At 37.8% G+C, this 72,089-nt stretch overlaps 4 protein-coding genes and 2 long non-coding RNA genes across 6 annotated transcripts; 1 reads left to right on the top strand and 5 right to left on the bottom strand.

The window, feature by feature from the left end:
* Positions 1-5,799: 5,799 nt before the first annotated feature.
* Positions 5,800-6,405, bottom strand: LOC125478675. Its single transcript, XR_007259449.1, has 2 exons — positions 6,233-6,405; positions 5,800-6,090 (listed from the first exon to the last, which is right to left on the bottom strand). It is a non-coding gene; the product is annotated as an uncharacterized LOC125478675 (long non-coding RNA).
* Positions 6,406-11,320: 4,915 nt separating this feature from the next.
* On the top strand, positions 11,321-18,198 carry LOC103961576 (protein ROOT HAIR DEFECTIVE 3). Its single transcript, XM_048587195.1, is given in 21 exon segments — positions 11,321-11,334; positions 11,781-11,847; positions 11,959-12,060; positions 12,913-12,983; positions 13,076-13,139; positions 13,229-13,294; positions 13,428-13,475; positions 13,561-13,623; positions 13,729-13,785; positions 14,120-14,275; positions 14,353-14,421; positions 14,507-14,598; positions 14,808-14,886; positions 15,215-15,380; positions 15,549-15,681; positions 15,976-16,239; positions 16,381-16,477; positions 16,571-16,738; positions 17,037-17,141; positions 17,392-17,477; positions 17,899-18,198. Coding segments are annotated over 21 exon segments (1,971 nt in total). The 3' UTR covers positions 17,903-18,198.
* A 2,381-nt stretch (positions 18,199-20,579) lies between these two features.
* On the bottom strand, positions 20,580-23,069 carry LOC103932784. Its single transcript, XR_007259472.1, has 2 exons — positions 22,017-23,069; positions 20,580-21,908 (listed from the first exon to the last, which is right to left on the bottom strand). It is a non-coding gene; the product is annotated as an uncharacterized LOC103932784 (long non-coding RNA).
* A 2,585-nt stretch (positions 23,070-25,654) lies between these two features.
* On the bottom strand, positions 25,655-28,670 carry LOC103961553. The gene is made up of 2 exons (XM_018650969.2): positions 27,175-28,670; positions 25,655-26,005 (listed from the first exon to the last, which is right to left on the bottom strand). Exon 1 carries the CDS (start codon positions 28,445-28,447, stop codon positions 27,221-27,223), a length of 1,227 nt encoding a protein of 408 aa, XP_018506485.2. The 5' UTR covers positions 28,448-28,670; the 3' UTR covers positions 25,655-26,005; positions 27,175-27,220.
* Positions 28,671-30,382: 1,712 nt separating this feature from the next.
* LOC103932758 (casein kinase 1-like protein 2) lies at positions 30,383-35,338 on the bottom strand. The gene is made up of 14 exons (XM_009342402.2): positions 35,178-35,338; positions 35,044-35,084; positions 34,079-34,148; positions 33,835-33,983; positions 33,654-33,749; positions 33,456-33,526; positions 32,575-32,636; positions 32,430-32,493; positions 32,255-32,339; positions 32,002-32,128; positions 31,829-31,911; positions 31,691-31,754; positions 31,303-31,445; positions 30,383-31,127 (listed from the first exon to the last, which is right to left on the bottom strand). The coding sequence occupies exons 1-14, from the start codon at positions 35,257-35,259 to the stop codon at positions 30,831-30,833; spliced, it is 1,434 nt and encodes a 477-aa protein (XP_009340677.1). The 5' UTR covers positions 35,260-35,338; the 3' UTR covers positions 30,383-30,830.
* A 25,903-nt stretch (positions 35,339-61,241) lies between these two features.
* On the bottom strand, positions 61,242-67,562 carry LOC103932757 (probable phospholipid-transporting ATPase 4). Its single transcript, XM_018643861.2, has 11 exons — positions 67,334-67,562; positions 64,776-66,714; positions 64,580-64,690; positions 63,969-64,245; positions 63,791-63,879; positions 63,562-63,649; positions 63,260-63,469; positions 62,989-63,114; positions 62,528-62,626; positions 62,237-62,428; positions 61,242-62,148 (listed from the first exon to the last, which is right to left on the bottom strand). Exons 2-11 carry the CDS (start codon positions 66,590-66,592, stop codon positions 61,279-61,281), a joined length of 3,879 nt encoding a protein of 1,292 aa, XP_018499377.2. The 5' UTR covers positions 66,593-66,714; positions 67,334-67,562; the 3' UTR covers positions 61,242-61,278.
* Positions 67,563-72,089: the final 4,527 nt, after the last annotated feature.

Genomic DNA, 72,089 nt, shown 5'->3' with positions numbered 1-72,089 from the left:
CTGCATACATTATATCAGGCCTAGTTGCAGTTAAATATAGCAAACTGCCAACTATTTTCCTGAACAAATCTTCATCAGTTAACTCACTTCCATCAACCTTCTTCAGTTTCTCACCTGTGGGTAGAGGAATTGTCACTGACTTACAATCCTCTAGGCCAAACTTTACAAGCAAAGACTTTGCATACTTGCTTTGATGGATGAACACCCCTTTTTCAGTTTGTAGAACTCCCATTCCCAAGAAATGATGTAAGAGTCCTAAATCTGTCATCTCATACCTCTGCATCATGTCTCTCTTAAACTCCCTGAGCAATGTATTGCTACCTCCAGTGTATACAATATCATCAACATATATAGAGACTATGATCATATTTCCTTCATCATCAGTTCTAGTATATAAGGTAGCCTCACTAATGCTTCTTTTGAAATTGCAGCTTGTGAGATAAGTGTCAATCTCACTGTACCAGGCTCTAGGGGCCTGCTTCAAACCATAGAGAGCCTTCTTTAACTTATAAACCTTGTGACTAGCATTTTTGACTTCAAAACCCTCGGGTTGTTCAGTGTAAACCTCCTCTTCAAGTACTCCATTCAAGAAAGCTGACTTAACATCCAATTGGAACAGCTTCCAACCCTTCTGAGCTGCAAGTGCAATTAAAGTTCGAATTGTATCTAATCTTGCCACTGGAGCAAAGGTTTCATTGTAGTCAATACCAGGTTTTTGAGCATACCCTTTTGCCACAAGCCTAGCCTTGTGTTTTTGAACTGATCCATCTAGATTCAGTTTGGTTTTGTACACCCATTTTACTCCTATGACAGGCTTGTCTGCAGGTCTTTCAACTAGCTCCCAAGTTCCATTTTTCTCAATAGTTTCAATCTCTGCATTCATGGCTTCCTTCCATGCATTGTCTTCAATAGCTTCATGATAGGTTTCAGGCTCAATAATGGTCATATGACATCTTGCATAAATGTCCTCCAAGCTTCTCAGCTTTACTGGTGTATTGCTTGGTGTTGAGCCTTGACTTGTACTGGCAATGTTGCTTCCAGGGACATGTTCATCATCTGAGATTAATTGAGTAGGATTTGGAGAGTCAATGCTGTGAGTTTCATGAGAAGGTTCTTCTGTTTCTGTTATCTCAGTGTCTTCTTTTCCAATGGTGAGAGGCATGTAAACTGTTTCATCCTGCTTGCTTTCCCAATTCCAGGATTTGTTCTCATCAAATACAACACTTCTTGAAAGTATAATCTTCTCAGTTTGAAGATTATAGATCCTGTAGCCTTTCTCACAACTGCCATAACCCATAAAGACTCCTTTGCTAGCCTTATCATCAAATTTCTGTCTAAGATTTGATGGAATGTGACTGTAACAAATGCTTCCAAACACTCTCAGATGTTTTACACCTGGTTTTCTTCCTGTGTAAGCTTCAAATGGTGTTTTGTCTGTGACTGTAGTGGTATAACACCTATTTTGCAAATACACAGCAGTGCCAACTGCTTCAGCCCAGAACTTAACAGGAATTTTCTTCTCAGACATCATTGATCTTGCCATTTCTCCAATGGTTCTATTCCTTCTCTCAGCAACCCCATTTTGCTGAGGTGAGTAGGGTGTAGTCAATTGTCTCTCCATGCCATGATCACTGCAGTAGTCAAGAAATTCATGTGAGGTGTATTCACCACCTCTGTCACTTCTTAGTTTCTTCAATTTGAAACCACTTTGAAGTTCAACAAAAACTTTGAATTTTTTGAACACATTTATCACATCTGACTTGTTTCTGAGGAAATATACCCAACACATTCTTGAATGGTCATCAATGAATGTGATGAAATATTTGTTCCCTCCAATAGACTCATTTTGCATTGGACCACATACATCCGTATGTACCAACTCAAGTGGATAGTTTGCCCTCCAAGATTTCTCATTTTCAAATGGTTCTCTGTGACTTTTGCCATACACACAGCTTTCACACACTCCTTCATTCTCTGAGAAATCAGGCAAGCCTAACACAATTTGTTTTTGTTGCATTTTCTTTAGGCTGGCAAAGTTCAAATGCCCCAATCTTCTATGCCAAACCCATGAATCTTCTTGTACTGCAGCTCTTCTTGCTACTGTGTTGACAGATTCCAAAGACAATGGAAAACATCTATTTCCAGTCATTACAACTTTAGCAACAACATTATCAAGCTTGCTATCATCAAAGATCACTGCCATATTGCCTCCAAACAGGACATAATAGCCATGCTCCATCATCTGGCCTACGCTCAGTAAGTTTTCATCCAAGCCTGGAACCAACAACACTTCATTTATATATCTTTTCCCATTTTGAGTTTCAACAACTATAGTGCCTTTCGCAGTAGCTTGTACAAGGTCACCTGTGCCCATTTTCACTTTGCATGTTACAGATCTGTCTATGTTTATTAAAACAGACTCTTGAGAGGTCATATGGTTGCTGCAAGCACTGTCAACAAACCACACAGACTTGCTTGCTGCAATTGAGCTTGCATGACATGCATAGAACATTGTTCCTGTGACTGCATCTTCTTCCTTTGCACAGTTTGCAACTTGTTTACCACTGTCACAATCTTTAGTTAAGTGCCCAAATCGATTGCACCTTCCACACTTGGCTTTTCCTTTGTATCTGCACACACCAAAATGGTATTTCTCACAGACTTGACACTGAGGTTTCACACCACTTTGACTATTACTCCCTTGCCTGTTCTGTGGATTGAACTTATTGTTCCAAGTTCCTCCAGAGTTGTTGTTCCAGTTCGAACCATTTGTATTGTTCCAGTTCCCATTCTGAGACCAGTTCTTCCCCTTTTTATATTGACTCCATTTTGAATTTGCCTTATACTGAGACCCTTTGAAATTTCCAGTGCTACTTCCATTTCCTCCAACTTTGAGACTACTGAAGGCCCTCTCAGTACCAGTGTATTTATCTCTTTCATCGTGCAAGTCTTCTCTTTTATCATAGACTTTCACTGAAGCTAAAACTTCTTCCACTCTAATAATGTCTAGATCTCTGGTTTCTTCAATAATTGACACTATGGACTTGTATCTCCTATTTAGACTCATCAACAGCTTTTGAACAATCCTTTTTTCTGTTACATCTTCTCCTAGAGATTTCAAGTTGTTTACTATCTCAAAAAACCGAGCCAAATAGTCATCCAGAGATTCAACATCATTCATCCTTAAATATTCAAAATCAGCTCTAATGGCTTGTAATTTCACAGCTCTTACCTTTTTATCTCCTCTGAACTCTCTTCTTAGGATTTCCCAGGCACCCTTTGCAGTTTTCTCATTTCGGATTCTGGGAAAAAGTTCATCAGTGATTGCTCCTTGAATAAGGCTTAGAGCCTTGGCATTCTTGATCTTTTCCTCCTTTGAAACAACTGGTCTTTCAACTGGAATATGCTCTGACTCGCTTTCTTCTTCTTCCTCAGAGGTTTCCTCTCTGGTTGTTTGTTGTCCAGCAAGACCAACTTCAACCACATCCCATAGATCGTATGCTATGAGAATGGTTTCCATTTTTACGGACCAAAAATCGTAGTTTGATCCATTAAATTGTGGTGTTCGTAAATCACCACCAGAGGAGCTTGATCCGGCCATCTTCTCAGGTAGCACTGCACAAATGGTTATAAAGGTACCACCTTTAACCCTTTCTGGATTTGTATCTTCACAGAATCACGTCCCTTCTTCGAAATCAGACCAAGAGCTCTGATACCATGTTTGAAATGGTACCAGGCATGTTGCTATTTAGTTGATAAAGATTCAAACTTTGAATAAATCGTTTGAAGGAAATTTTTTATGTTTGTTTTGCTAGAGAGAAAACTTGAAGAGCCAAAAGTCTTTCTGTATATTTTCTTAATCTCAAAAGACCAATTACAAAGACTATATCATTGTCCTCAGCCGGTCTAAAACCAGATCCTACTTCTAGGGACCTAGTACTTCTCTCCGACCATAAATGGTTCTGGAAGGATATCATCCATCCACTTGGAAGGAAATGAGAAAACTCAGTACAATTAAAACAAAAACAACCAGCTGTAAGCTTTCTAAAACTAGAAAAACAAACTAGCCGTTGAATTCAAAAAGCTCCTTCCAATTTTAGTAAGGTCTTCATTTCTTCACACCTTTCGGCTTCCTTTTTACTTCATCTGCAGGATTACCTTCTGCAGGATTACTCAGAAGCTAGAAGACAGCTTAAATCTCAACATCTTGGTCAAAGCACGCTGTAAATCGCCGCCATGGAAGCCGCTAGTACTCCGCCGGAAAGTGTGAAGTTTCATGAACCTGCCGATGCCGATGAAAACATTGGGGATGGTAAGTCTTAACTTGATTCCACGCTATATATGTAGATTAGTAGAAGTTATGAGTTACCATCGTACACCATGCATTGGCCGTTCACTTATTTCTTTGTAAGAAATTAGTTTTCTCTCATATATCATGTGCATGGGCATTGCGTTGCTGGGCGAGTTGGGTGGCGAGTTCGGCGATCCAGCGATCTTGGCAATGGGACGTCAGCGACCGGGGAGAACTAGGCGATGGGGAGTTCGACGACGAACTTGGCGATGGAATCTCGTCCAAAACGGGGCCGGTTATTTGTGGGACGACAAACTTGGCAACGGAATCTCGTCCATAACGGGGCCGGTTATATCTGGGACGACAAACTTGGCGATGAAAGCTCGCGGGAAAAGGGCCGGTGAACTCTAAGACGGCGAGCTTGACAACGAACTTAGCGATGGTTGAACTCGGCGATGGCGAGTTCGACAAGCATGGGGATGGGTTGTCGTGAACTCCGCCACGCACGGCGAGTTTGGTGATGGGAAGTCGAAGGGTGAACTCAGTGACGGTGAGCTTCTCAAATTTGGCGAGTTTTTTTGGACCATTGCGTTGAAAAAAAGACATCTGCGATCGAATTGAAAGGACTTGCCGGCCAATAGGAAACCAGTGCGTTTAAAGATGATCGTAGGTCACTGGTGATGCCATTTTCGTATTATTAATAATTATTATATTTTTTACCAAAAAAATAATTATTTTTATTTATTTATATATTTTTGATTGCCACGGTGCGGTGACGGAGTTTGAGAAATTCTTGGGCACGGTGGACTACCACGTAGCTGACCCGTGCAGGACAGCCCTGTATTCGGGTATAGGATCCGAATGCAGAAAAGTCTTCCGTGTCTGTTGCGTATCATATTTGGAAATTATCTATTCAAGAATGGGACGAATAAACCTAAGCCACAATTTGATCAAGAAAAAAAAAAAAAAAAATATATATATATATATATATATAATAACGATTATTTAAAATTAGTTCTGGTTTGGTGTCTCACTACTACAATATAGGCTATCACCGGCGGACCAAAAACCGACAAGAAACCCGATTTCTGTCGGAAATTTGGCAAAAATCCGACATAAAACACTGCAATGTCGGATTGGAATAGCGACGCCATTGCTACCGTCACTAAAGGGCTTCAGCGTCGCTTTGTTCGCTTAATCCGCCACTACGCAGCGTCGGTTTAAAGCGACGCTGATGTTAACGTCGGTTTAAAGCGACGCTAGTCAACAATTAACTAAATAAAATATGCAAACTAGTGACGGTTTAAAGCGACGTTAGAGAACAATTAAATAAATAAAATATGCAAACTAGTGACGATTTAAAGCGACACCACATTTGATAATAATAATTAAAAAAAAAGTCGAAATCTGTTTCTGGATTCGTTCTCAAATAATTATAACTCAAAAAAATTATATAATCGAAATAATAAATTTCAATTTTAGGCCAAAACAAACAATAATAAAAATAATTCAAAAGAAAAATAGTGCCATAATATACAAATGTTTTACATCTAACATTCCATATAATTTACAAAAATTCATCCTCCATGCTTTCCTGTGCTTGCCTTTGTCGAAGACCACATATTTTGTAGCTCCATAGTGCCATATATAATACTAGCAACTCCATGCTGCCATGCTTGCCATCAGATCAGTGCTCCAATACTTTACTACTTCAACATTAAGGCTCTAATCTCTATAGATTAAACTCAGGTTTTATACCTTTAAAAAATTATGGATCTGCGATTTCCAGTGTCCTTGCTCTTCAGATCCAACATGCATAAATACAAAAAAAACAATTAAAAACCAAGAAACAAAAATAAATTTTCAATTTAAGCATAAAACTATTTAGAATACAAAATAGAAACTAAAATTAATAATCATAATAATTTAAAAATGAACCACCTTCAAGCTCTTCCTCCTCGAATTGGAGTTCTTCAGAATGTTGATCTTCAAACTGGTGATCCAAAGCAAACGGGGAAGGAGTTGAGGAAAAAATGAAAAGGAGGAAGAAGGGGACGCACAGATGAAATGGGGAAGGAGAAGAAGAAAGTCTGAAATTGGGGGAGAAATGAAAGCACGGTTGAAATGGGAAAAAGAGGGGTTTAAATATGGGTACTTAGTTTGCGTCTGTTAAAACCGACGCAAACGTTTGACACTTTTTTTGAAATTCACATAGCGTCGCTTTAATGAAACTCGCGTCGCTTTAATGAAACTAGTGTCGCTTTAAACCGACACAAACTTCTGACACTTTTTGAAATTCACATAGCGTCGCTTTAATGAAACTAGCGTCGCTTTAATGAAACTAGCGTCGCTTTTAACCAACGCTAACTTCTGACACACTTTTTGAAATTCACATAGCGTCGCTTTAATGACACTAGCGTCGGTTAAAACCGACACTAAGTCTCTCCATCCATTCAAACAAGCGGGAAATTTCCCGCCTAATATTTCAAATACTATAATTTTATATATATTAATTTTATAACCCTAAAAAATACTATAATAATTATATATATTAATGTAACAATTTTATACCCCTAAAAACTATAATAATTATATATATATATATATATTAAATTAAATTTTAAAAATTGGTGACCGTTGGATCAGTTTCAATATACATACCATTCAATTTCTTTAAGTGTTATACATACAAAATAAATAAATTTAAATCTACTTAATAAATATATATATATATATACACACACCATTGAACTTGATGGGATACAAATTCTATGGAACTTTTCGATGGTTATAAAACGAAAAACTAATTTAAATCAATATGTCGCTTAAAAGCGACACTGGGTTTCAAAATATTTAAAAAAACTAATTTAAATTGAAGATCGAATTCATTCATTCTATTCATATAGGGTCAAGGAATGTAGCTGTAAAAAATCATCAAAATCGGAGTTAAAATAACCTTTAAATCGTGATTTTTCGTTTATAACCGTCGAAAAGCTTTGTCCCGTTACTTGATCTCTGAATGTTTGTTTTTTGTGATTTTTTGCTGATGTGATCTTGAAGCATATGCAAACAAGTTTGACGGTTGGGATCGTTGAAATTAGTTTCGGAGAATTCGTATCCCATCAAAACAATAGATTGACTAATACTTAGAGTTTATTTATACTTTCATTAAGTATAACATAAGATTTTGTGGTATCTACTTGTGTAAATATTTTAATTTGAAGATCGAATTCATTCATTGTATTCATATAGGGTCAAGGAGTGTAGCTGTAAAAAATCATCAAAATCGGAGTTAAAATAACCGTTAAATCGTGATTTTTCGTTTATAACTGTCGAAAAGCTTTGTCCCGTTACTTGATCTCTGAATGTTTGTTTTTTGTGATTTTTTGCTGACGTGATCTCGAAGCATATGCAAACAAGTTTGACGGTTGGGATCGTTGAAATTAGTTTCGGAGAATTCGTATCCCATCAAAACAATAGATTGACTAACACTTAGAGTTTATTTATACTTTCATTAAGTATAACATAAGATTTTGTGGTATCCACTTGTGTAAATATTTTAAATTGAAGATCGAATTCATTCATTCTATTCATATAGGGTCAAGGAATGTAGCTGTAAAAAATCATCAAAATCCGAGTTAAAATAACCGTTAAATCGTGATTTTTCGTTATAACCGTCGAAAAGCTTTGTCCCGTTACTTGATCTCTGAATGTTTGTTTTTTGTGATTTTTTGCTGATGTGATCTTGAAGCATATGCAAACAAGTTTGACGGTTGGGATCGTTGAAATTAGTTTCGGAGAATTCGTATCCCATCAAAACAATAGATTGACTAATACTTAGAGTTTATTTATACTTTCATTAAGTATAACATAAGATTTTGTGGTATCTACTTGTGTAAATATTTTAATTTGAATATCGAATTCATTCATTGTATTCATATAGGGTCAAGGAGTTTAGCTGTAAAAAATCATCAAAATCGGAGTTAAAATAACCGTTAAATCGTGATTTTTCGTTTATAACCGTCGAAAAGCTTTGTCTCGTTACTTGATCTCTGAATGTTTGTTTTTTGTGATTTTTTGCTGACGTGATCTCGAAGCATATGCAAACAAGTTTGACGGTTGGGATCGTTGAAATTAGTTTCGGAGAATTCGTATCCCATCAAAACAATAGATTGACTAACACTTAGAGTTTATTTATACTTTCATTAAGTATAACATAAGATTTTGTGGTATCCACTTGTGTAAATATTTTAAATTGAAGATCGAATTCATTCATTCTATTCATATAGGGTCAAGGAATGTAGCTGTAAAAAATCATCAAAATCCGAGTTAAAATAACCGTTAAATCGTGATTTTTTGTTTATAACCGTCGAAAACCTTTGTCCCGTTACTTGATCTCTGAATGTTTGTTTTTTGTGATTTTTTGCTGATGTGATCTCAAAGCATATGCAAACAAGTTTGACGGTTGGGATCGTTGAAATTAGTTTCCGAGAATTTGTATCCCATCAAAACAATAGATTGACTAACACTTAGAGTTTATTTATACTTTCATTAAGTATAACATAAGATTTTGTGGTATCCACTTGTGTAAATATTTTAATTTGAAGATCGAATTCATTCATTGTATTCATATAGGGTCAGGAGTGTAGCTGTAAAAAATCATCAAAATCGGAGTTAAAATAATCGTTAAATCGTGATTTTTCGTTTATAACTGTCGAAATTAGTTTCATAGAATTCGTATCCAATCAAGTTCAATGGTGTGTGTGTGTGTATATATATATTAAGTAGATTTAAATTTATTTATTTTGTATGTATAACACTTAAGAAATTGAATCGTATGTATATTTAAGCCAATCCAATGATCACCAATTTTTTAAAATTTAATTTAATATATATATATATATATATATATAATTATTATAGTTTTTAGGGATATAAAATTTAATTTAATATATATATAATTTAATATATATATATATATATATATATATATACACACTTTATGTCGCTTAAAAGCGACACTAGTATTTAAAAATTATTAAAATAATGTTTACGTCGGTTTAAAAGCGACACTAGTATTTAAAAATTATTAAAATATATGTTTACGTCGGTTTAAAAGCGACATAAACATTTAATAACGCTTATAAGCGACAGTAAATCCGACGTCATGTTCAGTTAGTGTCGCAACTGCCTAATCCGCTACTATATTAGATTAAAGCGACACCACCCTCCGACACTATAGCCCCTTTTGTAGTAGTGTCTGATCAGACGTTGACCTCACTGTTTGTGTTGAGGGATAGATTGGAATCCATGGCTTATGTTGTTTCTTTCTGATCCTAATGCTCCTCACATGTCTTGGCTAACGCATTTCAGTAGTATGTTATCATGCGCCGAGGTCGACCGCGAGCGGTGGTGCGCTTGGTGGTGGCTGCTGCTGCTCTACACAGATTGTTGATGGTGACGGAAGTTTCAATGAAGCTGGAGTTGCAAGTTTTGTCAAGTCAAGTAATTTTGCCCAGCAAGGAACTTCTTATACTGCTGTCGCCATTATCGGTCCTCAAATTAGTGGTATGGATTCTGTATTTGTCTTCTTAGATTATCAAATTGTAATTACACTCCAGGTGAATGTTTTTGAATTATCTGCTACACGTTTTGAAGCTTAATTAGATGGCATGGTTTTGGAATCAGGTGAATGTTTTTGAATTATCTGCTACACTCAAAAGGGTTTACAAATTACTACGGCCTGTCTATAGAATTGTTTTGGAATGGAATGAATGACTTTTTAATTTGAGGGGATTGGATATATATCAAGGAAAAAGTTATCCCTTCTATCCTCCCATCTTGAGGGTTTGGAATGGATGAATTTCCATTTAATAACTATTTTGTTGTTTATTTTTTTATTTTTGTTTTCAATTTTTCTGAAAACTAAAAACAAAAATTTGTTTTCTATTTCCAGTTTTCAAGAAGATGAAGACCGAAGTGAAAGCTACTCTTTTGAAGTTTTCAAAATTGTTTTTCGGTTTTCATTTTTTATTTTTTTAAATTGAGAATTAAAAGTATTAGCCAAACAAAAATGTTCGTTTGTTTGCTTTTTAGAAGAAGAAGAAGAAAAAAAAAAAAAAAAAAAACTAAATCTGAAACTACTTAGTTACAAAACAAGTTTTTTGTTTATAAAAAAATTAAACCTAAAAACTGAAACAGCAAATTAGATTCAAACGCTTAAATTATACATTTTATTGATTTAGATATTATATTAACTACGATGGGATTCGAACATATGCCGTCATACAAAAACTTAACTTATTTTCACCACGTACTGTGGTAAATAACCACTTACTAATGTGCTTTCACCTTTATCCATGTCATTTTTTTATTGTCCAAACTCAACGTTTTATATAAGATTCTAAAGAAAAATATAAATGCTCTCTATTATTATTATAAAAACTGGGACATAGAGTCCCTAATTCAATTGCAATTTGCATATTAACGTACCGCAATTAGTATTTTATAATGTACCAAATACTAATACGTCGCCAAATTAGAATACATAACGTCCCAATAATGTACCAAATTATTGGTACATTATATATATATATATATATGCATGCATATACATATCTAATAATTATATGTTAGTAGTATGTTTGCTGTCTTTTAGAATTTTAAATGAATTTTATTTGAGAAATAAAAAGCTTCTTTTGAAAAATTGAAATGAATTATTATAAGATAAGACATATCTACTAGATTTTAAGAGTTTTGTAATATTAGTTTGTGATTAATTGGTAAACTAAAATAAAAAATTGTAATTTTTTATTAAAATTAGTAGAAGAATGATTCATAAAAAATCTAAAAACTATAAATGTTTAATTTAAAAAATTCATAAGTGAGACACCTATGTCAAAACGCTTGAAAACTAAAATGGTTATTAAACACGTCCTTAATTAGGGGTGCATTTTTGCTCATCACCCTCAAGTAGCTCAAGTAGTGGTAATGCTCACCACCCTATTTATTATCATTTTATGGGATTAAATGCTCATCCAACGGTGATCAATAGAGTTGTGAGTATTACCATTGAGGGTGGTGAGAAAAAATGTTCCCCGTCAATTAGTAATTCTACCTGAATTGGTCACAATTTTTTCATTCTTTTCTTCAACATAACTCGCATATAGTGAGTTCTTCCTTAGTTCATAAGAGGTCATAGGTATAGAAAGGCATGGATATAAATATCAGATAAATTCCTATGGAATATTTTTTCTTTTGTCATCTGCTATTGATATATAATTCAGCTCTCTACTTTACCATTGTAAGGATTTCATGCTTGTATTTTCCTCGTCCTGCAAAGTTTGATTTTATTTTTTTCCAACAGAGAGATTTTGCATCTGTAAACTTTTCCCTCCCTTGTTACAATAGTGAGATGGCATATGATATCTGAATGTTTACATCTCTGATTATGTTTGTTCGTTTTCTTTTAATATTATGATCTGGCCAGGAAAGAGCACACTGCTAAACCATTTATTCGACACCAATTTCAAAGAGATGGACCATCGTATAGGAAGGCGAGTTTCAGTACAAGAAAACTTTGACAATGATCACTAACATTAATTAGTTGTACATATCGTGAGGTGGTAAAGTTATTTATTTTTATTTTTATTTTTTTTTCTTACCAGGTTTCAAACAACAAAGGTATTTGGATTGCAAAATGTCTCAGCAATGGGCGTTTCACTCTTGTAATCGACATAGAGGGTACAGATGGGAGAGAACGGGGAGAGGTAACTTCGAGACCCTGTTTAAGGGTGTTTGGGTGAGGGATTTTATTTCCAAGGCATTTAGGCAAAGATCACAAAAAGTTGAATAAGAGGAATAAGAAAATGCGCAATATGAGCATTGCAAATTTATGTATGAGAAATTTGTAAATGACTCCTTCTAAGTAGTCATTTGCAAATCCTTTTCACATATCTTTTGTAATGCTTATATGGTGCATTTTCTTATGACTTTTGTGATCTATTTATTCATCGTTAATCACTATACCTAAATCCTAAATCCCTTGGAGTTTGCATACCCTTGGTTTTCATCCAACTTCGATTTTATGATCATGCTTGAATTTATTGTCATGATTTCATTGCTGTAAATTTCTAAATATATATCGAGAGGTCTGTTTGATTATCATTTCAGTTTTCAGTTCGCCAAAAATTGAAAATGTCAAATAAGTAGCTTTTAGTGTTTGCTTTTTAGTTTTCAAAAAGTGAAAACGAAATGGTGATCACATGACGCCAAAAATAATGAAATCCTAGGTGTTTTTATATCCCCTTTGCTGTTATTATCCAAATTTTATGATACTATACTTTAATTGTATAGCTTATCATGCAAATTTTCCCGTTCCCAAGTTTTTTATTTATTTATTTATTTTTATTTTTTTAAAGCGCTTAATTGAACTATATATGTGCTTGGCATTAAGTTATTTAGTTTAGGACTACTTTACATGGCTGCCATTTGCTCAATTGGCATTTTGTTATTCAGTTTAGGCTACAGAATTGTGAAACCTGTTCTCAGTGTTAAGCAGGCGTGGAGAATGAAGTAGTATGTAATTGCTTGCCGTTTATTATTTGGTCTTGTATTTACAGGATGATACAGCATTCGAGAGGCAGAGTGCCCTTTTCGCTCTTGTTGTTTCAGATGTAGTGCTCATAAACATGTGAGATTCCCCCCTCCTCCTCTTTACCAACTCTTTGGAATTTGCTTTTCTTCAGTCCTTGTGATCAATCTTCTCAAGCAATTTTCGTTTAGGTGGTACCATGATATTGGCCGTGAGAAAGCTGCAAATAAGCCTCTCATAAGAACCGTGTTTGAGGTATTTTCTACCTAGTAATTACCTACTGCAATTGATCAACACTATGAGTTTCAGCACCTAACTTTGTGCTTCAATTTGCTAATATATAGGTGATGATGCGATTGTTTAGTCCACGCAAGACAACTCTGATGTTTGTCATTCGTGACAAGACAAAGGTAATTGGTTCTACTCTTTTGGTATTTGTTACTCATTTTTTGAGAGTCTGTCACATCGTTCCCTTTCTTGGTATAAGGCCATTCCACTCTAGGTTGAGCTTTTGATAGTATAGTTACCCTTCTTTGTTTGTAGACACCAGTGGATTATTTAGAACGTGTTCTTAAAGACGACATTCAGAAGGTAAGTGATTAATTTGTGTGTGCTTTATTTGACATTGCCTTAGTTTAATTATTGGTATTTTCAGCCCCTCTCTCCTTTAATGCAGATGTGGGACTCTCTTCCTGAGCCTAAAGCCCACAAGATGACTCCACTAAGTGAATGTTTTAATGTAAGATCTCATGCTTATATATTTACAGATAAGAGTTTAATGGTGCTTTTGTTGTCAAAACTATCAATCAATTGCAATGAAAATGTGTCATGTGTGATTGAATAGGTTGAGGTTGTTGCGCTTCCAAGTTATGAAGAAAAAGAAGTCGAATTTAAAAAGGAGGTACGCGCATGTGGTTTTTGTGCATTTATGAACACCATGTAAAAGAACATGCATATAGGGTTAGCACAATCTCTGGGAAGGACTATAAGAGGATCTTCCGTAGAAGGAAAAGAGAAAATAACCATGCAAGAGTGTCAGGGTTTCTCTCAATTGTTTGCATATGTATTTTCAAACACAGTTTGGGGAGTACCTTACAAATTATTTTCTCATATTGTTCATGCCCATCTCCTCTTTGTTCTTCTTTTCCATTCCAGTTTTTTTTCCTGCCTAAAGAAATCGATTGTCCCATTTTGGTTTTTATTTCTAAATTTCCTGTATATGTTTGTCAATTAAGGTTGCTTGCTTGAGGCAGAGATTCTCTCCTAATGAACTTGGGGGACTAGTTGGAGATCAACCGGCAGTTGTTCCTGCTTCTGGATTTTCTCTCAGTTCACAGAAGATATGGGAAAAGATCAAACAAAACAAAGATCTTGATCTTCCTGCCCACAAGGTAGAACTGTGAATATGATGCATGAATGTAATTTAAAAATAAGCCAGCTAGCAACATCCATAACTCTTCCTTTGCAGGTCATGGTGGCAGCTGTACGTTGTGGAGAGATTGCCGATGAGAATTATGTTGCTTTTGCACAAAATAAGGTACCTGCTTTTCATATATTTTCCACATTCTCCATGTTTTTCAAATGTAGTGGGATGGCCTTGAATTGCTTTAGCATTATCACAGGAGTGGAGTAAGTTGAAAGAGGCTGTTCAATCTGCTCCTTATCGTGGCTTTGGGGATGTGCTCAGTTCACTCCTTGATACCTACATCTCAAAGTATGCACCTTTCATTTAGGTTATCTGGTTTTAGGCTGCAGGATATAATTTTGACTTCTTACCTTTCATAATATTTCCACCATATTCAGTACCGCCAAAACTAATGATTATCAAACGGCCTCTTAAGATATTTGCTGTCTCTCCAAGTTTTATTTTGTTTTGCTGGATGCCTGTCTATATTTATTTTTATTTTTATTTTATAATTCTAGGTATGATGGAGAGACTACATATTATGATGAAGGTGTCAGATCTGGGAAGCGCAAGCTGCTTGAAGAAAAATTGCTGCATGTAATTAATCTCGATACCATTCTTGTGCGAACTGTGTGTTCCCCCTTCCCCTCTTCCTTGTGATATACATGGCTATTATATAACAATGCAGCCAAAATGTGTTTGTTACTCCTCTGATTGTGGTTGATAAAATTTCTGTTATTACTCATCCCTGAATCTTCCATGCATGTCAGTTGATCGGGCATTCCCAGTGCATCAAAGTAGCTGAACTGTTTTTACTTAAAATTATCGATCTTTTTTTCTCTGGAAAGAAAGAGTTTCCAGTTCTAATCATCCATTCAATCAGACATTTTTCTTCTCATGTTGATTGTTTTCACTGTTCTGTTAGCTTGTTCAACCTGCATTCCATAATTTGGTGGAGAATATAAGCTCTTCTACACTGGATAAATTCAAGGAAGCATTTAATACGGCCTTGGACCGGCAGGAGGGATTTTCTGTTGCTGTTTGTAGGTGTACCGAGTCTTTTATGGCTCAATTTCAAGAAGACTGCGCAGGTATGTTTTGAGAGTACCATTCCTTCTGCAGTCGGACACATCTTAAGCACAGCTGCTGATCAGTCAATTATAGGCGAAGACATAATTAATAGACCTTTTCAACTGGTTTGATTTGTGTATAACTTGTTTTCTAAAGGACTCTGAGAATTTGACACATTATTTATGCAGATGCTGCTATCAAACAAGCAAATTGGGACACCTCTACAGTTACGGATGAACTTGAACGTGCCATGAAAGCCCATGTTGCTTCAGTTTATGCTCTCAAGATATCCGAACTTGCTGCACATTGTAAGGTATAATAGTATTTTTTTTTTTTTTTTTCTTTCTTTTGGCTCTTCTGAAATAGTTGGAGTGACTGGTATTCGTAAACCTCCAAACCAGAAGTCGGCTCCAAGAAGAAAGTAAAAGGGGTAGGATGAAGAAAAAATCGAGCCACTGTCACAAGTTAATTTCTTTAAGCAGTCTGATTGATTATATTGTGACACATTCCAAGTAGTTTGTGGATCTTTTCTAAAATGGTAGTCAATCTCTACATGTTTATCCATGGTGACTAAATTGTCCCGGGAACCTGGTTGATGATGTAACAAAAATGCAGGGGAAGTTGGAGCAGTCAGTTGTCAGGACCGGTGAAAGCCCTTCTAGAAAAACCTAACAATGAGACATGGCCCACGTTAAGAAAAATTGTCTCACAAGAAATTGAATCAGTTCTTTCTGGGAGCTGTACTGCATTTCCTGGTTTTGATATGGATGATCAAACCAAAGGCGAAATACATGCAAGTCTAGAGGAACATGCAAGACGTGTGGTTGAAGCTAAAGCAAGAGAAGAGGCTGGAAGGGTTCTGATCCATATGATGGACAGGTAAGAAATTCTTACACTTGTTTGATCATGCTATAAAATTGCTTCAGATTTTACCGTATGCGATTGAGATTTAAATTGCCTAAAGATTTGCAGCTTATTTAACGGTGACTCTGAATCTCTGATGATTTAAATTGCCTCCAGTTTTTCAAGACATTTTAGCCACGATTCTGATTCCATTCTACGTGTTTGGAACGGTGGGGAAGATGTCAGAGCAATCACCAAAACTTCTCGTTCTGCAGTACGGCACGATTTATATTATAACATCTATTGAAACTTGAGTTTGAATTTGACTTGAAGCTTTGTTAACCTTGTATGCTGCTAATTTTTTCAGGCCTTAGAAGTGCTTTCTGTTTTGGCTGTGAGCCGTCTGGATGGTGACGATGATGGTAAAAATGTTCTGAATACTTTATCCAGTGCCTTGCTTGGTTCCACAAATGTTCCTGCCAGAGATGGGAATTTCAGAACATTCGACCCATTGGCCTCAAATACTTGGGAAGAGGTGAACTTTCTTTTGTGCCCGTTGTTGCTCATGAATTTTTAAAACCCGTCACTTTCGGGTTCTCTAGTCAGAAATTAGGCTATGCATTTTAGTTTCTTCCGAAACTTGGATGATAGTCGGATGTTTTCATTCTTGTGGGAGATGTGGGCTGCAAAGTGCCTCCCTCTCTCCCTCCACCCATCGCTTCCCCTAATTTTCTCTGCCTCTCTCTCTGATCAGGTGCCCATGTTGTGGTTGTCTCTTATTTTCATGTAAGCACCATGTACCTTTTTTGTGACTTTTCACCCTCTCTATGCAGGTTGAATCATCAAAAACATTGCTCATGCCTTTCAAATGTAAAGAATTGTGGGGGGAATTCTTGGCAGAGTCCGAGATCATTGTTTCTAAGGCATTTGCTGAACAGGTAAGATATTTCACCTGTTAATGGTCACAGATTTTGATTTTCTCTTCTTCTCTGTATACCATGATTTCAAAAAGAAGAAAAAAAAACAAATAGTATATTTAAACTGACATGAAATAGTTTTGTGTAGGATTGGGTGGTACTAATATGCATAATATGCTGATCTGATGCATTGCCAGTCCTGTACATATTTTGTTTAATTTGAATTACACGGGTCAATTTTTCCATTAATCAAACATGTTTTACGTTTCAGCAGGCCAACAAGCGTTTAAGATTATATCCTTGGTTGATTGCTGGTGGAATTTTCCTGGGATTCAGTGCCATTAAGAAATTTTTAAGGTACATAATATACTTCCCTTATACAGTAGAGGATAAATGATATGTTGTTAGTGTTCTACCATGTTAAACTCACTCCGTCATGGATGCAGCAATCCCTTGTGTCTTGGTGTCATCTTGTTCCTATATTCCTCCTTATTAGATGATATGTTGTTAGTTTTCCATATTACTGTCACCGAGGTGACAAGACGAAAATGTTTTCGCTTCGAATCAAAATGTTATAAGTTTCCATTCCTGCTACCAAGGTGGCTAGATGAATGGCGGATTGATATTAGGCACAAAAGTTCGTTCTCAGATTCCGCAAGGCGCAATAGACCTATTTTGTTCTCCTTTTAAAACACAAGTATTTTGTTGCAATTCTAAAGCAGGTCTAGTTACATGCTGAGTTCATACTCATTTTGTAGTAGTTTTGCTATGATTCCAGGTGAGGGTAGAGTGCGCCAACATAGACCAGCGCTGTCGGAGAAATAGTGTGGAGCCACCAACTTTCAGTAAATTTTGGCCTCAATGGAAGAGCAGCTTGTATGAATCGGGTTTACTTACACGGCACAGTTCAATTGACAATTTCAACCATAGCGATAATAATGGGGGTTTAGTCAATTTGAGTTTCAAAAGATTTTAATAATTTTTCTTTTAAGTGACAGATTTTAATAAACTTACAATTTTATATGGATTTTAACATATTTATATGGATTTTTATTATAAATTTCTATGGATTGGCACATTTGTATGGATTTTATTTGTAGATTTTGATGGATTTGCATAGGCTTTTATTTTCATTTATCTAGATAGTTTTTACTAGCAAAAACGCCCTGCGCTCCGCTGCGAGAAACACCACAAGTATAATCTTATACGATCTAATTGTTTTTGTCATGTATGAGCCAAATTGCTGAGAGCCATGTCATAGTTGAATAAGTTTCCCTTTAGAAGAGTTGACAATGGGAAGTCTAAGCCTAAATCTAAGTATCAAGGATGGATTCTGGTACATGGATGTGGGGGATCAGAAGGTTTAGGCAAAGCTGCCTGGGTGTTGTGACTAGCTTCCCACAGAACCCTACATTCGTTCAAATGATTTCGGTGACGTTGTACGAAGACTTCTCCTTCTTCTTTACCACTAACCCTAACCATTGGAGGGTCATATTGAGAGTTGTAATCAGCGGTTGTGGCTGAAAGAATGCTTGAAGAAGCAGACATAATTTCTGAATATTGAATAATTGAAGAAAGAAAGGATTGAAAGGATAAGGAATTTCAGACGAGAAATGGAAGAGAAGTTTTGAACAATTTCTTAAGCAAAAGACTTTGGAAATTTTTGAAGAAGTAAAGAAGACGAAGAAGAAGATCTGAAGAAATTCTGGAATCATCCGATATTGAATCAAGATCGTCTCAACAAGAGATCAACAAATCCGACGACTGGAATTTATTGGGAAAAAACGAACAGTCCCTCATTCTCCGTGAATACGTAACTAAGACATCATCATCATTGAGATATTGATGACACATTTATTGAGGTTGCACACATTTATTGAGGTTGATGCCACAGAAAATTTGAAATAGTACGTATTTTGATTTACTCCGAAAGACATGATCTTTAGATAACTATTCATACTTAAAGGGACACAAGTTCTTTTAGATACATAATTAGGAGCAATTGTTAGATCATAATTTTTTAGGACTAGAATAAGGCTAATCGGAATACAAATACTTCAGAAGCATGATCATGGACTCAATAGCTTTCACAACAGACTTGCACAAATGGAGTAGCAATGCCACCATCATACTATTTTGGAGCAATAGGCAAAGTCTGACGACTTAACTAAGATTGATCATGCTTATTCCGCAAAACACGAGAACCTAATCCAATAAGGAATCAACAAATTTCCTATGTTCTTAAAATTAAAATTCATTAAGTTTGGTATTTAATTGGAAAAATTTTGAAACATTGATCCTTCAAAATAAACTCCACGAGCTATGTTGTGCATGTGGACTCCACAAATTGGTTGATCAGGGCGCCACATGGCTTAGAAAATAAAAAAAAAATTCCAATTACAAAAAAAAAAAAAAAAATGACAAACAAACTTCTTTCCAACCTCTCTAATTTCCTCCGATCTGTGGGAACAAAATGTTAATTCGTTATTTATTGAAGAAAAGTAAATCTTCTTTATAAACTTCGGTAACTGGAGGTCATTTTCTCTGAACTCTTCTATTCCTCCGAATACCGACACGTGTAGTAATGGAGGAATGTGTTTGATGCAGACTTGGGGTGTATCTAAGTTAATTAAACAATCATCTCTTTCGAGAAGGGCTGATGTTTAAACTATGACTTTTTAGAGTAATGTTATTCATACCATGTTTTTGTACTATATTTTCATATCATCTTAAATAATATTTGATGTGGACAACCACATCATTTGAATTAATCAGATTTTTAAATTTAGTTCATTATTTAATAAAATAATAATTAAGAAAAGCTAGTTAATTAAATAATGATTGTGGTATACAAGAAGTATTTTTCCTTCGTTTCCTTGGATTTTGCACATTTTTCAAATGATATGGTTGTCCACATTAGATGTCACCTAAGGTGGTATGAAAATGTGGTATAAAAACATGGTACAAATAGTATTACTCGACTTTCTAATCTTTTCACGGTTGCATGATAAAAGGAAACAATAGTGTTGGAATATTGTTGAAGAAAATTGATGTTCCACCATAAAATTGCATGGTTTAGTCCCCAACCGATGTAGGATCTTGTTCTCACATTCTCACACACCACACGTGTAGCAAATTTTCAAATCCAACACGTGAACATTACAAACAAGATGAAGTGAAGCACGTGTCGCCATTGAGCTTGCACAAGTGGGCAAAGTTCACATTTTCAGCCAGGTTAAGACATCCAAAATTTGACTTTAAGGTAAGTCATCCATTTGGATAGCAGGATAGAGAACAGAACACCAGGGATGATGATTCTTTTGCAAATCATAACATAGAACTTCGAAAATAGAGTTGATGAGGATGATAGCAAAATACAAGTTCATGCAAGACCAAAACCAGGAAGCTTTGAAAGGCGATACCATACAGAGAATCAACAACTGAAAGAAGCAACAAACATAAATAACAGGTACTCGGTAAGAGTTTTGTCATTATTCTGAGTAAGTAGTTCTTCTGATCCCCTTAGTCATCAAATTGAGAAGAAAATTAACAAGCTTCATCTTAAAATTTGTTCACTACTCTACACTGCCTTCCTCAAACCCAAAAACCAGTTGCACTTGGAATTCTGGCAACGTCTACGCGACGACGCCAGTTCTTCATACATCCATAGAAAATACAAAACCCAATTCCACCAGAAAATAAAATTTAAGTTGATCATGGCAGGAACAAAAATTAAAAATGTGTCCCAGCGATTCTAAAACAAAACTAGCACAAAGGAGTGCCAATTTTGCCTAATATGCCACCCGAAAAGTACATTTTTCTTTACCAGATAGAAAGAAGAAGTAACTGAAATGCCTATTGTAATGTTCAAAGTAGGGCAAGATTTGACAATTTGTGGCAGCAGGACTTACACTCTTACAATCATGAAATGAAGCGGGTCTCCCTACAACTGTTTCACCCCGACCTCTTTTTGCTCAAATCCTAAACCCAGTTCCGAAAGTCCCATTTGCACTTTAAAGATGCTAGGCAATTCAGGTACTTGCTCTTGATATTTGACTACAAACCTGTCCAAGAAGTAGTCCTTTCCGGTACCCAGCAAGGTAGCCATAGAAAATTCCCCCTTCACTATCAAACCTTTCGACATGAGAATTCTGATAACTGAACACCTAGGTATAATGCAGTTCCTCAAACTAAAAACTAGAACAATTGGACTTCCAGCCACATCTGCAGGCTGCCACCTCACTTTGTTCACAAGGAAATCCATTTTACTTGAAAAATTCTTCTCTGCTAATTCCATAATCTGAGGATTCTTTCTAAATACCAACAAGAAATCATCTTCAGTCCAGCCCCACTTCCTATAAAGTTCCATCTTTTGTACCCTTTCTGATTCATTCACCCGAGCAAACATATACAACGCTCTCATAAATGTGGCAGAGGAAGGGGGGACACCCATACTTGTGACCTTCTTGACATTTTCCTTAAACTTGTCAGATTCAAGGGATACTAGAAAAGGACGATGTGACACCCAATACGAGATTGAGGTCTCTGGCACTTCAAGTGTCTTAGGTGAAGAGCATCAGCCAAAGCTTTCAAAACCAAGTTGAGTATGTCAATATGAGAAAGATAAAGGCTTAGAAAGATAGAGGTGGTCAAAAGTGTTTCCAACAAAGAAATTTGGGAAATACATTCAGTTATCCTTTGAATAGTTTTCTTACCTTCGTTTACTAAATAATGTCTGGCTGCAACCCCAATAGCTCCAGCATTCCGTCAACATATACAACTCACAATCTGATATATATACACACCAGAAGACAAAAACATGGAGAAGACCATACGTTTCAAAACAACAAAAGGAAAAAGAAATTTTTTTAGGGCAAATCTCTAATTCAAACTTACTAGGGCAACAGCTACATCTTCAACTGTATTTTTAACTGCCCTCAGACCATCACGAACAGCATTGCCACTTGACTAAGGCTGTATTCAAGTGTGGCAGAATGTATCTTAACACCGGGTAGGGCGGTTCTTTCTGATGTGTCTATGGCAGCATATTTCTATCTCATGAGCGACTCATGCATATACTTCTATGCATATGGAATTAACACAATCAAATCTGTGTGTGTAGCCGTTTAAAATCACATTTTACAGTAGAGCTTTCAATGGATAAGTAGTTCTTATGATCCTTTTAGTCATCAAATTAAGAAAAAGACTAACAGAGTTTCGTCTTCCAAATTGTTCACTACAATACACCTCATTCCTCGAATGCAAAGACCAGTTGCACTAGGAAGTCTGGCCACGTCTACATCACGCCAACCCACTGGCTTCCGGAAACTAAATTTTAAGTTGATCATAGCAGAAACAAAATTAAATAAAGTGTTATTATACATAAACTAATAATAGTGTCAGACTGGATACAGACCCATCAATTGTAAGAAGAATGTCTCTCAGAGAACAAGAACACTTCAATACATGATATTTGGTGAAGTCATCCATATGGATATGAAAAATATTTCTTCATATAGCCATTGATATAAAGAAATGCCTATTGTAATGTCAATGTAGAGAATGATTTCACATTTTGTGGCAGCAGGACTTACAGTTAGTCTTCAATCATCAAAGAAGAAACAACATCGCAGCTTCTTCCTACAATTGTTTCACACCATCCTCTTTTTGCTCAAATCCTAAGCCCAGTTCCGCAAGTCTCAATTTCCATTCAAAGATGATAAGTAATTCAGGTACTTGCTCTTGATATTTAATTACAAGCCTATCCAAGAAGTACTGCTTTGGTTTCCTGACAAGGGTGCCGAAAGAAAATTCTCCCCTTGATACCAAGCCTTTCGACAGGAGAGCTCTAATAACCAAGCACCTTGGTATGATATACTTTTCCAAACTATAATTTAGAGCAACTGAACTTCCAGCCACATCTGCAGGATGCCAACCCATTTTGTTCACATTGAAAAATTCTTCTCTGCTAATGCCATAATCTGAGGATTCTTTCTAAATGCCAACAAGAAATCATCTTCAGTCCAACCCCACTCCCTATAAAGTTCCATCTTTTGCACCCATACTGATTCATTCACCCAAGCGAACATATACAACGCTCTCATAAATGTGGCAGAGGAAGGGGGGACACCCATACTTGTGACCTTCTTGACATTTTCCTTAAACTTGTCAGGTTCAAGGGATACTAGAAAAGGACAAAGTGACACCCAATACGAGATTGAGGTCTCTGGCACTTCAAGCGCTCTCAGAACTGAAATGTTGGGAGCAATGTTGCTTCTCACTTTGGACAGCACTACCCACTGAAGCGTCCTGAAGAAGCGGACAAGGTTGTTGTCATTGAGGAGATGTAAACCTTTTATGATATCATAAAAGGGTATGGTACTTTTCTCTAAGCTTAATCTCAGCAATTCTGGGTTGCAAAAGAGGACCGGACCAAGGCCCTTTCCAGAAAGGCAAACAGAGGCTAAAAACTCAAGTTTGGGCAAAAGGTTCTTCTCAGCATCGTATAATAGCAGTCTTGGGCGTTTTTTGACTAGTCTGGAAATGTCGGCTTCGTTTAATCCATGGGCTTTGAGAAGGTTCAGAACTGAGTCGGGTCCTTCCGGGGAATCAAAATGTACCTTCTTAGACGCAGAGAGAGCAATTTCTGGAGACAACCCACATGAATTTATGAGGTATGATACTGCAAAGGAGCGACCTTTTTCTTGGAGTTTAACTTTTTCAGCAACTAATGATGACTTGGATGAATATGATCTGAGAAAAATAGCTTCGTTTTGGAAAAATTGCTAAAGGGTCACCGAATCACCGAAAATTCTACAGCTTGGAAGCGCTAATTGCAATCTCTTACAGCAAGAACTAAGCATAATTAACTATTGGTTAAGAAGGAACTCACCAAATGCACCCCGACAGAAATGCAGTTCTTGTTCCTGTAGTTAAAGAGAAGAAGGGACTCGCCAAATACCAGCGATGTTTTCTCTGCTCAGATTGGACAAGCCAGAGATCAAGTGTTGATGAATTGGCTTTCGTACCTCCACCAACTTGGGATTTAGGGTTTTGCTGCTCCGCTCACAATACAACTGACCGAAGGTATACATTTTAATTTGGCCGAAAAGTTTTTTTTAGCTTTTTGAGAAAACAAAGGAATTAATTTTAAGGAAACTAATAAAAAAAATATTTTAAAATTTTGAATTTTAACGATAAGGATAAAATAAAGGATAAAATGAATAGTACCATAATTGAATTTTTAGTGTAAAAATGTGATTTTTCGTTAAAATGAATAGTACCGGGAACTTTTCGTTACAACACTAAGTCAACTTTATATAAGTTGAATTTTATAACATAATATATAAGAATTCAATATTGTTTCTTCTGCTCGCGATCCGTATCTCAATTTTTTCTACCTCTATTATAGGTTAATTGTGCGAACTAATCTATGTTGTATACTATATATATAATATAATAGATAGTAGTATGTAACCATTTGAACTCAAAATAATATTGTTTATCGAAACTGAAGATACTTCTTGTCTGATTGGTTCACCGGTTTCAAGGTGTTGTTAATCGAAACTAAAGATGTGTTGACAGAGGGATAGATAATTAGTATTTTCTCACAGTATGAGAAGGGTGCGTGTAGACCTCATCCATGGAATAATTCAAATCTTATCAAAACCTAAGTCGATCTTTGGCAATTTCAATTCAATCAAGACTCAACCGAGCCACGCCTAGACCTGATCCTTTAAGAGCCCTACTTTAGCTAGGACTCGATCGAATTACACCCTCCTAGGCTAAGCTATCTAGCCTAAGCAATTGTCATTGGGTCGAGAATCACAGTCTTTCAACCCAAGTTATCTCTCTGTGGCACAAACATAGTATTTTAGGCCCAAACAATTTGTCTATAAGAGAAAGAGCGCCACTCCAGTTTGGTTTACAGAGGCGGCATGGTAATATGCAAGGTTTGCGTTTTCTAATTAACAACTTAGTACTACGGTTTAGTGGTATTCCTTTTCACTCATAAATAAGATGTCTTAGGTTTGATTCTCGCCAAAAACAAATTTGAACCACATTATTGCTAGCTCATTGTGAGGCTTAGTCTACGTTCTCACCCCCTTAATGTAGATAATACCGTTTCTTCCTCAAAAAATAAAAAATAAAAAATAAAAAGAAGCTAAGTAGAGGTTTATTTAAGCCAATTATGTCTCTGCCCGAGTAAATGTGGGACCAGTTGAAAGCACAAGAGTTTAATCAGCGTTTTGGACCTACCGCAAGGTTGTGCATTTTTTATGAGCGAATGTGGTGCAGCCACTTTGGTCTGCAGCCGACAGGGGACAAGTGAAATACAAGGCATTGCGACTTGCGAGTAGCTACTGGCGTTGGCGTTTTCATTTCCTTGTAAATGGGGCCTGGTATTTACCCTTGATTCTTCAGTTAATTCATAAATAAAGCTCCCTCGTACTGTCGAGGTTCACTAAAAAAAACTATTCCAAGCCTCAAGGATCGAGTAATTTGCAAGTTTGGTATCAAATTCGAAACATGAGTTAGCTAGCAATTCCAGTTCCATACCAAAATTGTAAGGAGAAACAAACACAAAGGAGTGAATGACTCATGGGTGAAAAATGAGAATCTCGAAACGTTTTGGCCACAAATTCCTCTTTCATAAGAAAAACATCCGGAGCGGATGAAAATTATGATTCCCTCTAACAATCCTCAACAACACAACTCACCTCGGTCAGTTACATTAAGGTAGTTTCACCCAATTCGCACTCAAGACACCAAAAGCAGCACTTCAGACGGCCAAAAACATCTGCTGACACTAAGTTGGCTTCTGCGTGTTATGCCCAGCACGGATTACTTCATCAACCAACAACAACTGAGATGAAATTACCGGCCTGCATAAAATAACGAACATCAATGAGTTATATAAACTGAAACATTCAGGAACTTTCAAACAAGTATACTGAAAGAGCAATTATCAATTTCACATCTTGCTCGTATCAAGGCCAGAATTCTCAGCAAGTGTCTTAGGAGAAGAGCGTCAGCAAAAGCTTTCAAAACCAAGTTGAGTATGTCAATATGAGAAAGATAAGTCTTAGAAAGAGGCGGTCAAAAGTGTTTCCAACAAAGAAATTTGGGAAATACATTCAGTTACCCCTTGAATAGTTTAACTTCGTTTACTAAATAATGTCTGGCTGCAACCCCAATAGCTCCAGCACTCCATCAACATATACAACTCACAATCTGATATATACACACACCAGAAGCCAAAAACTTATGCCATATACAACATGGAGAAGACCGCACATTTCAAAACAACAAAAGGAAGAATAAATTTTTTTAGGGTAAATCTCTAATTCAAACTTACTAAGGCAACATCTACATCTTCAACTGTATTTTTAACTGCCCTCAGACCATCACGAACAGCATTGGCACTTGAATGAGGCTGTATTCAAGTGTAGCAGAATGTATCTTAACACCAGGTAGGATGGTTTTTTCTGATGTGTCTATAACAGCATATTTCTATCTCATGAGCGACTCATGCATATACTTCTGTGCATATGGAATTAACACAATCAAATCTGTGTATAGCCATTTAAAATCACATTTTACAGTAGAGCTTTCAGTGGATAAGTAGTTCTAATGATCCTTTTAGTCATCAAATTAAGAAAAAGACTAACAGAGTTTCGTCTTCCAATTTGTTCACTACAATACACCTCATTCCTCGAATGCAAAGACCAGTTGCACTAGGAAGTCTGGCCACGTCTACATCACGCCAGCCCACTGGCTTCCGGAAACTAAATTTTAAGTTGATCATAGCAGAAACAAAATTAAAAAATTTGTTATTATACATAAACTAATAATAGTGTCAGAATGGATACAGACCCATCAATTGTATGAAGAATGTCCCTCAGAGAACAAGAACACTTCAATACATGATATTTGGTGAAGTCATCCATATGGACATGAAACATATTTCTTCATATAGCCATTGATATAAAGAAATGCCTATTGTAATGTCAAAGTAGAGAATGATTTCACATTTTGTGGCAGCAGGACTTACAGTTAGTCTTCAATCATCAAAGAAGAAACCACATCGCAGCGTCTTCCTACAATTGTTTCACACCGTCCCCTTTTTGCTCAAATCCTAAGCCCTGTTCCGCAAGTCTCAATTTCCCTTCAACGATGCTACGTAATTCAGGTACTTGCTCTTGATATTTGATTACAAGCCTATCCAAGAAGTACTGCTTTGGTTTCCTGACAAGGGTGCCTAAAGAAAATTCTCCCTTCGATATCAAGCCTTTCAACAGGAGAACTCTAATAACTAAGCACCTTGGTATGATATACTTTTCCAAACTATAATTTAGAGCAAGTGAACTTCCAGCCACATCTGCAGGATGCCAACCCATTTTGTTCACAAGAAAATCCATTTTACTCGAAAAATTCTTCACTGTTAATTCCATAAACTGAGGATTCTTTCTAAATGCCAACAAGAAATCATCTTCAGTCCAACCCCAATTCTTATAAAGCTCCATCTTTTGAGCCCATTCTGGTTCATGCACTCGAATAATCACATACAGCACTTTCATAAATGAGGCATACGAAGGGGGGACACCCATACTCGTGGCCTTCTTGACATTTTCCTTAAACTTGTCAGATTCAAGGGATAATAGAAAAGGACGATGCGACATCCAATGAGAGATTGAGGCTTCTGGCACTCCAAGTGCTCTCAGAACTGAAATGTTGGGAGCAATGTTTCTCATTTTGGCCAGCCGTACCCACTGAATGTTTGCAAACATACGAGAAAGCTTGTTGTCATCGAGAACAAGTAAACTTTTTATGATATGATAACAAGGCATGAGACTTCCCTCTATGCTTCGTTCTAAAACAACCGGGCTCATACAAACCATGTGAGCAAGGCCGGTACCTGAAATGCCAATAGAAGCGAAAAACTCAAGCTTTGGGACAAGGTTCTTCTCAGCATTGGCTAAGAGCAACTTTGGACGTTTCTTAACAAGTTCTGAGATGTGGGTTTTACTGAATCCATGGCGTTTGAGAAGATTAAGAACCGAATCTGGTCTTTCTCGGGTATCAAATTGTACCTTCTTGGACACAGAAACAGCGAGTTTTTGGGACAACCCACATGAGTTCATAAGGTAAGACTCTGTAAAAGAGCCACGTTTTTCTCCTAGTATATCTTTTTCAGAAACTAATGATGATTTCGATGAATATGACCTGAGAAAAATAGCTTCTTTTGGGAAAACTTTCAAATGGGTCGCTGAATCACCAACAATTCCGAGCATTAATTGCAATCTTTTACAACAAGAATTGAGCATAATTGGATGAATGCAATACAATCAGGCACAAATGCACTACTTGTAGTGAACGAGCAGGAACTCACCAAATAGACATTGGTTTCTCTTCTTGGTTTCGAGCCGCCAGCAATTTCATTAACTGCTTTACTTCCTACGCCAATTCCGGATTTAGGTTTTTGCTCCGCCGCTCCTCAAAGCCAGAACTGGCTGAAGGAAACATGTGCTCTCATTTTCAATTTTATTTTGTTTTGGACGCTATTATGAAACCGACAACTATTTATAGGGTAATGCTTTTTTTTAATGAAGGGAAACAAAAGTTGAATTTATTTGACGAAAATCGATCTTAAAACTCTCACATATAAATGAAAGACAAATATAACTAGACTGTAATATTAAATGATTAATATCTATACATTAAAATTTAAAAATTTACGTGTAAATTAAGTGTAACTTTCTATTTTTAATTTGTTATTATTAACAGAAGGAGATGATTCAAAATTATTAAACTAAGTTAGGAAATAAAAGAGTTTTGAATCTGAGATGTATGAGTAGAAACTCAGCATTCTATTATTAAGGTTCGAACACATGCATAAAGTTGATATTTGAGTATACAACAGGTAATGATATGTTTGAGTTCTCTTATGACCTAAAAAGAGTTTGAGGTTTTTTTTTTTTTCACTCCTATGACTTGCTCGATTTAGTTTTTAGTACAAACCTTACATTAGAGAAATGAAACAAATTTATTAATCTGAGAGGCTATTCCAAATTTGGATTAGCAAACTTAGTTTGAATATCTAAAAATTATTAATTTGAGAGGCTATTCCAAAATGCCCTAATGAATTTGTAATTGGATCTCTTTTAATTGATTCTTTTATCCCATTGTAATATTTTAGATCGTTGAATGGACTCATTTGAAAACATTTGTCTGATGACAAAATTATCAAAGATTGGGATTCTTTACTTCTATTCAACAACTTACGAAAAGTTCCTTGATTTTGTTATGGCTAAATGGTTGTTGAAACCTTGCCAGCCGATTGGAGAAGGAAATACATGATATCTCATATATTTTTGCGAGAGATGCCCTAGGAATGACACGATCATTGCGTCTCTAACCAAGTTTTTCTGCAACCTTCACTTCACTGGGGAATGAAGAGGGAAACCATGGTATGTTACATTGTTGAATCAAGGTATGGAACCATACCGCGTGAGGGACGCCTCACAAACTGAGACTTGAGGGATGAAGTAGAAGAAATTCTGGAACCATTGCATTCAGACTTCAATTAAAAGAAATGTGATAAAAACCAAGTTGCTCTTGGAATTCCAGCCACGTCTACCGGACGCCAGCCCATCGTCGTTCGCCGGAAAACACAATTCAAGTTTGGTAGAAACAAACTAATCAGTGTCAGTTAGGATATAGACCCAGCAATTATAACTTATAAGAAGAAACTAGCATAAGGAGTGCCAATTGTGCAGTGCGGATATAGAACCAACGTCGGAACAAGTAAAATAAATGCCTACTGCCTATTGGAAGAAACTAGCATAAGGATTTCCATTCTATTCATCACTGTTTGTTTTGTTATTGTGTAATTGGGTTACTCTTAATCTAGACGACAAATTTGGTTTTGCAATGATCTGTGGATTCTTGGCATTTTTTTTTATATTGATTCAATCATGCTTGTTAGTACACATGCAAAATTTCGATTTGGTTTCTTTGGTTTTTGGTACGGCATCCCGAACTGAACCAGCCTAGTCAAAACTATTTCATAAAAATTTACCAAACACCACTTTTTTTTGCTGTAAAGCATTTTTACAACTATAGTTTACCAAGCACTTCTTTATTTTCACACAACATAAGCAGTTTCTTTTCAAAGCACGTCAATACCAAACTAAACCCTAAATATTGACCCACATAGCTCCGAAAAAAGTATGTAACAAGAACGAATCAACCTCAACTCATAGGTCTCAACACTCGGTTCTTTTAAATATTTATAACCCGAACAAGGAGGATTACAATATCATAATAGGCATCAACAAATCAAAACATTGGTGTACTTACAGTTTTACAGTGTCTATCTGCATTGAGTCGCATTGTAATGTTCGATGAAAAGCACAAACATGCATGATAACATCAAATTAACAAAGGTATCTAGAAGGTGAAACCAGGGCGACCCAACTCGAACTGTATTGACAAAAGGGCTTTTTACCTGGGTAGGGTTTCCGGGGCATCCAACTTCCACTTCTGTATCGCGTCTTTATTGCAAACTGCTTTAGAGAGACAGCCCCCAAACTGTTGCAGCTTTCCTCAAACATAATACACTTTTAAAACAAATTCCACCCCAAGCGCATGACAAATGTATACGGTTTTTCAAATTTACAGTGGACCAGAAATTGAGAGAGGCTGCTGCTAATACTGTACTCTCTCATCATTATTAAAATGCAGGCTCTCAATACCCTTGAGAGTGGATTCTAAGTTCTTTGCGTTTGAAATGTTTCTTCCTGAAGATGTACGGTTGTTCTCTGAAGGCACAATCGGTGAACTTCTTTGGCCACTAGAAATTTTACCTAGTGTTCCGGGGCTTAATTCTGTGGTTTGAGGGCGAGAGGGATCAGCTTCACTGCCAACAAGCACAGCATCCCGACTGCTAGACACTGCAGCCCTCCTCGACGATCCACTTGACCGCATGAAATTAGAACTTGATAACTGCATGACCCAAGTAAAATGAAGGGAATAAATTAATCCAACAATGTACAAACCCAAATAACAATGAATAAAACGATATCTGTAGAACTGAGAGAATCTTGTCAAACTAGATAATCGAAATTAACCAAACGGGATGAAAGTTTAATGAATCAAGATTTAAACAGAAACGCATTACCATTGCATCTTTAGAAAGAGATCGATCATTTGCAGCAGGACTTTTTTGTCTAGAGATGTTTCCAGAATTTAGAATCGGTCCAGAGTTTCTCCTACGAGAAGGATCTAACAATGACCAACCGGTTGGTCTACCTTCCTCACCACCTGCAAAAAGTTAAGAACAAAAGGTGAACAAACAAATACTAGAATAAAATATAACAAGAAACACTTCAAGGAGATCGGGAGAACACTTATAACAGCCATATAACATAACCCAAATGATGCAGCAAAACAAGTATGTCACTGCACTTTCAAGGTACTAAACTAGGTAAACAGGGAGACATGAAACAGAGTTTTGGCATCCAGATGAATTGCTGCTATGCAGAAAATGAAACGAATGGCATAATTACCAGATTGTCTTTCGGCATTTGCCACAGTCGGAGGCAAGCCAGAGCTCTGACCAGCATTAGGACCCTATTCAATATAAAGTAATGTCAGATAAATGCATGCACTAAAATGCACTGAAAATGTACCGTTACAGCACTTACATGAGACTGAGTAGGAGGTGTGGCAATCTGTGACTGCTGATATTTCAAGATAGTCCAATCAAAGACGTAATCAAACTGAAAACCTGAAGAAAGAAGACAACCATGTCAGTAGGCATGGTTAACAACCTAACATCAATAGAGTTGCTGCAACCTATCAAATAACAATTTCAAACCTTCTCGAATAAAAAGATCACGAAAGAGTCTCTTCAGATAAGCATAATCTGGTTTATCATCAAACCTCAGAGACCTACAGTAATGGAAGTATGACGCAAACTCTGTGGGATACCCACGGCATAATGCCTACGAAAGAATTAAGAGCAAAACCAGTGAATATTCCCTAATGAATAAAATTCTATACCATCTTATGTCTTTATAAAAAAAAAAAATATACTAACAAAGAATTGTAATCATTATATTTCAGCTTACCTCGATAGAAGTTGACACTTTTTTTTCACTGATCTTCTCATACTTTTGCTTTTTCGTTCCTGCTTTCAGTCCCTGCCAAGGAAGACTTAAGAAGGAGAACAAATGGTCATAAAACAATAGAACATGCAAATACACACACACACACACATATGACAATGGCAGGCACAATAATTACCTTCCTCGTAGAAAGTACATGAGCACATATCCAAGTGATTCTAAATCATCCCTGCGGCTTTGTTCTATGCAGCATAAAATTAACATGATCAGACTAACATAGCAGAAGAAGGGAAAAAGTTACGGGAGAGAGAGAGAGAGCTTACCAATGCCAAGGTGGGTATTCATGCTTGCATATCTTGCAGTACCAGTCAAATTCTTATTTTCTCTGTAGTTAAACAATTACCAAATCAATTTTAGTTTACCACTTCATATATGTTATCTATTACAAGCATACTTTATTTTTCACAGAAACACCTAACATAAAAAGGCTAAGAAAGATATGAATTGTCATAACAGTATTGAACTGGGGCAGTTCTCAAAATGAAAAGACGAATTGATCACAATATACAGAATAAATTGCATGCAAGCAATATCCTGTGATTTTCTTCCCAAATCATTTATTTGTGGTCTAGATACTGACCAACTCCATCCCTCCTTCCCTTTGGATTGTTAAAACAGACACCAGAAACCAAAAGAAAGTAATATTATAAGTCCCCTAAAATATAATTAGTCAAAGACTACCATTATTTAAAATGCTTAACTAAACTTCGGTACTCTAGACCAGAGTAACTAGACGAAATTAAATGACATTTAAACAGAGTCCCTACACCTAGTTTATTCTATCTAATGGTGCTATCCATACATCCCTTATCAGTATATGGACAGCTATCTCTCGAAGCACAAGTTTAGGTTCGGCCTCAATGGGAAAATAAAACGGAGCACCTAACAATGTATCTTCAGACCAAGAACTCTTCAAAATGATAATCCACTGATGTTACAGCGGACATCTATTGCAACAAGAGTTAAAAACAGACACAACAAAGAGCAACCACTTAGAGAATAGGGTAGAAATCTTGATACACATTTTACTTTTAAAAATAGGAACAAGAAGAACAGAACTAACAGCATTTCATATTTGAGGTCAGCTATGTAACTAAGTAATATAAACAAAGAATCAATTATTAAATAATCCAAACAAACCAACCTATAAGGAATATGCTGATGAGTCGAAGTGTCTCTATACTTCTTAGCGAGACCAAAGTCAATGACGTAAATCTACATGAAAGAAGAGATTTTTAATGCATTTATATATATAAAAAAAAACACATAATCAAAACCAAAGTTTCAGAGTGAGTCACAGAATAAGGAAAAAAAACAAATTTAAACAGAAAGTTCCAAAAACCTGATTTGCTCGTCGACCCAAGCCCATTAGGAAATTGTCTGGTTTGATATCACGATGTAGAAATGACTTGGAATGAACAAACTCCACTCGATTGATCTGACACAGGTTCCAAGACTCAGATGAACAAACTGCAAGGAAGATTAGACTCTAGAAGAAAATGAATCTGTGAAAAGAATCCTACCATTTGATCTGCAAGCATGAGAACAGTCTTAAGAGACAATTTCCTACTGCAAAAGTTGAACAAATCTTCAAGACTAGGTCCCAGTAAATCCATCACAAGAACATTGTAGTCTCCTTCAGTGCCAAACCATCTCACATTTGGAACTCCAGCTGCGAAAATTGTATATAGTAGCCAGTTCAGAAAGATACATGCCAGACCTTGCAAAATATTGAAAAGCAACACTAATAGTGGTAAAGGCCATTACTTCCTCCCTGTAGTATTTTATACAGCTTTGATTCATACAACAATTGCGGATGCTTTGTTTTGACATTTTCCTGAGAAAAAGAAGTACAATGAAATTTAAGCAAATTAAACGTATAAATTGGCAAATTCATCCAAATATGCACACACACACACAAAACGATGATCATAACCAGATTTCTAACAGGTATCCTCACAACACAGTTCAAGGAATCAAACGGCAGCAGTCTAAGCATCAATGAGAAACACCACATTCACAAAGACTTGCTAAAGAAAAGAAATAAATTCAAACATAACTATTGTCATGCATAGAAGACACTGAAAGCATTCGAAAGTCAGGTTCACTAGGGCCACATCACTGTAGACTAGCAACGACCCAGAATTGTCAATGGTTACAGTGTAGACACTCCAAGATCTACCAAGCGAACAGGAATTGACGCCAAAGTATCAAACAAACTACTCCACTTGCGTCACCCAACACAGTGAACCAACATGCCCAAACAACACTCAACCATATAAATCACATTCTGCTTTTTCAAATTTTCATTTTCCAGTATCACCCAATTTCAACCACCCACAACATGGGAGATGGATTACTTCAAATGCAAAGAACATAAAGGATACTAGGTTCAGTGTCAACCTCGAACGTCATGACTCATGCCTCAATTGAAATCCCCTCCTCACATTTACTAAAGCGATACACAGTTGAAGAGCCCCCAAAGTCTCAATTACGCATTACAACCGACCCAAATTTCCATTTCTACAGCACTCATCCTAACATAGCCTATTTCTACACGGCATGATCATCAGCTAGCAATAATATAAATGCATAATTGATCATAGTTTGGAGGTCAATTCGGCAAAAAGATTATTAATACAGCATAAATATCCAAGAAGAACTAATAATTTCTTAATGCTGCATGAAAACACTTAATTCCAAGAAAATGTGTGAATTAAAACCGAACTTACGAGCTTAATCGCAACCTCCTCATTTGTCTGAATATTAGTACCTGAAAATAAAAACCCAAACAAAAAATATTAATAAATAAATAAAATTGAAAGAATTAAAAATCAGAAAAGACCAAGAAGGTGAAGAAAATAACCTAGGTAGATCTCTCCGAACGATCCGCTACCGATCTTCCGGCCAAGTCGAAACCTTCCGCCGACCCGCGGCTCCATTGCCATCCCCAAAACGCAAAACGATCACAGAGAAACCCTAGCCCTAAATCAAAACCCTAAAAAATCCCTAAAAAGAAAGGAGGATTTGGGGGTCGGACGAGGCCTTGACCAAGCCTTAGTCCTTGGAGAGGAGTTAGATAGATAAAAACAGCTGCTTGAAGGAAAGTTAAGAAGTGGGTGGGGGCAGGGATGCGTAGGGGTACAAGTGGAAAATCGGATGACTTTATCTCTCTACAAAGAAGACGACCATGAGAGAATACGTTATAACATTTTAAACTCTTCCATCCAACCGAAAAATATTTGGCTGTTCAAAAAATGAATAGAACTTCCTACACAGAATTGTTTGTTGCTAATTTATAAGATTTTATAGTTATTTTTAAAATCGTTTATATTATAAATCACTTTACAAAGATTTAATCTGTAGAAAATCAATTAAAATCAAGATCGTTCAACCATCAAATTGTATAAAAACAAACTAATAGAATTGGTAAAAGTATTACGAACCGTCTATGTAATTGCTATAATAAATTAACTAAATGGCCTTAGTTTTAATTCACTTTTTGCAAAGATTATATTTACATAGTGGTTCATAATATGAACTGTTATGATCATAAACGCAAAACTTTGTGATCCGAATACGAAGAGTTTTGAGTAGGAATTCCTACTCATCATTGAGTAACCAAGCATTGTTTCATCCAATCAAAGCGGTATTTTTTTCCTACAGCCTTGATATGACGTGCTTCCCTTCTTTTCTTTTTCAGGCAATTAACTACTAGACAATGTCGTCTCTGTTGCTTTGAGAAACTAATAGCCACTTTGCATGAAGGAATATACACTTAGAATAGGCATAGGTTTGACAATTTCTTAAACGAGATGTTAATTCGACACGAAATGAGACAAAATATAACATATTTTTCGTTAACATGTTAACAAGTTGGGTCATTATTAGGTCACCCATTAAAAACTAACTAACGGATATGGTCACTTCCGTAAAGATAACACCCAAAGGATCAAAGTGAAGGAAGATGCCAGTCATTGAATGTCCGCACTGATGGGTCTAAGTCTCCAAAGAACACCACAATGTCCCTGAATCGCATTGATAACAAGTTTGAATCACCCTCTATATAAATCTGAAGGAGGCCCCTTTGTTTTGCACAATTGAAGAGCTTCTCTCAAAGCCATAGCTTCCGTCACATGGATAGTAACTTCACCAAGGTTCAAAGCATCAACAATGATAGGCTGGCCCGTATAGTCTCTTATCACAAAACATGATGCCACATTATTCTGAACCACGGATTCATCAAAGTAATCTTCACAAAAGGGCTCGGGTGGTACCATTATATCACCTCATTAGGTTTGACTGTCTTCTTTCTTGACATCCTTAGCATTAATGATACGCAGAAGAAATCCACACCTACAGTAGCAGATAGCCAAAGAACGAGCAGGGCTAGGCTTCACAATTCAGAGAATTAACCAGTTTCGGTCATTCCAAATTTACCAACAGATTAAAAAAGCTTTGATAAAAGGAGAGAGTTCAGTAGCTTCAGAGTTTGGCAGTGATTCTCAGTGGCGGAGCTAAGACTTTTCAGTGAAGAGGGTGCAACCTAAAATAATCTTAAAAATTTTAGAGGCGACACGTGGACTTTTGCCCAAGAAAGATAAGATTGCCCTCAATAAATGGGTAGGTTCCTCAAATACTCCCATGCACAACTCACACCCCTGAAGGTCCCAGGAGTTGATTAACATCTTAGAAGATTTCATAAAGCACTTATCACTCAATCTCATACAGGCCCAACCCAAGGAGCCAGCGCCTACCTAGCGCGCAGCGCAGACCCAAGGCCAACTGCCACACGCGTGAGCCCAATGTGTCCACACGCACGGCCTATCCATCTAGCCGGTTTCGCCCATCTCGTGACCCGCTAATGAGGCGATATTATACCATATATTTTACCTTGTTCTTAGTTATAATTTATTGGTTATTTTGGTAGAATTTGATACTTTATTTTATATTTTCAATATGGGACATTCGACTTCCTCTAGAGCAAAAAGTAGCCAAATGGATGAATTTTGGAGTGATTCTAATTGGAGGATGTTCGTGAGTCTTTCAAGATGATTGTATCAAAGTGTCAATTTTTTTTACCAAGCCGTTTAACCGTGACGATGAAATTAAGGCCCAGCGCGCAGCTTTCCAAAATTGAAGTTTTTAGACGTTTTGGGTATTTTGGAGGTCGAGATGGCATATTTTGAGGAAGATTCCTTCTAAAGATTTGTAGGGGACGTCTCAAGTTTTAAAAAGAGACCTTTTGGGATCAATCGGAGTTGATTTGGTTAGTCAAAAGTCTAATGTTATAAGAACTCCAAATTTTAGTTCAAATAAGAAACCTTTTATTTTCTGTTTTATGATTTTATTATGTTTCCTAGTCTTATTCTAAGACCTTTTACGGTTTTATTTTGTAGTAGTATAAATAAGGCTTTTTAGCCATTAGGTAGAAGGAGGAGGGGAGAGAACGCACGCACCACTTGGAGAGCTTTTGGAAGATTCAAGTTTATTTTCAATGTGTTTTCTATCCATGTTTTTAATAAAATTTAGTTTTATGATTCTTCGTAACTAGTTTCGTTTGCTCATCTTAAGGGGTATATAGTTTTTCAAAAGATTTCACAAAACTTAATGAGTCTTGCATGTTCACATTCGATCTGGACGCCACGGACGGGTTGCATGTTAAATATACGTTATATGTTGGAGGTTCCAAGTAGGGCATACTTTAGGAAAACCTAACCTTCAAAATATACATGTGTAATTCATAAGTAATTGGAAAAATTACGTATGATTGTTAAGGTGACGGCGGAACCCTAGTGCTTAAATAGATTTTCAAAACTATTTTCTTTTATTTTCTTTACTTTCCCAATTTATTTAATAGTTTTTAATTAAATTTGTTTTTAATATTTTAGGTTATAAAATCACCTTTTTCTAAACTTTGTTTTCAAATAATTAATTAAAATTTGGTATTTACATAAATCATTCATTCAATCCCTGTAGAGAACGACTTTGCTTGAGCTGTTATACTACGACAACCTTGTACTCTTGCAAGTATTTTGTGTGATTTTAACCTCTTTGCGTAGGTACCTAAAAATCCTATCACCCTCTCTGGTGATCCGACCCAAGGCTACCTCCGGCAATCCAGATTCTGACCATCGGTCCCGCGATTGATCAGGTTATTTTCACTCCACTTTTCTACTAGGATGCTTGCTTTGGGCTTAAGCTTTGTACCTGTAGGGGGCGTTTGTTGCGCCGGACTATCTCGGACTGGATTAGCTTCAAGGACTAAGCTGGACTGGCTTAGACTAGACTAAACTGGACTAACTTAGTGAAGCGTTTGGTGCAGTATTGGACTAAGAAGCTGGATAATAACAAATTCTAATATTATTTTATTTAATATATAAATTATTAATATTTTATTATGATCTTATCTTTTTCTCCATCTTTTCCTACCATTTCCGTCCCACTCTTTTCCTCTTCTCTCATCGTCCCACCCTCTCCCTCTTTTTTTCCTCTCAGACCTCTCAATTCATGTCTCTTTCTCATTCCTGGTCAAACTCCTTATTGATTCCAGTCTCTATTTCTCTGTCCTCCCTCCCTCTCTAGCTATGCGTTGTTCGAACGGAACCTCATGGCTCCAATTTTCCCGACGAGTTGCAGGTTTCCCGATGTGTTTTTTGGCCAACCCTTGTTAAATTGGATGAAGTTAGCACCGCCAAAAAATTTTTCACCATCCCTGGACCGAGATCTTAGCTTTGCATGCTCGAATCTGTCATGGATTTGAAGAAGCCCAAATAGGCCGAGACTTCCAGGCCATTTTCCGGCCACATTCGACCACATTTTGGCCTCGATTTAAGTAAAATCGTAATCTTGTCACTCCCAGCTTCAATTTGGTATATTTTATATGAAAGTTGGTTGTGAAATGGATCTGAAAGAGAGTCGGAAAGTTAATGATTGATCTAGGTGACCGGAGATGACGAGGAGTCTGTCGGGAGTGATTGATAGGATTTTTACCACATGCAAATAGGGTTAAAATCATTGAAAATACTTGCAAGAATACAAAGTAATTATAGTATAATTGCTCATGCAAGGTCATTGTCCACAAAGATTGTTTGAATAATTCATAATTAAATCAACTCTTAATTAACTATTGAAACAGATTCTCATCAAAGATTTGATATTTTTTGAGTTTGAAAATGTTGAATTAACAATTAAAGAACCTAGAAGTTAGAAAATAAAGGCAGCAATAGAAAAATGTTTTTTAATTAAAACAATTTAGGGAAAGACTAGGGTTAAGCCGTCACCGTTACAATCCTATGCAATTCTATCAATTACTTATAAATTTCCACATCCATGCTTTGAAGGTTAGATTTTCTTAACGCATATTTTCCTTGTGATGTTCAAGCGAAAACGTATATCTAAACATGCAATCCGTCTGTGATGTTCAGATTAAATATAAACATGCAAGACTCATTAAACTTCGTGAAAACCCTTTGAAAAACCATGCAACCCTTAAGAGCGTGATGTTCGCCTTAAGTGAACTTACAATTACTAATCACAAGAAGCCCTCCTCAATTTCAGGGTGATGTTCCAACAAAAATTGCATCAAATAACTTGTCTAAATACCCTAATGGTGATCAATCATTAAAATATATAGATAGATTTAATCGCAGTGATTAATAATTCAAAGCAAACATGCATCCATTCATAAGCAAATTAATAAAATTACATATTCATGCTACGGTTCATGGCCTAACCCTAGCAAAAGAATTAGTTACGCATACTCATAATAAAAATCAAAGGAAATATCATTCAAATGAGTCAAAGGAATGAAATCACCTTAAAGTAGAAAATATCCACGAACCCTAGCAATCACTCTTTGTCTCTCCAAAATCATCCAAAAATTACCCCGCTATTTAAGAACGGCCAAGCAATATAATTGCTGAGCCCCCCTACAAACCCTAAAACATAAGTCTCTTATTCCAACTAGGGAAGTAAATAATAAAATAAAATACTTAGAAAACAAAGTCCTAATTAAACTAGGAAAAACTGCAAGGGAACTGTCCAGCCACGTTTTAGCCTCAGAAATCCTCCAAATCCGGCCCATAATGGCTTGTTTTAAAGATCGGGACGTTCTGAACACATCTTCAGAAGGCCATGAACCCATCCGAGGTCATCTTGGACTTCAAAAATGCAATTCAAGCCCAAAACGTCACTATTCCAGCACTGCGCACTGCTCATTTATTTTATCGCCAGAAAATAACCGCTTGGTAGAAAATTCTGATATTTTGATACGATCAAGCCAAGTGACTCACGAACATCCTCCAACTAGAATTACTCCAAAATTCGTCCATTTAATTATGTTTTTCTCCAGAAGAAGTCGAAAGTCCTAAATTAGAAAAACAATTCAAAGTATCAAAATTCTTTCAAAATATTAACCAAAATATACCAAGAATAGGGTTAAATATATACTATAAAATCCGCTCATCAGTGATCGTTGAGCATGACAAGGACGAGAAATAGAGGATAGTCTTAGCTAGTCCCATGGTTATTGGGGGTCTCACTAAGACCTCTTAGTGAAGGGTTTTGTCCATGCTAGTCCCCTTTAGTCTCATTAATGTTAGTCCCAACATGGAACAAACACAGTATTGGACTAATAACTAGTCCAGTCCAGTCCAGTCCGACTTAGTGAGGGCAAACAAACGCCCCCGTAGTCCACTACACTTCCCCCACACATGAAGATGCCTATTATCCGGACTCTTCTAATCCAAATGGCGAGCACCACATACCTCAGCAGGTCACCAATTTAACGAGCACCCTCGCGCAACAGACCACCTTGGTGTACCAGTTCCTTGAGCATATCGAGACGCAGTGCGCCCCCGATGAAGTGTCTCAAAGCAAGACGAGGGCAGAAGAACGTGACTCATTCCAATGACGTTCCAGCAGAGAGCCGATTAGCCTACCACAAACCGTGCGTTTGGGTAGTGTGCACTCTTGTTTGGGCCCTTAGAAAAACGTCTTTTCCCGCATAGATGCGTAGAGAAACGTTCATTCCCGACTTAGCTCACGAGTCAATGTGTATTCGAGGTTAGGTCCACACTCTAACGAGCATTCAGGACATTCCAAGTAAAGTGTCCACATGAGGCTAGGCCTACAAGGAGATCCTCTTACAAGGACAGCACAAGAGTAGTCTAGCTCAAGTTCCACTGGCAGCCTCCACCAAATGCGATGGCGAGCAGCACAGAATAAACCACGTGCACCGCGACCACAACACAAACGAGCAGGGCATGCTGAAGAGCAACATGGACCAACAAGTTAACACTGAAGGCTTCGCTACCCCCACCAGTGCAATCCAGAGAGTAAAAGGCTGTAGCAAAACAGTACGTGGATCAATGCTTATCTACGACGATGCCCTTATAAGATTGGCCAACATGAGCAGGTCACGTTAAATAGATTGAGCATATGGAGCCACCGCGGATCGGCATTCACTTGTTCAAAAGAGATGAAGATCCGGACAGGCACTTGCTGCACTACCAAAATGTCATGACCTCTAGCATCAATGACCTCTCATATGCAAATCTTACCAGACCTCAGGTGAGGCCAGATGGTTCCACAGCCTGCCCACATTCAAAGGATTCAACGACTTCCTTGGTCTTCACTAAGGAATATTCGTCCTACTGCTCGATCAAGAAGAAGTCTGACCACCTCTTCAACATGAAGAATGACCCAAAGGAGTCACTCCGCACATACATCAAGAGGTTCAAGGCGGAGAAGACAAAGATCATCGGATGCGATGACAACATTGGATGCTTAGCTTTCCGAAAAGGACTCCTAGCAGATCACCCACTTTTTGGTGAACTGATCATGGGACAAAACTTAACCCTGGCAGATTCTTATGTTTTGGCAGAAAAGCATTCCCTCTGCCTATGAGATAAGGCCAAGCGTTCCCAGAAACCACTTGAGCAGCCACAACCCAAGACATACACCAAGTTCTCAGTACCAATCAACGAGATCCTTTGCAACCTTAGGGACAAGCCGTGGTTCAAGATGCCACAACTTATGAAGGGAAACACCTTTAAGATGGACCAAACGAAGTACTACACATTCCACAAAGGTCTGGGGCACGCAACAAATGATTACACCACATGGATGAAGTACCTTGAGAAGCTCGAGAAGAAAGGCAAGTACGACCATTATGTAGACAGGCCAACCCAAGGCGAGAAGCAGACGCCGAAGCCGAACCTTGAGCCAAGACGATCAAAATCGACAAAATCTTTACCGAATCTGAGCATTTAGGAGCCACCAATAATTCCAAGAGGAGGAAGATCTAGTAGGCGAGATCAGTCTTTCAGGTTCAAGTTGCAGATGATATACCTGGACCAATCGTCAGCTTTATCGAGCAGGACGCTGAGGGAGTAGATTTTCCCCACGACGACACCTTGGTGATTTCTACTTAACTGGCCCACGCCATCGTTGATAGAATTATGGTAAACAACAACAGCTCAGTCAATATCCTACAACTGTCAATCATCCAGAAAATGGGTCTGGAAAGCAGGATCAAACGTAAGGCAGAGGTCTTGACCGAATTCAATGGACTTACCTCAAATGTCATTCGAACAATCACTCTCAACATAACTAGCCCTCCAATTGTCTCATCGTAGACCTTCATGATTGTCAGCGCCTCATCTTCCCATAATGAGATATTGGGCCGACCTTGGCTAGTGAAAATTGGAATTGTAACATCGATTGAGTATTAGAAAATCCGATTTCGCATCCCAGGAAGAATAGTCGGAGAGATCAAAGGTGACCAGGCCATGTCTTGGCGATGCACTCTATAAGTATTCAAGGAGTTGAAGAAGAAGTTTTTCACCCTAGCAGTAGCAACTGAAGTGTAGAAAGACGATTCTACCTTCGCCAAATAACAATTGCAGCATGCAGGTCAAGAATATGGCGTCAAGGTCAACAATGCCCTGGCAGATGAATCAGGATGGAAACCCGAAAAGAATGTTGAGCACATCATTCTTGACCTCTACCAGCCGGAGAAGACGACTAGGATTGGCTCACGTCTGAGCCCAAAAAAGAAGGGGGAACTCAAAACCATGAGGTTTTCACATGGTTACCCTTTGACATGCCCGATATTGATCCAACGATAGCTTGTTAAAAGCTGCACGTCAACCCCGCTGCCAAACCTGTGATCCAGAAAAAGCGACATTTCGCACTCAAGCGAGTAGCGATTATTGAGGTGAAGATCAACAAGCTACAAAAGGTCGAATTCATTGAGGAAATGGTGCACTCAGCATGGCTGGCCAACATCGTGCTAGTGATGAAAAAAGAAAAGGGCAAATGGAGAGTATGCATGGATTACGCCGACCTCAACAAGGCGTGCCCTAAAGACAACTACTCGATTTCCTGAATCGACCTGTTCGTTGACTCAACATCCGGGAACCAGCTGCTCAACTTCTTGGACACATACTTAAGCTACAATCAAATTACCATGTACGAGCCCAGCAATGAGAAAACTGCATTCATGATCAAGCGAGGCATATACTGCTACAAGGTCATGCCTTTTGGCCTCAAGAACGCAAGAGTAACCTACCAACGACTCATAAACACGATGTTCAAAAGCAAATCGGAGTAACCATGGAAATCTACGTTAACGACATCATGGTGAAAGGAAAGCAATGGTCAGACCACATCGACAACTTAGCAAAGACTTTTGACATCATTTGAGAGTACAAAATGAAGATCAACCCAGCTAAGTGCACTTTTGGCTTCTCCTCAGGCTGATTCTTAGGGTACCTTGTAACCCAGTGAGGAATCGAGCCTCATCCAAGGTAGATCAGAGCGATCCTGGACATGAAATCTCCCACAACTTTGAATGAGATCCAAAGTTTGACTAGATAAGCAGCTGCACTTAATCATTTCCTCTCGCGATCCACCGACCGATGCAAGCCCTTCTTCAAGGCAATTAAGAGGGTGCAGAATGACAGATAGGCGACAAGTGTGAGAAAGCATTTCAAGACTTGAAGCAGTACTGATGTCACCTCTACTACTATCCAAGCTAAAAGTAACGAAAAACTTGTACATCTATCTAGCGGTATCAGAAGTAGCAGTGAGCTCTGCCCTCATACAAGAAGAGCTGAAGCCTAACTGCCTATATTCTATACATCCATAGCTCTTATCAATACAAAAACCAAATACCCGAAGGTTGAAAAACTAATTTTGGCGTTAGTTATTGCAGCTGGGAAGCTTATACCTTACTTTCAAGGGCATCCAGTCATCCTCATAACCTAGTACCCACTGCGATCAGTTTTGCATAGTCTAAACGCTTCTCAACAAGTAATGAAGTAGATGTTAGAACATGGCCAATACGGCTTAGCATACCAACCCCGCACGACAGTAAAGGCCCAAGCATTGGCAGACTTCGTAGCAGAATTCACCCCGAGCCTGAAGATGCAGCAACTCAGCCTAAAAGGCACCCTAGAAGCAGTCGAGCACTCTGTAGCCACACCAGCCTTACCAGCAAGAGATTTCTGGCATTTGCACATCGATGGATCATCCAACTACTAGGGATTAAAAGCAGGCCTAGTTCTCACTACCCTAGACAGCTCGATGCTCGAGTAAGTCAGATCACTCTAAGCTTCAAAACGTCAAACAACGAAGCAGAGTATAAAGCCCTACTAGCAAGTCTCTGATTAGTAAAAAAACCTAGATGTGAAAAAGCTCGTGATCTATTCGAATTCCTAGTTGATCATCAACCAAACCTTAGGGCAATACACGGCAAAGCATCCAAGGATGGCCTGATACCTCGAGAAGGTACGAGAACAACTAGCGACGTCTTAAGCATACATTCACGCGGGTTCCACGAGTAGAAAATGCCCATGCAGACGCACTAGCACACCTAAGCTCTGCCTTAAACCATCAGCTCAAGTGCTTCATCCTAGTTGAGTACTTAGAGAAACCAAGCACAGACGAGGAACCAACAGTAGAGATGGTGCAAATCAACACAACTCCGAGTTGGCAAGATCTTATCACCAACTACATGGTCAACGAAATGCTCCCTATAAACAGACTGGAATCCAGAAGCTCTAAATGAAGGTAGCACGCTACTACCTGTGGAACGACACGCTTGTTTGTAGATTTTTCTCAGGACCACACCTTCGTTGCCTATCACCTCCCGACGACCTGAAGATTCTTAGCTCAATCCACAAAGACTTCTGTGGAAACCACTCTAGAAGCCGCTCCTTGGCACAAAAAACTTTTAACGTTGGCTACTACTGGACAACCATGCATTAAGACGCTAAGGAATACGTACAAATGTACGACAGCTGCCAGCGCTTCAAGCTCTTGCCCGTACTACCTGCCAGCAAACTCCACCCACAAACGAGCTCTTGGCCATTCATGCAATGGACGATTGACCTGGTAGGACCAATGTCGCTTGCCATTGGGGGCAGAGGCATGATGATCATAACAACCGACTACTTCACAAAATAGGTCGAAGAACATTATCTACCACTTCGGCATTGTTCACTCCATCATCACAAATAATGGTCCGCAGTTCGTAGGCAAAAACTTGGCGAGGTTCTTTACAAAATATGGCATCAAGCTGCACATCTCCATGCCCCCGGTATCTGTAGGGCAATAGGCAAGCCAAGGTGTCCAACAAGACCATTCTCGACTGCCTCAAGAAGTTTCTCTTAGATAAGAAGGGCAAGTGGCTAAACGAACTCCCCGATGTTTTATGGGCGTAACACACCACCAAGAGACAAACAACCGGCGAAACTTCATTCTTTTTGGCGTATGGCTCCGAGGTGATCATTCCTTATAACATTATGGTGCCAAGCATCAACACTATATTGTCAAATTTCGAGCAGAATGAAAATGAGATGGCCACAAACTTAGACTAAGCAGAGGAAGAGCGCAAAAAGGTTATCACCTGTATGGCGGCCTATCAGCAACAGATCATCTCCAGCTATAACAAGAAGACGAAGATCTGGTAGTTCCAGCCAGAAAACTTAGTCCTCATAAAAGCCTTTATAAGTGCCCGCTAGAAAGGCTCCAAAAAGATGGCTCTCATTTGTAAAAGTCTGTACAAAATCAGCAGAGTAGGCGGAAATGGCAGCTACAGCATCACCACTATGAGCGACGAAGAAATCGAAAAGCAGTAGAATGCCTACAACCTGATAAAGTACTATGTGTGACCTCCCACCATTCCTTAGACCCTATTCAAGACAAATAAAGTTTAAAGACTCAAGCAGCTCGACGAACAAGACCTTGCATGCTAAGAACTATCAGTTGTTATGCTATTACTGCATACAAGCAAAGTTAATACATTTCTTTATTTTCAATAAAGATTGAAAGAATTATTCACAAGCCTCGGTCGAATGCATAAACAAACTGGCCATTCATGTGACAGTAGAAGACACCTCCTACCCTTGCAAACATGGTATGTGTTCTCCCATCATGAGAGGGTAAACTGATCAGGGATATCCATACGTGGATGGGTTTTATGATTGTTTAGTTTCCCCTAAATGCATCGACTACCTATGTCGGACGACTCCCACATTTGGCCACAATAGACTTTTCCCTAAAATGAATTGGTCGACTAAATGATTCAATTTCGTGGGAACCCTGGTCTTTAACCGGAAAAGACGTTGAGTACAGGATCCCTACCCATGAAAGAATTCATGTGACTAGATGGTCCGTCCTCGACTTGCAAGTCTTCATGAACGTAACTCGGCTCTAAAGTGTTACAATACTAGTTAAACGACCTGCAAAATCAAGTTACAATTGTTGCCCAAGAGATCCGTATCGAGTTGCTTGCAGCTTAGAAGATTAAGGGACTAGCAACTCGGAATGATATAGCCTTTAAGGCACAATTTTGCCTACACATTAAACCTAAAATGCCTCCTGAGAGCTAGGGACGACGCCTGAAGTGGTCACGTGGGTCGTCTGTTTCTATAAGTAAGACACCCAGCTAATGACCCAACGGCTGACAGCCCAAGGCAATCTATAAGCCGAAACTTACACCTGATATGATTATGCGAACCTATCTGCTTATTTAAAAGCAAAGCTTCCAGCCGATGGTCTACAGTTAAGTTTTGTAAGAGCTAAAGTTGAAATGTACAACCATAATAGCTACGCAGATTTCCTCTGCTTTCTATGAGAAGCAAATGTCCAGCCATTGGCTTTATAAGTTAAAAATTTCACAACACGCCCCGAGAGGGCCAAGGCTCGTACAGCCGCTAAAGTCGAAAGGTACGATTATAGCAGCTACGCGGATTTCTTCTGCTTTCTACGAGAAGCAAGTGTCCGGCCACCGGCTCTATAAGTTAAAAATTCTGCAACACGCCCCAGGGAGAGCCAAGGCTCGTGTAGCTGCTAAAGTCGAAATGTACGACTATAGCAGCTAAGCGGATTCCTTTGCTTTCTACGAGAAACACATGTCCAGCCGCCGACTCTATAAGTTAAAAGTTTTGCGATACACCTTGGGAGGACTAAGGCTTGTGAAGCCGTTAAAGTTGAGATTCGTAACTATAGCAGCTACGTGATCTTGCTTGCTTCATACGGAGGCAACGAGTTCAACCACCGGCTCTTTATGTTAGAAATCTTGCATTTTTTCCTCTTGCAAGTAAAGCTCCTTAAGCCCTAAAGATGAAACTAAAACCTAAGTGACGACATGGGATCGACTGCTTCATTAAAGCAGCTTACCCAGCCGCCCGTCCTACGGTAAAGTTTTGCAAAAATATATAGCAAAATAGAAGGATAAAGCAAAGCAAGGAAAGCTATTTATTAAATTTTCTAGCAAATTGATAAACCGACTCGAAGGCCAACAAAGTTCAAATAAAGCAGAACGAAAAGGAAAATAAGAAAATTCCTAAGTCTAAGCAAAAAGACTACTCATCGGCAGCCTGCGTAACCACTGGTCCTTCGACTGCCACGCCTTTAGGAGCCACACCGTTCTCAGCAGCCAAAGCTTCCATCAGCTCATCCTCAACCGCTCTTGCCTAGACTACCTTACCTTCAGCTGCTCCACCAAAGGCAGCCTCAAACGAGAAATCAAGCAAATCAACTAGATAGATTGAGAAAGTCTCAAAATCCTTCTCAAAAAACTCATAATCCAACAATCTACCCTGAAAATGGTCTACATAGCCAAGCTTATAGAAATTGGCCTGACAAGAAGCAATCGCCACTTTATGACCAACCTTCTCATTCTTCAGCTGCACATTTTCTTGACCAAGCCCAATGAAAGCATCTTGCAGCTTACCCAGTTCCTTTTTAGGTTCTCGCTAGCAAACAGCGCACCTTACAGATCCACTTCCTTGGACTGAAGCTTATTGGCAACCTTCTTGAGACGAGACACTTCAGCACGCATGGAGATAAGCTTATCATCCTTGGCAAAACACGTAGATCGTAGCTCTGCATTAATACGTTCAAGGTCCTTAACCACCGGTGCAACGCGACTGACTTCCTCATCTGCAGTTTCCAACATCGTATGAGTTGCACTAAGCTTAGCCTTTAAATCGATGACCTTCTGATGAACGGTCTCTAGCCGCACAAAAATGGGGTCAGAGACATCAGACCTCTTCAAAACAGCAAGCTCAGATTTGAGCTTCTCGATCTTTTCAGCAGCTGAATGAAGTTGAGCTGTCAATGCCATTTCGACCTCTCCAGCACACTTGATAACATCCTGATCGACGCGCATAGACTCAGCTGCCAGGATCTAGTCTTATGCATTGTAGTAGTTAAGGATGACCTTCTCAAGAAGGCAGGACGTTTTGCAAAAGAGTCTGAGTGGATGACAACTTTCCCAAGTTATCAACGAACTTGGCGCATGCATCGACATCCTCAAGCAAGTCAACCTTTAACAGTGCATAAACCTCGAGAAACTCCCCAACTTCAAACTCAGTGAACCTCTCATAATTGCCCCTGTAAGTAGACTTCCCTTTCTCAACAAATGAATCAGTCGCAACAAAAAAAGGAGCAGGCCCATGTGTCACCTTAGTAGCATAATCCACCTTCCCGCTATTCATCCCAGTGAGCCTCTTAGAAGCAAAACCGGACTTAGCTCCCAATGTGCGCCTCAACACAAATCTAGACATCGAAGACACCATCGAACTTTTTCGCTGGGCAATTCTCTCAACAATAGTAGTGGCTACTTTCAGAGCAGCAAGTTTCATAGGCTCAGACTTGACAGTCTTCTTCGTCCCCCTGGGAGAAGTCAAATCGATGACAAGCTTCTCAGTAACAGACGAGCCCCTGCGAGTAGCTGAAGAAGTCATTGGCTTCTTCTCGGCTGAAGGCTCATAAGCAAATGAAGAAGATCTCTTCTTTCCACCCTCATTGGCAGCATGTTCTACAGCAGCGATCGGGTGAGCAAGCACCTCGTCCTTTATCTGTTTTGTCTCTTCATTCGAAGACAGCCCACATTTCTGCCAATGAAGAGGACTGAGCAGCCAGTGCCACTCATGGTACTCAACAGGAATACCCAATGCGATGTGCATTTTCTTCATATCCACCAAAGTTCTTGCAATTGAGCCGAATTCTGAATCTACACAAAGTAAGAATGACCATCAGTAAATTGAAGTCATAGAGCAACTCAACAAAAATTCAAGCAAGCTAGGAATGAAGCACTTCACTTATCACTAATAAAGATAGTCGGAACACACAGCTAAAGAGATGAGTCAAACTCCCACACTCTACTTACCTTTAAGGTATCTCTCGTCTACTCATGATCACATTTGCGGAAAGCATCAAGCAGCCTATGACGAGACCTCAGCTGCCCTATGTTTTCCTTGTGGCCGATTTCAAAGAACTACCATAACTCATTTATGGTTAAGCCAAGATCAAAGAACTTGTTCAAGTTTGAGAACTCCACCATCATACGAACTGCATCCGAGGAGCACTGAGTAGACGCGCATTTCATGGAGCAGATCACCTCCCTAGAAAAAACACAGCATGGGAAAAGTAAATCCCAACACAAAGTAATATAAATGGAATTTGAAAGCCCTCTTCTTAGCAGTGGCACCCTCGTTGCATGATTTATGGCCTCTATCATACTTCTCCCACTTGACACGAACCCCTGATGGAATCGCATGTCTATACGTCTTAAGAAAATCCTGAAACAACTCATCGGAATTGATTTTGAAGGATGCACAGAAAAGAAACAAAAATAAATATAAAGAAGGGGACCACAGAGGCCAACGCCCCCACGCCAGGCTCCACGACCCAGCTTACCCACACAGTCAAGCTACAAAAAATCATAGCCTTCTCTCTTTACTACACGTGGCCCAAGCCGCTCTAGCCCAATGCTGAATGAGGCATGGGCCTCCCTCCTCATTTTCTCTCTCGTGCACAAACCTAGCAAGGCCTAGGTTTCTCGGCCCAGACCGCAAAGACTATAAAGCTGGCCCACGCCAATCTCTCCCACTTTCTCTCCTCTCGCCTGCATGAGCCTGTGCACAGCAGCCATGGAGGCTCAACCCGAGCTGGCCTCCCCGCACCCTAGCGTGCCTGCTACCTCAACTCAAGTCAAGTCGAGAACCCGGCACACGCTAGTCGACCCCCGTGCAGCGTCATCAACAGCCTCGTGGCACCCTTACCACGTGTTTCACCTGTCATCGGCCCTTGCTGAGCCAATTCTCAGGTCCCAAGACTTCCAAAAAATCAAGAAGAAGAAAATTCGAATTTTTCTTACCATGGTGCAACACGAAGAAGAAGAACAACGAGATATAACTATTTACAAGGGCAAAAGAAGAAGAAAGCTAGGGGAAGGGGAACAAATTTCCTCTGGCTTCTCTCTTCCTTGTTGGAATGATGGTTGTCCTCCAAATTTATTTAATCCCATGCCTAAGGCAGAATTAAATAGGTATTGAGGGCAATTGGTTTCCTTTTTTAGAAGAAGTGTATCTCCAAATCAAGGAAGGAGATTAAGTTCAAATTGGGAAACAACTCTACAAGTCTATACAGCTTGGGATTTCTACACCTACTACCATTTTCCTATGTGCAACCAACAAGTGTGGGGCCATTTGTGGAGCCTAAAACAATCCTAAAAATTCTAGAGATGACACATGGACTTTTGCCCGAGAAATACAAGATTTCTCTCAATAAATGGCACAGTTCCTCAAATACTCACACGCACAACTCACACCCCTAAATGTCCCATCAGCTGAATACGACTGTCCACAGCTCACTTGCCCTTAGCAAGGAAAAGTCAAAGCATTAAAGATAAGGATTAATTACTCAAATCCTATCTTTAATACATTCCCAATTGAAAATTGACTTCATTCAAGTAACTAATCCCTATTTAATTCAATTAGGGATAATTACTCCATTATCTCAAGATATTATTCCTATTTAATATCTTGAGAATATTTCTCCATAAACCTTGGTCAATAGAATGCTGCCATGTGTAGGGTAAAACCCTAACAATATGGCCGGCCCTCCCTTCCTATATATACCCTTTATTCTACCAAATTTTGGTAAGCTTTTGCTACCCCTAAAAGTCCTAAACACTTTACTCTTCTCAGAGAAACTAACTTAGGCATCAGAGATCCATTGTGTGACAACCTGTCCCGGAATATAGTATCTTTTATTCTCAATGGCGTGAAATGACTATTTTGCCATTGAGCGTTTGGTAGTGGTATGTGTATGTGCTAAGGATTTGGACCAATTCATTTTCTTCCTAAGTAATTGGACCCAATTAGAATTTAGGCTTTATTTGTTTTTGGTTGGTTGCCCAAATCCGGACCACACACACACACACTTACCCATTGACCTTTCTTTCTCTCTCACCCTCTTAATAGTTTTCATCCATCCGTACAACCTATACGGACAACTGCTAATCTAGCTCTCCATTCACGAATCAAGTTTGTGAACATCATCATCACCTTCCTTATAACTTTACGAACTCAATTATACTTTTGGTTGGACGTGAGAACTTCGGAAACTCTAGAACCAGGGAGCTCCGACGAAGTGCATTGTTCATCCATCGTGATCGCAGAGGTTTTGTCAAGTTTTAGGGTCCTAGGAAGTCTTAAAACTTCTTCATAAAGCTTAAAGAGGAGTTTTGGAAGGTTTTGGACGTCGGGACACTCGAGTTCGTCGAGTTGCAGAGGTGGCGGAATTATCAGGATTTTTTCAACGAGATTCCGTTGGTATTAGGACTCCAAAGTGGTAAGAATTTATTCTCCTAGTTAAGAACTTCATTTTGGTGAAAATTTCATGGAATTTGGTGTTGAAATGAGTGAGATATTAAGGTTCGAAGTTTTTCTAGAAACCGGCGATAGCAGCGGTGGCCGGTGCCGGACTGTAGTGAACCAAGGAAGAAGGAGAGGAATATTCCATCAACTTTGACGGAATATGCTAATGGCGTTAGGTAAGTTAAATGGAATATGCTGTTATTTAGCGAAATATTCCCTAATGTCGTTAGCTAGCGTGTCAGGCACGTGTGGCCATGCCTTGGCCGGCGCATGAGGGTGCGTGGGAACTTAGAAAATTTTTCTAAAAATATGGGGATGTTCATGGGGTTGATTAGATTATGTTGGTATATTCAAATACCCTAATTGAGCAACGTATGAGAAGTTATTACCTAGTTTTGTTCATGTGCTTAAAAATAACGTTAAAATAGTTGTTTCACATATAGGTGAGACTTTTCTAGAGGAAGAGCGCAGTTAAGCGAGACTCAGGGGCTACGACCCTTCCACATATCAGTGAGTGGGGCTTTTGGTTTTCAGTATATATATATATATGCTTGGTATTTTTCCCAGAAAATTTATTAAAATGATCCCGATGTTTTGAAATGCCATGCCAAATGTCTTATACTTCTAATATGTATTTAGTAGTTGCATATGTTGCTGTTGACGCTACGGGCGCTCAAGTAAGTACCATGTGAGTTTATAGATTGTGGATGTGAGTTGCATGATTATGTTGAGATGTATTCTGAGCTCATAAACTTGCACCCCGGTGTTAGTGCTCCCGCCCGTGGTTAGGGCACAGTCCTTCACGTGATGTTCACCTTCCACACCATATGCTCATCTTGGATCCAAGTTAGGTGCATAATCATGTCGTACAGATCATTATAGATGGTTCCGACTCGTAGGTGACCCGCGATCATTTGCACAGTCTTCACGTGATCGTAGCACTTGAGCGTATTTATTTACACCCAGTCCTGTCGTATAGACCACTTTAGGTGGTTCCGACTCGTGTGTAGGCATATTTATTGAGATATGGATTGAGCCATATAGGTCTCGTTAGATGACTCCGGTTGTATGGATGAGCTCTAGATTCAGTCGTACAGGTCACGTTAGGTGACTCCGGCTGACACATCATTTACATTGAATTATATCTCATGGCTTACATATTTTCTGCTGAGATAGTTGACATGGCATATATGTGGATTTTGCTATTCCGATCATGGTTTTGATATACGTATGTATTCTATTTTTTGGGAAATCATACAAGTTTTACAGCGAAGGGTTATTACCTTTAATAAGTGAAATGGTTTTGAAAAGCTTTGTTTTTGCCCACTCACAGTTTCTGTTTTGCACCCCTCCAGGTTTTAGGAAAGAGTGCTTGTTGCTGGCTTATGAGGAATTGACGGTAGTTCTGACAGATTATCACTAACGTATGACTACCTTTGGTATTGTATAATTAGTATTTGTCATGTTGGACTGCACTTAGGTTACCTATGCTTTGACTATAACTTTTTCACACTTAATTATCGCTGCTTGCAGTTATACTTGTTTGGTGTAAATTAGTTAGCTTGGTTTTTATTTATTCGTATTCTTATATGCATTATTGCTTCCGCATTGTGCACATGGCTACGTCACCTTAACATGACGGCCAGCAAACCTCGATCTAGGTTGGGGTGTGTCACATTGGCCTAATCCCCCTAGCCCCCACCTCGTAAGTGTGTGAGGCTTAGGTCTTTTATATATATATATATATATATATATATATTAAAAGTAATCAAATGTCCAACATAACATGCATAGATAATATTACATATTCACAAAAAATTATAATTCCCCGCGCCAAGTTTTTATGTTTTAAAATCATTGTATTATAACTTCGTTGCCATACTATTAAATTCAATGAGGTCAATAAAAATTTTACAAACCGTAACTCTCATGTATTATGTAGAATAAAGAAGTAACAATAGAGATCTAAAGAAATTTAAAACTTATTTGTTGAATATTTTTCGAATTTGGGATGACAAATTAAATGTATGAGATTTCAACAAGAAAGAAAAAAAAAAAAAAAAAAGGGAATAGCTCTGGAACTTGATAGCACTATTAAAGAGTTTATAATGAAAACTGAACGATTTGTCTTCAAAGAAAGGCGAAATATTGCTTTGATTCAAATGCTATTAATTTGTATTGGGGAAATAAATAAAATACTAAAATTAATTGTGAGATGAGCCGCTGTAGTTATGTTTGAAAGTTTTGAAAAGCAGGACTTCAACTCTTCAAGCGAAAGAAAAATGCATAATTCCCTAATATATATAAGTCAAGATGGGCGCAGGCACTCCCTGGTCCTTTACTCCCTTCGCCAGTGGTGATTCTAGCCAGTCCAAGAAATCAACACTGACATCTAAGATTGCATTTTGAGGATGGTTTGGAGCTAAAGCCCCAAAAATCCTTAGCATAATGGTTTCTTTGTAAATTGTGACAACTCGTCCCTAAATTTACGTTTTTATTTATTTTAATCGAGGGAATTGACGAAAATATCCCTAGAGGCACGGACTTTGACTTACGTTGAGCATCGTCTAGAGAAATGTATGACTTATTCCTTTAGCGCATTTGTGTAGTACTCGTTGGTACGAACGCATAGGCGAAAGCCGGTTGCGAGTCCAGATTATAACGGTATAATTACGAACGTTTGAAATTTGTTTACTCGAATTTTAGTTTAGGAATAATTAAACTCCCACTTTGTGGGAAAGAGGCCCAATTGGGTTGTGTTATTGTGGCCAATCAGAAATAAAGGTTGGAGTGAGAGGACCAATTAGGAAAGGAGAGAGAAACAAATTTCCCTTCTCCCCTTCCCGTCGACCATTCATACACACACAACCCAATTTCAACTCGGGGTGTTTTCCGGCGATTCTCAACCGTTTTTCAAGTGATTTTCACCTATCCATCACCTGTAACCTCATCCACAACCTCCTCTCTACCATTTCCATCCAAAATCAGAAGAAAAACGGTTGTAGTTTGGTGAAAAACCCACCATGGGTGCGGCAATAAACCTTGTCAAAATCCACCAATTGTGAACCGTGTTCCTCCAATTACCATCACCATTAGACTCCCCTTGAGGCCTAGAGTAAAGCCCAAACAACTATAGGGCGGCGGAGCACCGGAGGTGACGGATCGAAGCCACCCATTTTAAGGTTTCTGGCTAGTTCGAGGGGAATTGGAGTTTTTCCCGGCCAAATTGGACTGGGCCACAAGTATAAAATTTTCTCTATTCATTGAGATCTTCATTCTTGTAATATTTGGTAATTTTTAGAAATAGTTGAATTTTCTGGCGAATCGGGGCGGCCGACCGCCCGTGCGGTGGTGCGTGGGCTGATTCACCCTTGACCTTCCTAAGCTAAGTTTGACACCCCAATTCCATAAGTGAAATCCGATTGATGATATCTCATCATTTGATCATAGTTTTGATAAAAGACCGCTACTTGAACATTATGTGAATTGATGATCCGACCGTTGGATCGTCACTAAACTTTAATAAATTATAGTACATAATATTTGAGGATATTAGAAACTTACGGATTGGGAATCTAACTTACAAATCTTCCCAAATTGGATTTGTAAGTTCATAAAATAAAACGTTGACCGCCACTTGAATTGACAATTGGTGGAGATCCAACTATTGGATCGTAATGAAATTTTAGTATGTTATTTTAGTAGTATAACGTGGATCTTTGGAAGTTACGGATCAGAAATCTGAGATGAGGATTTTTCGAATCAAGTTACTTAGGGTTGTGAACCCTACCGTCAATCTTTATCGACGGTTGACTTTTGGTTAATGGGTCTCAAATCATTCTAGAACTCCTCTAGGGATGTGTTTTACGTAAGCTATATGTTCCATTGATAAGAATTCTAAGTAGTTATTTGATATTTGTTCTAGACGATGATCATCAGGATGCCTCGATATTCGTGTTAGGGAGTTGTAGCGCGGACCTCAAGTGAGTGGGTCTCTTCCTTTTTATTGTATATATATGATTGATAATTTCATAAACACTTTTAAATTGATTTATGAACTTTATGCCATGTCATATATATTTATATATTCTAAATATTATGAGATGGTTGAGTTTTAGATTGCATTATGGCATATCCGTATGCATATTACCTACATATAATTGTTGTGAATGCTTTGAAGTACTAAGGTGAACACGAGACGCGCAGGTAAGTCCAGGTGAGTTTTTGGTGTTATTTGAAATGATTGAGTGATGGCATGACTATATGTATGTTTTATGCAACTCCGACACTGTCGTATAAGTTGCAATAATAGGCAACTCCGACATTATCGTACAGGTTGCAATAATAGGCAACTCTGACCTTGTCGTACAGGTTGCCTATGAGTCGTATAGGTTGCATTAGGCAATTCCGACTCCTGTGTCAGCACAAATTGAGAAACACCGGATTTTATTATGCTATTGCTAATATGTAGTGATTTGGAATATTTATAGATTTACTGTTGTTTTGCAATTCATTTCTTACTATGTCGTAGTATAACTTTTTGAAAACCATACGGGTTTTACAGCAAGGGGTTATAACATTTTCAAAATGTATTTATTAAAACTTCATTTTCAAGCCCACTCACCCTAGTTTCTTTTTGCCCTTCCAGGTTTTAATAGGTGAGCTTTCTTATTGACGAGGATTTGTGGCAAATCTTGGTATTGAAGATTACCTTCGATGGTATGATTCTTAATCCACTCTACTGTACTTTACTTATGCTCTGACGTCACGGTGAAATAGGTTCATTCTCACTCACAGTGCACTCTTGTATTTAGGCACTTTTAGGTTTAAATTTACTCATATTTTCCACATCACTACACTTTATGATGGCTTCGTCACCTTCCAGGTGTCGGCCAACATAGCTTGATTCGGAGTCCTAATGGACATTCTGGGTCGGGGTGTGTTATAAGTGTTCTCGTTCATTAATCAAAACCACTATTGTTTCTTGTAAAAAAAATTAAAAGTTTGTGATTCTTACTAATATATATAATTCCATACTAATACAAGTGTGTGTGTGTGTGGGCGAGGGCCCTTTATGCAAAGAGATCCCCATTTTTTTCAAAAAATGGGGATTAGGTGCGGGGCTCACTCCACATTGACCTTCAACAGTCCGAACCACTTATTTTGTAAGTCTCGATTCATAGATCATCCTTGCAAAAATTCAATTCAATCCAAAACAATTTGCCAATTTAATTATCAAGATAAAATTTCAGTGTTTCTTATATAATAAAGTATTCGTTAATTTCTTTGAACCCAATTAGATGTCTTAAACATTTTTGATTTAGCTAATATTTTGCAATGATAATCTATGAGGTGCAACTTGAAAAATAGACGGTTCGGATCGTTAAAGTTCGATATGCGATTATGTAAATCCTAGGTATATTGAGTTTAGGATTACTCATTATTTTAGTTATTCTTTCCTATTAGACTTTGTATTTATTTGGGTAACAAGTTTTAGTTTCCTCATAGTTTACTATAAATAAAGGCACTGACATAAGGGAAATACATCGTATGATTTCCCTACGCCTTATTTCTCTCCATTATCTCTCTTGCCGCACCCTCTCTCTAGTCTCTCCCTTTAGAAAATTGGCCCCAACACTTTGACTCCTTACATTATGCAAAAGCGGGAGAGCTTGGGCTTGTTTGGAAAGTGTTTATAAATGACTAAAAGCGTTTTTATATAAAATCACATCAAATGCTTTTAGAACCAATCCTTAGTAAAAATGCAAATTAATCCTGGAAAAGCACTTCAAGTGATTTGAAACCCAATAACAATTTATCTAAAAACGGTTTCAATCATTTAAAGACACTTCTCAAACAAGCCATTTGACTCGAAACCAAATAGCTGAAGACGAATATCGTATCAACTAGGACAATTCACCACTTACGATCATTACTGAGTGTATTATTCTTCATAAAACACGTGCATTATGTTACCCTTACATGTCTATCCTCCTTTTTTTTTTTTCTTGGTTATCTATTTCACCATATTTATAAATGAAAACCACGTTTTCCTTGTTTGGAATGAAAGCCGCGTTGTTTGTTAGGGAAACGAAAACCGTGTGGGTAAGTTTTTTTTTTTTTTTTTTTTTTTTGTCAAAAGATAGAATTTTATTGAATTCAATTTGAATCGTTATATGAGCATCTTCTGCTAGAATATTAAAAAGAAACGCAGGACCTAACTCATTCCAACCAAATCTCTCGTCATACTTAATAGCGTACACCGCAATCAAATGAGTTGCACAATTACAATGACGAGGGGTAAAGCAAGCAAATGACTTTGTGATCTCTGAGGCAAAAAGTGAATCTAAAAGTGACGAAAGCATAGGATATGACTAAGGTAATGTTTATGATATTGATAAATCTTTCACAATATATTGAGACAATTTGATAACAAAGCATATTACATTAGTGTGTATTCCGCAAAGCTTACCTCTTTTATTCAAAGAAAAATAATTTTCTCAAATTCTCCAAATAATTTTCCTTCAAGAGCAAGCAACTTGAGACAAGAGTGGCTTAAAAGGAAAGTCGGATTCCCAAGAGAAGTTAAGACCAAAACTTGCATGCGCATAAATTGGTTTTTTGTTGTTGATCAAACACACATCACCAGATTTCCTTAAGATTGAAGGATCGATGGGTATTGCAGATACAAATCATCGCAACTTAGCATGACATTTAGCTAAGAACAGTGGCAGTCATTAATGATTGTTACGTTCCACGTTGCATTAATAATCTTTCCAGTTGGCCGGTGTTTAATTTTAAGATTTTTTACAAGGAAAGGGATCCTCTGTGGATTCCTTTTACCTAATACTCTTCATCAAACAATCCGAACTCTTAAAATTTGATCTTATAACTAAAGTTATTATAACTTTTAAAGTGGGCCCGTGTTTTTAGCCGTTGAATCAAATTTCAAGGATCCGGATTGTTTGATGAGGATGATTGAGTGGAAGGTATCCGGGGAGGATCCCTTTCCTTTTTACAATGCAAGGTTTACAATATCCTGCAATATATTATCAATTATGTAAAGTTGGTAAAAAAAAAATGCATAATGCATAAATTATATGGAATTACACTACCAATTAACAAGGTAAATACAATCATGTAGGGAAAGAATCACTAGAGATATAAATAACTATAAACCAAATCTATCTAGAATTTTCACAATCACAATCAGATAATATTTATAATACTCCCCCATGAGTATGTAAATACTCAAGTGGATTCAACATCAAGTTAACAAAGTTGAGTAGGTTGATTTGTCGGCACTGATCTGGGAACACACTAGTCTCAAACGAGGGAACTTGCATATAGAAATAAGTTTCACAAAACCCGGCTATGGTAAAAGCCAATATCGGACAAAAACTCATAACCTAAGTAAAAAAGTGAGTTAATGCAAAGCCAATTTAAACGTCTACGAAATGTAAACGAGGGTATGACCAGCTCATGATTGATGCCTTGTCAATACCCCATTAGGTAGCAAAAACTCGAAGGAAAAAATGCTCCTAATCGTAGGGAAAAAAGTATGTTAAGATCAAGCAAGTATATTTTGGGATACTCCCTGAATTTGACATAAATTCAAAAAGAGCTAACAATATTACAACTCATAAAGTTTACGCATACCACACTTATATTGTTACTTCTCACACGTTCACTCTTAAATTTTAGTCGTCGGATTAAATGTATTGAAAAAGTTGAATGGCCAAACATGAACAAGAGTGCGTGTGAGGTAAAAATAAATGTGTGAATAACATTATCCTTTCTTATAAGACATATCTAACCTAGGGCTCTTTAAGGGATCTGCTTAGCACCAGGTCTTCTCCAAGACTCCTCAAGGGCCACTTTAGGACAAAATTGGTATCCAATAAATCTCGTCACCTAACGTCTTTCAGCGTCTAGCCTCTCTCACTATTAGTATAACAAAAGATCTAGAAAGCTAGATTTTAGGGGCTAAATACTTGTTATAAATTTTGAAACAGATCTGGAAAATTGATGAAAGACCAAGACTACATGGTCTTGTTTGTTGGGTTAGATGGGAAGACAGATAATCCACTTTGTTGTGGATTCATAAGATCATCATGTTGAGTTTTGTCAATCTTATATTTGGACACAATAAACAACAGATTATTTTAATTGATAACAACCTATCATATCATCCAGTCAACCCCAACGGGGCCTAAAAGTAGTAGACTGGTTGTTGAGAACCAGTAAATACACGACGGAAGATAAAGTACCCTACCCAATTACTAGACTCGAATGGAAGTTGTTGCCCAACAATGCAGTATTGGATATTTCGGTTTCGGAAACGATTTCCGGTTTTTTTTTTTGACAAACAATGAAGTTAGGCTGTTAAATTGCTAGTTATTAGAGGGAGGGGATTGGTGGAGATCAAACACGCACTAAAGTGCATAAGTATGTTTGCTTTCCGTCACTATAGTAAAGCGTCATTTGCGTAATCATTGGATTTAATATATATCAAAGAAAAATCAATGCACAGAAACAGTGCAAATGAAGACGAGAAAGAGAATTTGTTGAGATTTGCAACCCTAGCTTATTTGGTTTGGGTAAACCCTTGATCCATTGTGTTTTAAAAAGGAGTCGGTCCTCTTTGCAGACAATCAAAGTTTGTCATGCGTTCAAAATGTTTACCTTTTGCAATTTGCAGATAAAGAGGAACAGCTCGAGTTAAGCGGGTTCTAGGGCAAAGAACAGCATTAGGCAAATGACATCTATCTTCACTCACTTTAAACCTTACAAGATATTGTACATTATAACGGCTCCAAGAGCTTTTTCTATAAAGAATGGGACTTTTAACCAACCCCACATAAGTGGATCAAAACAACAGCAAGACAAAGAATTACAAAGGGCCACCAACATAAAACTGAAATCGCCCACAAACCCTAAAAAATCAAAGATTTCAAAACCGTAAAAATCATGGAACGCGGTCACGACTGGTGACATCCCTCCTTGCGTACTTACAGGGGTATGATGCTTCTTTTGTAGCTTCCCTCTCAAGTGTCTGATCTTGGCATCCACTCTCGCCGTGAACCCTATCTTGGTTTCTTGTCTTGCCTTCGACGCCTCCCTCTTCCACATGCGCTGATCCTCGACATCCTTCTTGTAGTATTTGATTTCTTGGATGATATGATGGTCCATTGGATTGAAACTTCTTTGGAAGGCTAAGTGGACAATGTAGGGGAGATTACAAGCGATTGTTACTAAGAGGGTGGCTGACCAAAATAAAGGGGCAGGACCAAGAGCTTCGACTAGAATTTGATAGGCATTCTTACTCCAAGTTGGAGTCAGCATGCCGTAAATTAAGAGAAATAGGTACCACATTGCAATACTTCCCCACACAAAGAGATGCTGTATCCACGTAAAGTGGCTCATTGTGAGAGCAATCTGGCAGTTCACAGCCCACACGATGCAACTGAACATAGTGGTACCCATAGCAGCCATATCAGCCGTCTGGCCATTAGCACGGAAGGCCTGGTCGTAGAAGATGATAATGTTGAGGAAGTAGATTATGAGAGAGCAGTATACACCATTACCCATCCACCCCAGTATCCTGTACCAATCGAAGAACAAATTTCTAGGTCCTTGTTGGTACAATGCTGGGAACTGCAAAACACAAAGTTTTAAATGACACTGCAAGGCTATCACAAAACATGGTTTATGTATTTACAAGGGCAGTGTTAGCAAGACTAACCTGTAAGCAGACCTCGGACGAAACATCTTGTTCAAAAACTCCAAGTGAAATGACAGGCAATGAGGTTAGAATGACATTGAATGATAACATGTACCAGTCATCATATATTGATTGCCCAGAGAAACCCGTGAATGCCTCGAAGTAGAAGAGGGTGAGACCAAATGCAATATTTTTGTAGAAGAAATAGCAGACCTGAATGCAAAACATCCCCATTAATAGGTAGAGGGCTTAAAAAATAATAAAATTTAAAAAAATAAAATAAAAAACACCACATGCATTTAAAGATATTACCATCTGAGCAATCCTCTTATAGCACCAATGGCCGTGGACTACCAAAAGTCTCTCCAAATACCGAAACTGGGAAATAGCAAAGTCACTAGCCATCACAGCCTGCAGGCAATTACCAAGTCTTGTGAGATTTAAAAGCCAAAAAAGAACACGCACCGAATTCACAAGACACTTAAGAAATTTGAGGTTTGGAACTTTGGACTGATGATTATGCCCCTGAATGTGCATGCGACCATTTTTAACGGATAATCAACAGGCATACATCACGTCAAGGACTAATTTAAAGCACTCAAAAAATTTAGGAGGCAAAGTGAGTCATCTCGAAATTCAAACACCAAAGTGGAACACAGGTCAAATTTAAGAGACGTCATCATATCGAAAATTGAAATTGATAATGTATGCTATGCATAACTGTTGCAAGCAAAAGACATTATAAGAAAGAGTCAGTCGGAAAGGATACCAACCTGCATACCTTCGACCCCACTGATTCCAACACCAATATCAGCTTCTTGAATCATTCCAACATCATTTGCACCATCCCCAATTGCTAACGTCGTTTTTCCAGTTCCTTGTTTGACTAACCTTGTTACCTAGTGTAAGAAAAAATTGAGCATATAAAGAAACAGCATGACGATACCCACATTCATAAGGATATCTCAGTCATTTGACAATTCAAATGGAAAATGAAATTTAACTGGAAATAGAATAAATTGCAAAAAAGGTATAAAAACTTACCAATGCCTTCTGCTTGGGAGAGACACGGCAGCATATGACTGATGCACAGTCAACAGCTAATCCCAAGAATAGATGCTTCATATCATCCTCCAAAGCATAGGTTAAAGTTTTTCCATCAATAATTAATGCAAATGCCGCATGTGGATCTTTTTCCAACTTGATCATTTGTGAGGCATTGGTGATTTGATTCAAAATGTTATCTTTCACCGCCTGCTCATTAGTGAAAAGACACAAAGTCTAACATTATATAAATTAATCTCCTGAAAATAAATCCATGTTCATTTTCTCAATTAAATATATACCTCTTTGCTATCTTGTCCCAACGTGTCTAAATTTGTGGTTGATATACAGATCTGCTTCATGCCCTGTCGGAGCAAACTACATGCAAATCTGAACAGGAAAAAAACCCCAAAGAAAAGAAAAGATATCATTACATTTGTCTAGAGGAGCATCACAACAGTTACAATGAGCAATAGTTCCTCCTAAGATCAAGAAAACAGGTGCTTTCGGCTTAATTGCTTAGAGACAAACCCTATGTTGATTGCAGTTTCCATCTTGTCCCCTGTCAAAACCCAGATCTTGAGACCAGCTTGTGCAAGATTGTCTATGCACTGGGGCACCTAAAGAAAAGAAAATGAAAAAAGAAACTAAGTAGCAGCAGATCAGTAAGCCAACATCAAATTACGTCTAGAACCAACAATTTATGTACCCCTTTTTGCAATTTGTCCTCTACAGCTGTAGCACCAACAAGGATCAAGTCTCTTTCCATCTTATCTGCTAGTCGCTCAAGCATTCCATCCCTATCAGCCCCAATAGATGTTTTTGCTTTCTGAAACTCATTACTCCAAGCAGAGTACTCGGACTCCTCAAGCTTTCTATAAGCAAGTGCCAATGTACGCAACCCAGCTTCTCCATATTCATTCAAATGCTTAGTAGTAGCTTCCTCATACATTCTTCCATTCTTTGAAAGTCGATCGAAAATTATGCTGCATAAGCCAAGTAAAGGTATGATGTGAGAGAGAGAGAGAGAGAGAGAGAGAGAGAGAGAGAGAGAGAGAGTTGAAGTAGAGACGAGATGAAATAAGAATCAAACAACTGCTTAAAGCATCAAACAGTTCACTCGGTTAATTATAGTTAATTATATTTGGCCTGAATGAAACCCCAATTAAACATTTAAAACTAAACAACAAATGAAAGCTGACTGAAGACGCTGCATAATGCTCAAGTTGAAGCGCATATGAATTCTGACTGAAGACAGCAGCCGCACTACATTATGTTATCAATTGCCCAAAAGAATTAAAGAAGAGTTGTGAGCCTAACCTGTCAGCACCTTTGCACATCAGTAAAAGCTGTCCATCTTCATCTCGCACAATTACAGACATACGCTTCCTTTTGCTAGTGAATTCCAATAAATTTAAGATTTTGTACTCCCTGTAAGTTTCCCAAGAAAACAAGATGTTAAGGCAAAAGTAGAAACTTAAATGCAATGCTGTAGTAATATAAATCATTCACTCACCTTTCCACTGGTCGTCCTGAATGATGATACCTTTCGCGGACAAACACACCTGATTGACTTCTTTTACAAAACTCAAATCCTAACTCTCTTGCTGCAACAAGAAAAGCTGCTTCATCCGGTGACTCTGCTTCATATGTATAACTGCCAGTCTCTTCATTTACCTCTGGAATTGCAGTGTGGCAAACTGCTAATATCCGTAAAAATAATGAAATCACATCAGGGCTGGACTCATTCATCCAATTTCCTCCCATGAGGCGGCTGTCCTCAAAGCTAAACCCCTTTATGGCAGGTTTCCGATCCTTATCTTCATTGGACGTAACAACAGTCTCTAGCTCAATTTCCGATCCTATTCCATTCTCCCATGATACATGCGCATTATGTTTTCGCATGGGAAAATTGGCAAGCTCATCATCACGGTCTTCAAGGTCACTAGCCATCTGTTTTGCTGCTGCAAGTTCAACTTCACTGGAACGAACGCCATATGCAGTACCAGCAATGGAACACTTCAGAAAGTCCATCTGGTTGCAGGTTAATGTGCCAGTTTTATCAGAGAGGATCGTGTCTACCTGGCCTAACTCCTCATTCAAATTTGATGTCCGTGCTTCAGCAGGCTTCCCAGTCTCTTCATCATACATGAGTAAGTCTTGGTTAATAAAGCTTGCTTGCAAAACCTTCACAACCTCAATTGAAACATAGAGAGAGATAGGTATTAGATATCCATAAAGGATGAGAGCGGTGACCAAATGAATAAGGCCAGACAAGGCAGGCTTTTTTGGGCTATACATATCCGTTGTATTATCAGGTCGTAAATACCACGAGTCTGGCATGCTGAATTTTATCTTCACAGCAAAGCCTATTGAGCTGATCATTGAAATCCCTAAAAGGAGGGTGAAAAGAATATAGATAATGTGATCCATTTTCCTTTCTATTCCGCTCCTTTTTGAAGGGGACTTCGTTGAATTCTGCATGACTTTGCTATCATGACCCGTAAATATCACCACCCCATATACATATGCTGTATTCCTGAGCTTTGAATCTCTCAAGAGTATCTGATTGGGCTCAAGAGGATACACCTGCCGATCGTACTCAAGATTACCTACGAATGAGTAAAGATTGGGGTTTGGATCTTCACATTGAATTGTTGCCGTCAAATCCTTGAAAGCGCCATCATCCTCCATTGGCGAGGTTACTTCCAAACATCTCTTTACCTTCAAATTTGTTTCACCATCTAAGTTCATAGTCTCAACATAACAAATCCCATCCTCGTAACTTGATGACAAAAGAAGCAAATCTGCAGGAAAGAATTGATCCTTTTCCACTTTCACAACATCTCCAACCCGAATTTTATGCCATGGCCTAAAATCAAAAACACCATCTCCTTTATGAACGATAACTTTACGTCGATTAACCTTCATATCCTGCAAGAACCTATTCCAATCTTCCATCGCTTCCTTTGCCATGCTAAGACCAACAACAAATACCAGAGGAGCAATCATACTCACTGGAGAGAAAGGTGAAACAGGTGTGAGGGAAAGAATTGCAGCTAAAAGGAAATACACATTGGCAACCCGTCTGAACTGCTCAAAGAGTGCTTTGGGCAAGAACGTGATAACGTTATACTTGGTGGTTGATATATAATTTGAACGGTATTTATAAGGCTTCTTTTGATGGAAATGAGGTTGGTTGCAATATACAGTTCTTGTGAACCCAGCTCCTTGGATTGGGCGAGGCGCCTCTGTCTCATCGGCTTTAGGCTTACGGCAGAATGTGTAAAGGTTGCTCTGGCGAAGCTTCGCCCTTATCTTTCCTCCTGCCATTTCTATGGATCCCCGCCAAAGCCAACTATACTTGGCACATATTCATTACAAAAAGGACCCGAATCTCTGTCTTTGCTCTACGATTAGCGACACCCTTGTCTCCAGTTTCTCCTTACAGATGCCTAATAAACACAAACCCCGATGAAAATTAGCTCTCAGCAACTAAAATTCACAAAATCCAGAACATAACATCCTTAACATATTTCAGACACCAAGCAATTAATCAAACATCACGCATTAATGTTTCGAAAAAAACTAAACTCATTTCTTAAAAGAGCTCCTATTCAAAGCTACAATCAAATGCCTTACATACTAAGATTTCTAACTTTTCCAACCTTTCAGATTTGAGAAATTCACAGTAAAAATTAAATCATAATCATTTTCTATACCTTTCTAAACGTGAAAATTTACGTGAAAATTGATAAAATAATTGATATAAGAAACCACAACAAACCCAATGATACGTTCAACTCAAAAACCAAATAATTCAAGAAATTCAACGAAAATAATTCAAAAAGGATCAAAACCCAAGCTGAGAATCGGACAACGTCCAGCTCAAACGTTGGAACAATCATTAACAAAAGCACAGATTCCTCGTACAAAAACCTTAAAATCCTCCAAAACAATGCAGCGCATCCGTAAAAAACGAGAAAAACAAGTTGACCCAGAAGAGAAAAACAAATCTTTTCCCCAAAAAGCACATTAATTCAAACAAAACACGCACAAAAACACAATGGGTACCTGCCATCAGGGGACCTGGCCCATCCTCAAGGCAAATTTAGAATACCCATTTTGCAGAAAAGGGAAAGAGCGAACTTTGAGCTGCAGATCAAGGAGGAAGACAAAGTCTAGAGAGAGAGAGACAGGGAGAGAGGGGGGAGGGAACAGAAAGAAAGGAAAGAATTGAGTTTCCGCTTTCTCTTTCTCTCTCTGCCCGTCGTGAAGTCCAAACCAAGGCCAGGAATTTCCGGGCCCTCCCTTTTCTATTTATATATATATTAAATTAAATTTCTTCGGGGAAAAAAAAAAAAAAACGAAGATATTAGATTAAATATGTATATTTATATCATTTCAATTTTATACAGTTTCCTGGGGTTTTTTGGGGGAGGGCTGGACATATAGAACTGGAACCTGGTCCGAACCGGGTCTGAACTGCGCTGGTACCGAAGGATTTGTTATGTATTGGGTTTTTTCTCGATTTCGGTAAAAATCAAACCGAATTGTATTAAATAGGGAACAATATCGATCCTCATTTTCTTAATCGTTTCATGCTAAATCGTAGTTTTTTATTTAATTTTATGTTTTTAATTACACATGTTAAACATCCATTGGTTGCTTGGGAGGTAGGGTGGTGTTTTATTTGTGTATTCATTGAAATCGAATGAGTCATTTCCTCTTTGTCTCTTTTTGCTGAACTATAGTAAGCCAACACCCAAATCAGATCACTCAACGACTAATGACGAACGAAAAAATACAGTATTTCACCCTCTTCCAAGCGTCTCCTCCTCCCTCCTCCACCCTTGTTCCTCACCTCCTCCCACCTCAATCCATTGTTTGCAGTTCGAAGTTTGAACTTTGAAAGTTCAAAGGATTGAGCTCCTCGCCCCGGCGTCCACTCCTAAGCTTCTCACAAACTCAAAATTACAAATTGTAAGCCTAATGGATTGCTATTGAGGTTCTTGCGCTAGCTTTATATTTTAAGGTTATAATTTTTTGGGATGCAATTGTAAATTTGTAATGCTTAATTAATGTGATCCTTTTTTTTTACTTGAAATTTCTAGTATTTGAAGTTGGATTTTGCTGGTGTGCATTGTATGTGGTGGTTTGAAGTAAATTGAATTTTTTGAGAATCCAAGGTGTGTTTTGTAAGTACAACCCAAAATTGAAACCCTTCTTTTTGTATAGAAATTTGTCGGTTCGGTACCAAACGGTTCGGAACCAGTACCAAACGGTTCGGTACACACCTCCATACATACCGAAATTGTATCAATTTTTTTTCAATTTCAATTTCACTTTATACTGTTCCTAACCGAACCATGTCTTCTATATATATATATATATATATTTTTTTTTTTTTAGTTGATATTTATTGATTGATTGTCATGACCTGTCGAATTTTATATCGCTGGTCTTTGTTTGAGCAGCCACCAAATGAGAACCGGTTTGGTCTTTTGAACTTCAATTTTAAGGTTTTACCGAATTATAAAAGCTTCACCCTCCAGCACAGCGGGACCCACTTTGTCCTACGTGGCATGTCTGCAACTCCAGTTCTTTTGTCCCGGTAGTGTCATCCTCATTGGTCAATTGGTTACTGTGGTTTTTTTTTTTTTTTTTTTTTTTTTTAACATACATAGCAATACAAAATTGATCGGTTCTAACTAGGTATCGAAACTCACTATCCATTAAACTTTAATTTGAGAGTTTTTTTTTACAAATAAAGAGAAATATTGTTATCTTTTTTGGTGTTTTAATTTTATTATTTAAGATTGAATCATATTCTTAATCTAGTCTTATTCTCATTTACAAGTCATTCTTTATAATCACTTGAAAATCAAAACTTACGGTTTTTACAAATGTTTTGTAAATAAAAGATGATGAGGAAATTTGGCAACGGTCAATTTTTGGTGCAAAGAAATATACACTGTCTTAACGAACTTTGTTACACCCAAATATGATTTTTTTTTTTTTGTTGTCTCTTTCTTTCATTTCTTATTTTTATTTATCTTTATGTCCTTTTTGTTGCAAAGATACAACCGTTACACTTAATTTTCAAAACAAAATTAGAAGAAAACTGATAAATAATTGGGACAAGTCGTACCTGGTTTATTAAGATGACAAGGTCAAATTTGGCTTATGAATAGGTACCTTCTGCATCCATAAGTCTTGTAGTGATAGCTGTGATAGTTTGACTTGCCATAAACCAATATACAAATTTATCTCAAATTGAAAATTGATAAATAATATATGTGTGTGTTTATATGTGCGCAATAATATATGATTTAGAATCTAATTACTTAATTAATTCTCCTATACAAGGTAGATTTTTGATATTGATCTCCATCCACAAAGGCATCTAGGTCTCACATCCATCAATAGAATCAAATATATCTTTATCAATGTATACAACTAAACTATCATTTAATAATTAATCTCTCATCCTATTACGATGTGTTCTTCACAATATTCATCGAAAAAGCTCTTTCAATGGAAGCAGTCACAACAGGTAAAATCAATGCTAATTTGACTAGCAAGTACACCAAGAGATATTGCTTATCCCTCTTCGTCTCCACCTACTTTTGTGCAAGACTACTAATTCGTTTCAACACAGAAACTTCATATGCAAATGTATGCCATAAATATAATTCTTAAGTTCATCTTTAAAAAGTGTGGGCTCTATACAAGGTTCTAAAAGACGCTAGACCCTAGTCGGGTGGCAGGCTGGGGCCCAGCGAGCAAACTATGCGGATTTAAGTAAATCTATTATATTTCGTGTAAAGAAGTGTCTGTTTATACTTAAAATATATATAATTACATCATAAACTACAAAATAGAATGACAGATATATTATGAAGTATCGGAACATAATAAAATATGAGGAACAAGCATATAATGTGTGTTCATTTAAGTATTCAACAAGTCTCTTGCAATTTATTAAAAAAAAATGCAAAATGAAAGTTATCTGTTTTTTGTCTAAATGAGTCGCAACTTAGGTAGATGTCTAGGCAAGTCTGGACAGGCTAGGCGGGCACCTCAACAGGTCTAGGCACCCTTTCTTAATTTTCAAACGCCTAGGCATTAATCGGGGTAGTGGCCAGCCGCCTAGTCCCTAGGTGAGACTTAGGCGGTGCTAGGCAAGATTTTTAGAACAGTGGCTCTATATCAAAAAAATCTTTGGATAAAATTGAGCAAGACGAGCTTACTTTTCAATGTCAAAATTTGAGAATGGGTCATCTGAGTTTCAACATGCCACATGAAGAAGCAACTATGTACTTGCTTCATTGTTGGTGCGTGTTTGACAATTCAACGTATTGAGAAGTTAGCGTGCTCAATTTAAAAAATATTAATTAAAGATCTTTATTTATTTCATCTGTTGCTGCTAGTATAAGGGTCAATTTTTTTCTTTCGAAAGGATAAATTTACAAACTTATTGGGGTCAAGGAATGCTAATGCCCCTGCTTTAGTTCCGCTACTATTCGTTTGATTCGAATATATTTAGTATTATGGGGGGCCCTCTTTATAAAAATTAGTAGCATAAGGAAATTCCAAATGGATGTGATTTTGGTTTTGTTTGGTTACCTCCCAAATGAATGATTAGAAATAACATGTTGTAATTCATACAATAGATTATTAGACATTTTTTTGGCGTTTTTCTTATACAAAGATATAATTTATAATTACAAGTTGGTGGCTTGATAACCATAATACCACTTTTAGCGTAAATTATTCAGTTATTACCTTTTATTTTGGGGTATCATACACTTTCCCAGTAAGATCCATATCCTCCAATGGCTGTGAAACAAAGTTTCAAGTTTCTAATAGAAAATTATCCCTTTGTGTACTTGGGACCCGCGGTGTGGGCTCCCACTCGGTCCACCTCTGCCCATGTAGAGTTGTGACGGGAACAACGAGTGGCATACTACGTGTTTTTATATAAGTAGTGAAAATTTTATTTTTTAAGTTATTAACTTTTTAACACATATATCCTACCATTTATATAACGATACATGATGTACTACCCTATGTGACGATCACATTGAAAAATCTCTTCTATAAAAGGAGAAGCAATTTTGGATTACAGTTCATATGGGACACTTGGCACCATATATAGTTCGAATTCGTATCAATTTTGCTTTTAGATTTGGCTCGTAACAAAATTAAAACAAAGGACTTACGCGTAAACTTTAGAGCATGTTTAGTCATAAAGAATAGAAACTAGAATTAAAAATAAGAAAAAGTGCAACTTTTTAAAAATGTTGCTAAGAGAATCATTTCACTCCTTAACTTTTCTACGTTTACTTACACACAAAGAATAAAAAGAGTGTAATTGTTTTCTTAAATTTGTAATTAAATACCCAAAAATAAGAAATCGGATCAAGGGATACTTGTTGAATAGATTCTTTTTCCTTACTTCGAATATTTTTAAGCTTTTTAATTCATTCATTTTTTCTATTTCTGTTAAGTAAATATGGTATGTTCGGCTCAAACTCTTTTTGAAAGAAAATTACAAAATGAAAGATCTTTGAATAAGAAGAGAGAAGATAAATCCATGTTAAGTGCTTCTTCGGAAGTAATGAAGAGTCTAGGTCCAAACCATGATGAAGTCCTCTTTCAAATCAATTATATCCATAACAAAAGCTCAAAACATTGGTTGTTTACTTCTTTTGGGGGTTTATGCAAAAGACCTTTAGTCGTATTGTTAAACTCACAACAGTGAGGTTAGTGTTTGCCTCAACAACTCATTACAACAATAAAAATAAAGTCTTATCTCATTAAGTGG

This window comes from the organism of the source record quoted next, unplaced genomic scaffold (assembly GCF_019419815.1).
Source record: "Pyrus x bretschneideri cultivar Hongxiangsu unplaced genomic scaffold, Pyrus_bretschneideri_v1 Contig26, whole genome shotgun sequence".
Classification (NCBI taxonomy): domain Eukaryota; kingdom Viridiplantae; phylum Streptophyta; class Magnoliopsida; order Rosales; family Rosaceae; genus Pyrus; species Pyrus x bretschneideri.
This window is presented reverse-complemented; position numbering and strand designations above follow the sequence as displayed.

Excerpts from the sequence above, each read along its gene's own strand:
- LOC103961553 (XM_018650969.2), bottom strand. The coding sequence starts at position 28,447 with ATGCTCAATTCTTGTTGTAAAAGATTGCAATTAATGCTCGGAATTGTT.
- LOC103932757 (XM_018643861.2), bottom strand. The coding sequence starts at position 66,592 with ATGGCAGGAGGAAAGATAAGGGCGAAGCTTCGCCAGAGCAACCTTTAC. Across the intron at positions 64,246-64,579 it reads ATGTGCAAAGGTGCTGACAG|CATAATTTTCGATCGACTTT; the intron begins GTTAGGCTCACA and ends TGGCTTATGCAG. Across the intron at positions 62,429-62,527 it reads ATAAGAGGATTGCTCAGATG|GTCTGCTATTTCTTCTACAA; the intron begins GTAATATCTTTA and ends TTTTGCATTCAG.
- LOC103932758 (XM_009342402.2), bottom strand. The coding sequence starts at position 35,259 with ATGGCAATGGAGCCGCGGGTCGGCGGAAGGTTTCGACTTGGCCGGAAG. Across the intron at positions 32,637-33,455 it reads CATCAGCATATTCCTTATAG|AGAAAATAAGAATTTGACTG; the intron begins GTTGGTTTGTTT and ends GTTTAACTACAG. Across the intron at positions 31,446-31,690 it reads AAATGCCGAAAGACAATCTG|GTGGTGAGGAAGGTAGACCA; the intron begins GTAATTATGCCA and ends AACTTTTTGCAG.